At 41.0% G+C, this 72,089-nt stretch overlaps 3 protein-coding genes across 3 annotated transcripts; 2 read left to right on the top strand and 1 right to left on the bottom strand.

Annotated features, from left to right (window-relative positions):
* The first annotated feature begins 28,847 nt into the window (after positions 1-28,847).
* Positions 28,848-47,677, top strand: Med6 (mediator complex subunit 6). Its single transcript, XM_051196253.1, has 8 exons — positions 28,848-28,983; positions 32,415-32,574; positions 33,061-33,152; positions 34,901-34,983; positions 35,822-35,930; positions 38,281-38,396; positions 46,736-46,763; positions 47,272-47,677. The coding sequence occupies exons 1-8, from the start codon at positions 28,962-28,964 to the stop codon at positions 47,400-47,402; spliced, it is 741 nt and encodes a 246-aa protein (XP_051052210.1). The 5' UTR covers positions 28,848-28,961; the 3' UTR covers positions 47,403-47,677.
* Positions 47,678-56,100: 8,423 nt separating this feature from the next.
* Positions 56,101-58,506, top strand: LOC127230930 (disintegrin and metalloproteinase domain-containing protein 21-like). The gene is given in 2 exon segments (XM_051196248.1): positions 56,101-57,005; positions 57,008-58,506. Coding segments are annotated over 2 exon segments (2,247 nt in total). The 5' UTR covers positions 56,101-56,125; the 3' UTR covers positions 58,375-58,506.
* Positions 58,507-66,976: 8,470 nt separating this feature from the next.
* On the bottom strand, positions 66,977-70,636 carry LOC127230931 (disintegrin and metalloproteinase domain-containing protein 21). Its single transcript, XM_051196249.1, has 2 exons — positions 68,847-70,636; positions 66,977-67,058 (listed from the first exon to the last, which is right to left on the bottom strand). The coding sequence occupies exons 1-2, from the start codon at positions 70,609-70,611 to the stop codon at positions 67,045-67,047; spliced, it is 1,779 nt and encodes a 592-aa protein (XP_051052206.1). The 5' UTR covers positions 70,612-70,636; the 3' UTR covers positions 66,977-67,044.
* Between the last annotated feature and the right edge of the window lie 1,453 nt (positions 70,637-72,089).

Raw genomic sequence — 72,089 nt, 5'->3', positions numbered from 1 at the left:
TAGTCACATATACATAGTGAATTCCAGGTCATCTTGGGCAACAGAGGGAACCTCGTCCTTAAAAATATAATATAATGCACATTTAAAAGGTGGAACAAACCTGTGCTCCCAGGACAAATACATCATTAAACAGCATGCTTACTAACAAGAGTAAAACTTGCATAGCTAGTTTTGAACTTGGTAAATGAAAAATGTACATCATCTTAGCCCAGATAGATTTTATGCTAAAGATGAGTGTTTTCACATGTGTAGCTACCATCTATAGAGAACCGAAGTCTTTAAATTGGACCTGAACTCGGTATACTAAATTATACCGTGTATTTTGTAGACGGTTCTATCGTCTCTAATCCCACTTGAGACTCGAGCTAGTTCTAGAGAGGATAAGAAGGGTGAAGAGTCTTACACAATAAGTCTACAGTTTTCTGTCAAGTGAGGCACTCTGTTTGCTTAATGGCTAAGAAGCTTTGAACTCAGGCTGGTGTGGGCTGGAATTCTATCCTGGCTGTTTCCTGGGCAAGTTATTCAACTCTGGACAACCTCAGATTTCTTCACTCATTAAGTGGGGGTGGGCTTCTTGGGAAGCACAGTATAAGTGCTTGGCAGATGGTAGCTGTATTACGACGTAAGTCCTACCACAGCTGGATCCCAAAATAATGCTGTGGCAGGACTCCAATCATTCGTAATTATCTGATAACTCCTGGCTCTTTTGATTTTCAAGCAGTATATCCAGTTGAGCCGAGGGAAGAGGTTGAGAGTGGATGCTCTGAGAGCCTGCTGTTAGCCCTATGAAAAGCCATTTGGGTAGAAAGAGCTGTGGATGACAAATAGTGAATAAGGATCCAGACCTGGGATTTGGAAATTTCTGAACAAAAAGACATAAATAAGGTCACACTAACCATGCAAGGGTAAATAGGCCTAGAGAGATGGCTCAGTCACTAACATGTTGGTTGTGCAAGCAAGCCTGTATAACCCCACTGCTGAGGAGAAAGAGACAGATTCCTGAAGCTCCCTGGCCAGCCAGTCTAGTTTGATCAGTGAATTCTGAGTTCAGTAGACCCTGTCTCAAGAAATAAGGTGGGAGAGTGACCCATTGAAAGGTAAGAATAATGATACGACAAAGTGCTTTTGTTGTTGTTTCTCCCGCTGTGTCTTGTCTTCAATTTTGGACATCAGGACAAGGCTTTAAGAAGCAGATAACCCGTGTGACATTTCCTTGTGTATGATGAAGAACTCAACACAAGGCCTTAGTACTCCTAAGAATGAAGGGGAGCACCAGTGAGGAAGGGAGGGAAGACCACGGGGGAGGGAGTACGGAAGGAGTTACTATGCCCATCTGTCCCACTTGGCAGTGCTGAATGTGGGTGCCTGGAATTACTTTATTTGCTTGTTTTCAGTACGCTTATGTCTGGCTAAGCCACCCATTTGCAGTGTGTTCTAGCTTCCCAGAAACGCTTGCTTCCCCTCAGATGGAATTAAAGAAGTGCCAACAAGAATTTCTCAAATAGTCTTTCATTAATTATTGACCATATGCCGAACATTATTTTAGGAAGTGAGCAGAGAGTGGATTTGGGAGCTATAAATTCAGTGTTTCTCAGACTCTGACAAATGTTTGAATTGCCCGATGATCTTACAAATGTGCATCTCTGATTCTAGTCACTTAGGGCAGGGTCAACTTCCATATTTCTAGTAAGTTCTCAGGTGTGCTAGCTCTGCTTGCCCATGGTGTACCCTAGAGAGAGCAGGTGCTGGAGGAAAGGGGAGGCCCAGGTTCCCCCTCCCTCCTAGCTTTACCTTCCTGCGGGGGTGGGGGGAGAGTTGTTCAGTCTATTGGTCAGATTCCAGAAAATGAATTAGTTTAGCTCTTTCTTCGACTTTATTTGGATGGAGCAGGTAAAGGGAGTCAGGGCCTCCTTGTTGGATCTTGCTTTCTCCTTTTCAAATGCATAATGACACATACTTTTTTATTGCTTGCATTTCTCACCAAACTTGTGGCAACTTTGGTGCCTCGTTCAAGAGGGAAAGTCCCTTGGAAGCTGTTGGTTTTGGGCTGCTGGTCCTAGGAAGAGAAGCCTGCATACATTTGGCATAATTCCAATGCATGTGAAGAGCTATTTTGATTTCTCTCCCATCAGTGGCCCTTGGGTTTACTGCTTCCTCAGGAACTTCACAGAGAAGGATGACTGAGCCACAGTAGGGTCAAGTGATAATGAACCTTTGATCCACCAGCATCAGAACTTCACCTTTCATCTGGTCACACCCCTCAGAATCCTGTGGGTGGTCACATCACTCATGGCATGACTCCTTACTGCTGAGGTGGGCACGGAGGAGGGGGGGAGCACTTGGAAGGAAAGAATGGAGGTAGCAAGGTGCTCCTGCTCCATAGGAGTCATCCCTGTACCTTCTCAGGGTTTTGATGCTGTTTCTCTGTCCACTGATCTTCAAAGTCCCCTCCTTTAGCGGACTCATTCTGGCGCTTGCCTACCTCCTAAGGAGAAGGATGCTGCTTTGTGACTTCTTCCATTAGCTCTGCTTCTTGAGCAGACATGAGACATATATCTGAATCTTGTTTATTCAAATTGAAGCTTTTCAGGGTTTGATCACATACCAACCAAACCAAAGCTATTTTGAGGATGTTTTGATAATTGCACCGAGTTTCACAATTTACCTGAGAAGATTATAGCATTTTCATCATCTGTTTTCATCCATATGTAAGAAATACATCATTATGTTCCGTCTTCAGTATGTGGTGCCTTCAGAGATCATCAAGGAATCACCGAGAAACAAGAGGGACTGGGCCCCTGTCTTCCCTGGTTGGCAGCTGGCACCTGCACTATCAGTTCATCCCAGGGTTGAAAAGTCACCATCTGCCATGTGATTTGACCCATGTATTACAGAAGGCAGGACTCTTGAGCCCCAGGATATACATTAGATAATATCTGGCTTCCTGAGCCAATAGAATGGGGAATTTGGAGAAGGAGCAATCCTAGACACAAAGCAGACAGTACCTCCATGAGAAGCTTAGCCAATAAGGAATTCAGGAGACAGAGAAATGTGATTAGGAATAGAAAAACAACTTTTTAAACCAAACTGACAGATATTTTGCCTTTTGTCCAGGCTGATGCCCAGCGACTGAAGAACTGAAAATAAATCTGTCTCCCAGTTCTCTTACTACGAAGAGAGGATCATTGCTTCTCACAATAGTCTTCAAATATTCTTCTATAGAAAATGTGAAGATTTTAAATTATATCACACCTACATGTAGTTAGCATGAGTTTCATATTTTAATTCATGTTATCTTCTCTCCTTCCCGCACTAACAATGAATCTCTATAATTTCATACTTCCTTCACCAAGCTATATTTTGAAAAGATCTCCCTGCCCTCCCTCCTCTCTCTTACCACACAATCCACCCTCCAGCCTCCTCGTCTCCAGTGTCAATTAGATTTCCCCCTTGGGGGCCATGATATTCATTATTTAGAACTGCCGGAGACTGTCCTTAGGAGACTCCTCTTCTGCTATGGTGTGGGTCTGGGAGAAGTGTCAATCATCGGTGCCCTCTCGCTGCCTGCACCCATCCCATTCTTCATTGATGGCTCCTATTCTCGGTAGAGCCAGTCATGTTACTTCATCTTCCTGAAGTTCAGGGAGGGCGCACAGACCAAACAGAGCTTATTCCCCAAGCCTTAGGTGCTGAGAGGAGCTCATTTTCCATTTGGTACATTGTATGGGGAGGCTTTGGGCTGAGGACTGTCTATGCTCATCTTGCTTAACTGCCTGAAAAATGAGGCAAGGGTGAGAGGCAGAGCTAAATGCTAAAATCCAACTGTTTGAAATGCTGTGTACACCCATGGGCTTCGCAGGAGAGCAAACCAATGAATTTATACTTAAGACAGTTTGAATTGTCACTTCCAACACAGAAAGGCTGATGTGGGAAGGCCTTCTGTATGCTGGGAATATGTGTTGCTTTTATTAGTTGATGAATAAAGCTGTTTCGGCCAATGGGCAGGCAGAATATAGCTAGCAGGAATTTCAAACAAAGAGACAGAGAAAAGAAAGAGTCAGGGAGACACCATGTAGCTGCTGGGGAGGCAAGATGCCAGGGTGTCACTGGTAAGCTACAGGCACACAGTGATACACATATTAGTAGAAATGGGTTAATTTATACGAGAGAGAGAGAGAGAGAGAGAGAGAGAGAGAGAGAGAGAGAGAGAGAGAGAGAACTAGCCAGTATCAGGCCTAAGCCACTGACCAAATAATTATAAAATATATTAAGTCTTTGAGCGGTTATCTTATAAGCGGCTTCGGGGACCTGGTGGGCAGAGAGAAACTGACAAGCGGGACCCAGGTAGTCAGAGAAAAGTCTTCCCATTACAGTCCTGGATGTGGGTCAAGATCTGTTTCACTTCGGACATGCTCCAGCCCTGTATCAGACACTTGTCTTGTTGCTGTGACAAATACCCAAAGAAAGCAACTTGGGGGAGGAAGAGAGATCTTGTCTTGGTTCACAGCTTGAGGGTGTTGTCCAACATGGCAGGAGAGGTATGGTGGCAGGAGAATACGATGGCTGTTTACCCTGTATCCTCAGTCAGGAAGTGGACAATGATGAAAGCTGGTGCTCAGCTCCCTTTCTCGTTTTAATCTAGGACTCCAGCCCGTAGGATGGAGCTGCCCACAGTTAGGGTAGGCCTTCTCATCTCACCTAATGCTTACAGGCATGCCCAGAGGTTTGTCTTGTCAAGTTGACCATCACAAAGCACAGTGTCACCCTCCATCCATCCACCCCCAGTGCCTGCCCTGACCCCTGCTCCACAAGGTCCCTTTCCTTCTTGGCTGAAGGTAGACTTTAGCAAAGAGGAGGGAGGCATCAATATGAGGTTGGAGATAGGGCTGAGAAGGATAGCACATTTTCCCAAGTCCTTCCTGCTTTGGCCCAATTATTTGTGCAATGTTCCACCTCTACTATAGTTAAGAGTTGGGGGCCCTGCTCTTTGGGTCCATGCCTCAGAGGCTCTAAAAATATTCTTTCTTTCTTTTCCCCAGCATCTTCCTCCTCCTGCTAGTCTCTGGGTGCTTCTTCCTGGGTTCTTTTGTGGTCACATGCTATATTCAGCCTCCTGACTGCATGCCTGCTCAAATGGACTCCTAGAGTTCGATCTTCCTAGGTAATGAACCTGCTACAAAAACTATTTTAAGATATTGTGCCTGCCGGGAGACTTAAGATAACTTGATGCTACAAGATCAGATGGAATTAATCTGTTAAGGTAAGTGTCAGACTAATATAGTGCTAATTGGAACTTTATACTCTCAAATCCTACACCTGGCAGCATCCTATTTGCCCTACTGTACTGTTTGCATGTCAGCTCTTACGTAGATTTTTTTTTTTTTTTTTGATTTTTAAAGACAGGGTTTCTCTGTGAAACAGTCCTGGCTATCCTGGAACTCACTCCATAGACCAGGCTGGCCTTGAATTCACAGAGATCTGCCTGCCTCTGCCTCCCAAGAGTTGATATTAAAAACGTGTGCTACCACTGTAGATTTCTTTGTGGTTTCATTTTTCACAATTGTAAGTGAAACTCTGACACTACAAGCAACAGTCCCCACTAGTTTTAACATTTTATAGCCTTTCCTGAACCACACACACACACACACACACACACACACACACACACACTCTCTCTCTCTCTCTCTCTCTCTCTCTCTCTCTCTCTCTCTCTCTTCTCTATGAAAGTGACAGAAGGCTAGAACAGTTGTTTGTAGCCATATAACACAATGCCCCCAAAACAGGCTTAAATATAAATTTTTGGAAGCAACTCCACAGTTTCTGTAGGAAATTTTTATTTAGATAGTTTTGGTTAAAACTTTTTTATTTTGTCCTGTGGGAGAGTGAACCTGAGGTCTCACGTATGCCAGACAAGTGCTCTTCCACTGAACCGTGCCCACGGCCTAAGGTCCTCGTAAGGAGTCACAGGTGACCTTCTGCCTGGGACGGAAGTTATCTCAAGGCTCTGTGGGAGGAGATTCTGGCCCAAGTGTTGCCCTCCACACTGGCCGTTCTTTCCTACTGGCCTTCTGGTGCCTCATCATGGGTTCTTGAGTGTCTTGTTTTCTTTTCCTGTTCTATGATACAGTGTCTATGTTAGAGTTTCTATGGTTGTGAAGAGACACCATGACTATGCAACTCCTTTGAAAAAAAAAACATTTAATTGGGGCCAGCTTACAGTTCAGAGTTTAGTCCATTAGTGTCATGGCAGGGAGGATGGTGCCATGCAGGTAGACCTGGTGATGGAAAGGGAGATGAGAGTTCTACATCTGGATCCCCAGGCAGCAGGAAGAAAGAGAGACATGTGGGCCTGGCTTGAGCATTTGAAACCTCAAAGCCTGCCTCCAGTGACACACTTCCTCCAACAAGGTCATACCTATTCCTACATGGTCATACCTCTTAATATTGCCACTTCCTATGAGCCTATGGGGAGCATTTTCAAACACCACAGTGCCCCAACAAAAGTAACGTAAGAATTTTGGCTCACAATTCCTGTTTGTAGTCCATCACATCATTGTGAGCTTGGCTAACCTGGCACTTACATGGCTCCAGCCTCTTTTTCTCAGTGCTAAGATTAAAACCATGAGCTAACACACTGGGCTCTATACTGGCTTTGTTTTTGATAGGGTGAACTATCCTTATTCCAGGATTAAATCCTACTTGATTGTGATGTATAATCTTTTAAATGTGCTATGAAATTCAAATTACTACCATTTTGTTGAGAAAATTGGCATGACCCTCCATCCTCGATATCAGGCTGTTGTCTTCTGGTAAGTGAGAGGGTAATGCTAACCTCACAGAGTGATCTTGAGTTTTCCCTGCTTTTCAGAAATCTGGTCATCCTTTATATGTATATCGGAGTTCCTTAGTGAAGCCATCTGGTCTTGACTGTTTCTTGTTCATTATTGATCTTTCTGTTCCTTTTGATTGGAGATTCAGTGTTAATACAGCATGTTTCCAGGGATTTACCAGCTTCTTTAGTCACGTAATTTGTCAGCACATATTTGCTGATAACATTAAAAGCCTTTTCATTTCTGTGGAATTTATGGCAGACGAACAACAACATAACACAGAATGTATTTGGTTCACAGTTTCAGAGCTTTTGGTCTGTGGTCCTTTACTCCACTGACCATGAGTCCGTGATGAGAGAGCCTATGTGGCGGTGGGAGTGTGGTGGGAGGGCCACTCAACTCAGTCCCAGGAAGCAGAAAAAGAGGCAGTCTATTCATGTTCTTCAAACCACAGGGGCTCTAAACTAGTGTTTCTGCTGTTGACATGTTTGATTTTCTTGTCTTCTTTGATGTATGTGGTGATATGGTTTATTAAAGCTTAACTGAGGATTCAGAAAAGCAAAGTCAGCCACAAGCCTTAGAAGCCAGGCACACACCTTTAATCCCTGCAGCCAGAAGCTAGGAGGTGGTGGTACACACCCTTAATCCTAGGACTCAGGATTAAGAGGTAGACGATCTCTGTGAATCCAAGGCCACCCAGATCTACACAAGAGTGGATCAGTCTAAAAGAGAATTTTAACTCACACCTTTAATCCCAACATTAGGGAAGTATGTAAGACAGAACAAGGTCTCAGTAGAGGCTTTTCATTCTCTAGCCACACTGAGAAGAATCAGCAGTTTGAGCCTTGGTGAAGAGCTCATGCATGGGTCAGCCCTTTTAGCCTGAGCTAGAGGTGAGAGCTAGTGGCCAGCTGCTTTGTCTTTCTGATCTTCACCTTGAAGTTTGGACCCCAATATCAGTCTCTGGGTCATTTAATTTTTGTTACAGATGTATATTCTATAGATATTTTCTTTTTTGTCACCATTATCACATAAAACAAGTTATAGCATTTAAATTTAAGTTGCCAACAGATTAACTTCAGTTGTATTCAGATATACTTTGTAACTCCACTTTCTCCAGACATTACTGACGTTGCAAATTACATCCTTAATTGTATACATTGTATTTTCACATACTGACTGTATACCCATTAATATAGAATTGTCTTTTTGTCCTTAATAGCCCCCCACCTCTCATTCTGTAGTGCTAGGGACTGAGCCAGGCCTTCTCAAGTGCTTGCCACAGATTTAATTCCTCTGCTCCCTGCCTAAGAAACTGGAGTCAGAGTTGTGTATCATCACACCTTGCTCCCTGGACTGTCTTCAGCTTTTCTTCATTCTTCCTTTGTACTTCTGTAATGTGATCTCTTTGGATAGTCTGATTTCCAGTTACTTCTTAACCAGTCTGCTATAGGACCTATACAATATCTTTTCAATTCAGCTATTCTGTTACTAAGTTCAAAAAACTCCTTTAAAAATCTTTCTATAGTTTACATCTCTTTGTTGTTATTTTCATTTGACTTATGTATAACCTTCCTAGTTTCATTCATTTACCTATTTTCATTTATTTATTTTTTGTAAGGTCTTGCCATGTAGCTCAAGTAGGTCTTTAATTCAACACAAAGTCCAGAATGTCCTTGAACTTGAAGTCTACCTGCCTCACAATCAGAGCACTGGAATTGTAATTTTTTAGTTTATTGGACATCTTTATGTCAGATATTTTACTTTATCAGTCAACTCAAATGTTTTTGAGGAACTGGTTTCTGGAGTTTTCTTTCTGTGTTTTTATTGAGCCATATTCTCCTATATCCTTGTATGTCTTATGAGTTTTGGGCCTCAATGTGGACTTTTGAAGAGCAGTGATGAGTTCAGGTCTTTGGTTTAATGTACCAGGTCTTCAGTTAGTCATAGACGTCCAAGGACTTCTCAAACCTTTTCTATTCTCTTGCTCCCCCTGGTGTTGATTAGGAGAAGCGCATATTTGGTCTGTGGCTCACCGTTTGTTCTTTCACTGGCTAAGTTCTGGTGGTCATTGCAGTACTTGTAGGCAGATGTGAGAACAACCAGGCTCTTGGATAGATAACCTCCAAATAAAGTAGGGCACCAAAGGCATGGGTTGTCTTCTTGTTTCCATGTTAAGGAGCCTTGGAGTGTGGGCTTCTTCCCACCTGCCTAGCACTGTGCCATAGAGAGGAAAGGACAGACAGGATGCGCCAAACTGTCACATTTTCACTGGAATCCCTTCTTGGTTTTATGATGACTTGTGTGTGTGTGTGTGTGTGTGTGTGTGTGTGTGTGTGTGTGTGTGTGAGAGAGAGAGAGAGAGAGAGAGAGAGAGAGAGAGAGAGAGTTCTTAGCCCACCTCTAATGTTCTCCCTGTGGTATTATTCTGCCTCGTGTATTGTTACCACCGTGCCTCTGTGAGGAAACCATTTGTTGATATCACTGTACTCCCTAAACCCTAATAGTCAGTCCCTTGGGTCCCTTTGGGTTTGAGGACAACATGCTTCCTTTGGTGGCATGAAGCTGGAACTGGCAGGCCAAGGCACTAATGGGGCATTTGGAACTCCGTGAGACTGTACTTCAGATCACACCGACCACAAACATTTGGATCACATGGATCATTCCTGTCCTGGGATGACAATGGAGTGTGGTCTCCTACTCCTGGTGCTCCCAGAGAAGGGCACATTTTCTATTTGCCTTCCCTTGAATCTAATATCTCTTTGGAGTTGCAAAAGTGTGTCTGGACTCCTGCAGACTCAGCTGCTGCTGCTGCTGCTGCTGCTGCGTGGCCACTGGCCAAGCCCATCATCCATTATTCATTCCCTTTCCTTACATTCAGCCACAGCCCAGCCCTAGGCTGGGTTCTGTCTGTAGATCCCAGCACTGCAGAAGTGGATCCGAGAGGGAGAAGCGGGGGTTGAGGGTGGGAAGGACAGGGACAAGGAGTGCACACGCACCAGTCAATTTTATATTGGGAATGTAAAACATTTGACTTATCAAGACCAGAACTCTAAGTCTCTCTGAACTTCTACAATAAAGCAGCCTTCAGGTTCTCTGATAAGGCGGTACGGCTAATACTAAAAAAGAAATACATGGAAGTGCACATTCTAACCTGTGGTCTCTGGCCACACGTTTTCATACCCTATAGTCCTAAGTAGAATTTATTAGTTGCTCTTCCTTCTTCACCCCTCCTCACCCTTTCCTTCCAATCTTCCTTTGCTTTCTATTTTCCAGTAAGTGATTTGCACTGGAGTTGTTACATTTGTTCTCTCTTCAGCAAATACCATCTGCGCTGAGAAGTAGAGAGTCCTACACTGTTTTGAGCTGGCTACTATTTAAAGGGCCACATTATTAGGCCCATATTAGTGTGGGCAACGGGGGAAGGTCCACAACAAAGTTCAGACTCTGAATGAATGGATAGGTACTGAGTTCAAAGTTATTGAGAGTAATGAGGCCCATGAGAAAGAAACAAGTTTAAAAAAAGAAAAGCAAGTGTGCTCTTCTCCAAGTCTCTGGCCTGCTCGAGCAGACTCACTGAGTGTGCAGTGCATTTGGAATTTATTAACACATCTTCACCTTATTATTTCTTATGGTTGTCTCCTTTGTGATCTGACCAAGAGAGGGGGAACTGGTTTGAGTTTTGGAGTTCCTCATGAGCCCTAAAATGATGGCTTAGTTATTGTCATGCCCCAAAGTAGAGGCAAAAGAGATACTGCCTGATGCATCTGAAGCCCTTGAAGAGAGCATCTTCTGATACTCAGGGAGTCACTGGGTTATGCAGTGGGAGCCTGGCCCCAGCCTGCAGCGGCTGTGTTTACTTTCAGTCTCTACCTGCTTCCAATGTTAAGCATAGACAAGAAACTTGGTAGATGATAAAAGTTTCCAAGATTAAATATCCTAATGACAAATGCAGCATAAGCATTTGAAACGTGTGTGTGTGTGTGTGTGTGTGTGTGTGTGTGTGTGCGTGTGCGTGTGTGTGTGTGTGTGTGTGTGTGTTCATGTGTATGTGTGTGTGGAAGTCAGAGGTTGATGCCAGGTGTCTTGTTCAATCACCCTTCACCTTGCTTATTGAGGAAGGGTCTCTCACTGAACCTAGGGTTCAATGATTAGCCAAGATCCTGTCTCCATCTCTAGATGGCTGGGATTACAGTTGGGTCACCACATACACCAGCACATACATGGGTTCTAGGGATCTGAACTATGATCTTCATGCTTGTCTGGCACATGGCAAACACTCTACACTTCCCCAACAATCTCCCAGATCCTTCATTTTAATAGTTTATAAGCAGTGAAATGTAGTATGTCTGTGGAATGGGTACAAATGGATGGATCTCTGAATGGGTAGCAGGAGTGGAAGAAGAACTTTAGTGATCACCAACTGAGGCATGGTGATTAACACTGAGATCTCTCAAAATGGGGGTTCTCATGTTCAAATCCTAGTAGTGCCACTAACCTGTGTGCATTCAGTAGGTGACATCTATCTCTATGATTCCGTTTCTTGTGCTAAAAGTGAGGGGGAGGGGGATGGGAGGGTAGAAGGTGGGTATGGATAGGAGTGAGATGGCTCAAGTGTGTAAAGGGCTTGCTATGCAAACGTGACAACCTGAGGCAGGATCCTCAGTACTCGAAAGAATCTGGGTGTAAGCCAACACTCAAGGGCATATGGCATGGGAACAGGTGGAGCATGGGAGCTCACTGGCCAGCCGATCTACCAAACCAGCCAGTTTCAGGTTCGGTGAAGACCCTATCTCAAACAATAAGGTGGAGAGTGACTAAGGAAAGTACCCATTGCCAACCTCTCACCTCCACTCCCAGATGCACACCTTAGGCTCTAATATCTTCTGACAGGGTCATTTTGAGGTCCACAAGAACCACACTCTCTGTCTATGAGAGGCTTTAATTTAATCATAATTGTGATATGGAGAGCTTTGTTGCTAAACTAAAGAACCCTTTAGTACTCTCTAAAGGGGAGATGGGTTGTTTCATAGTGGTTAAATTTGAAGGACCCCCACTAAAGTTTGAATTTAAGGATCTAACACAATCTTAAATACCAGGACAACATATCACATTCAGGCAAAAGATCACCACCAGTTTAGTCATCTGTCCTGAGCAGTGGGGATGAGGGATGCCTTCATCTTCACAGTGATAAAGAGGGAGTTTGGGGGAGTGTGTATGTGGCTGAGGCAGCTGCAAAAAAAAAGGAAGAGTTTATGTATCACTGTAGTCCAAATACTTTTTTTTTTTAAATCAACCCCAGCGAGTCAGCTCTCTCAAATGCAGCCTATGTAGTGAAGGTACTGAAAACTCTCTGAGGTAAAGTGAGCGCCTAGAATGAAAAAGATCCAACATGGATTAGAAACTGGAATTTGCTCCATAACAATTAATACCCTAGGCTTGAGGAGCTCTGTGTCAGCATGGTGGGCAGGGAAGTCACACATTCAATCAGCTCATAACCATTGTAGGACGATAAAAAAATACCATCCAACCTATTTTTCTCTTTTGTCTTTTCACGGCTCTGGCACTCCATTGGATGGTCCAGGGCTGCTAGAGCATGAAGTTGATGTGTGAAGTTTTCTTAGAGCGATGTGTCCAGCTGACATCTTCATGTAGATGATGCATGTCTACTTCAAACACAGCACACTCCTGCAAGACCTGACTCCCCCACCACACCACTTTTTCACACACCACTTCTTTGCATCCCAGCAAATCAACCCAGCAGCTAACAAACTAGATTTATTGCACGTTTCCCGCCAATCCTTGTCAGTCTCACCTTTGTGATATCTGCCATGTTGGCTCATTTATTTTCATCCTCTCTGACACTTCCTTATACTGTAAATTATCTGCTGCTATCACCCAAAACAAAAACAAACAAACAAAATTATAGACTGAGTAACTTATACACTCCAAAATCCCAGTTATGGTGGCTGGAAGTCTAAGATTTGGTATGTGGTGATGAAGACCCGCTTCCTGCAGCTAAGATGGTGCCTTGCCTGGGCACCTCTGCATGATCAAAATGTTCCCAACTGCACCCTGAAACCTTTCACCAATCCCTTTAATGAGGGCTCTGTCCCTGTGACTTAACACCTCCTGCTGGATACCTTTTCCAGTGGAGGGCCAAACAAACATTTACTCCCCCACGATGGGCCACTAATGACAGACAAAAGAAAAAAAAAAGGTTCCATATAAGTCTAGCTTAGGGAAAGGGTGAGTTTATTGCAGTTACTTACAGGAAGCATGGATGAGTCAAGGCAGCTGCATCACTGAAAAGCCAACCCCAGCATGGGTGATGGATGACTCATGAAGGCAGCCTCCCTGGAGTTCCTTCCCCAATTTTCAGGCAGCCCAGCCAGTCAAAGATTCTACTGCTGGCAGCTCAGCTGGTAGAACAGTCTCTTCTCAGCAATTGCTTACTGCTTATATAACTTGTTCTAGGGAAGGATGGAGAGGTAGACAGAAGGATTGAGAATGCTTGGAAGTTGCTAAGTCAACTCATCCACAAGGTAACAGACAGCAGAGATCTGAAACACACAGCGTCAGTCCCACCACACAAAACAAGGGTCCAATCTTAAATGCTTTTGTTGGCAGGCAAGGTCTTGGAGTACAAGGAAGCATGCTTGGTTAATATGTGGGCTGTGCTGTGTGTCCATTGTTGGAGGATATGACTTAGGCTGTTTGACAGGGGTCACCCTTTGGGTAGAATGGACCTCAGTTAATATGTAACCCATGCAGTGTAACCCAAGGCAGTGTCCCACGGATGGCAAGAGGATGAATGTGTTCCCACTCTGCTTAGGGTCTGCCTACTTAGAGAAATTGGGTTTTCTAAAACAAATAAACAAATAAATACCCAACAACAATAACAAAATTAAACCAAATCAAAACAAACAGATATAACAAAACAAACAAACAAACAAAAAACCCTCAAGAGAAAGGGTTGTGGATTTTCTAAGTTTCATTTACTTCCTGAGTCTTGTGAAGGGAAACAGGTATACAGTACCCCAAGACAACTCCTCTTAATAATATCACATTGATGATTAAATTCAACAGAAGAGTTTGACCTTCCAAATCGTCTTCACAAGCAGAATGCATTAATTTCATCCCAACAGCCACCAAATCTGTAGTTCATTCAGCACCAACTCAGAAGTCAACGCCTAGAGCTTATCTAAATTGGCTCTAGAAGACCCCCAAGGTGTGACTCATTCAGAGGCAGACTGCACTCCTGGCTCTGAACCTCTGAAACAAGTTATCTACTTCTACTTCTAAAATAGGAAGTTGTGATAGGGCAGGGTAGACATTCCCAATGGGAGCGGGAGGAAGAAGGAAGATAGGGCTAATGGATCCCAAGCAAGTCCCAAAGCCTACAAGGCAAAGAACACTTAATATTGAGACTTTATGTAATATCTTTGGTTATGAGCTTGCCTTCCAGATATAGTACAGTGGGGCTGAGCCCCAAAGCCATGGCTATCTCACCTCAGTGGTTTCACTGAGCACAGCCTACAAGAATTGTATGCTTGTACCTCTCCCACACAGGTGTTACATGCAGAACACCAGCACTACAGAACTGGGGCCTAAGGCTACCCAAAGACTCTACAGAGCATTCTTTGGAATCTAGGTGGAGGCATCCATGCCTAGAGTTCTTGCGCTTTGCATTGGGTACTGAACTGATACCACATGAATGACAAGTATATTGCTTGTGCCTTCCAGAGATGCATCCAGTCACGTGTGAGATGTGGCTTGGGGTGACCAAAAAGAACTGCATCTGAAAACATGGGGCAGCAACTCCAGGTAGCCCTGAGTGGTGTGGTAAGCAGTGAAGTCCTACAGGTACTTAGGGCCTCTCATTTGAAACTGGTCTGTTCTTAAGGCCCTGACACATGGGAACTTTGATAAGTGAGACAGCTACAACAGTCTCCAGAAAGCCCTCAGCAGCATCTTCTGTTGTCCTGATGGATAGCACCTGGTTCCACAATAATACCAAAAAAGTTGCTTGGCCACACCCTTGGTGTTTTCTTCCAAGTATTTTGTTTTTAATTGTCCTACCAGGCTGTGAATATTTCAGATATTTACAGTGTATTTCCCTTTCGATCATAAATTCCATCCTCTCCCTTTCTCCTTCCCGAACCCCTCTGCTTTCACTCTAAGTAACCAGAAGAAGCCAGGCAGCATCCTGAACATTTCGCTTAGAGAGTTCTTCTGCCAAATAGCCCACTCATCACTCCCAGATTCTGTGGGACACAGGTTTTGTTTGTTTGTTTGTTTGTTTTTGCCACTTTGTGACAGGGTCACCTTTCCTCTAGTTTCCAGTGTCTTTCTCCTCATTTCATAAAAATGGCTTACATGTCTAACAAGATCATAAACATTTACTAGCATTTATGTAATATCTGCGGGATTATGCATGGCATCTAGGCCTTTTCTATAATGTTCCTCTAAACCATCTACTACCTAGTTCCAAAATCACAGTACCATTTTGTGGTATTTGTTATAGCAATACCCCACTTCTTGATGCTAATCTCCATCGAAGTCCAGTCCTGTAGATATAATAACACATTGAGTAACTGATGAAGAACAGACATGTATTTCTCTTGGCTCTTGAGGCTGAGAATTCCAAGACCAAGTCACCAGCAAGTTTCAGGTCAAATAACGTGACCTTCACACAAGTGAATTGGTCTGTGGAGACCATATCGTGTCTCCAACTGGATTCCTTTCTGTCCTCCCGCCAAGAATGGAGAGGGCCGAGACAGCGAGGAATGATCAGACAAGTTGATTATTAACTTGGAATTAACAACTTTAAATGGGTTAGATAACTTAATCTTTAAAGGCTTATATTATTATTATGTTTATTTATGTGTATGCATGTGCAGGTTCCCTTGCAGGCCAGAGGAGGGCGTTGAGTTCCATAGAGCTAGAGTTACAGGCAATATAAGATGACTGATTCGGGTGCTGGGAACTGAATCTGGGTCCTCTGGAAGAGCAGCAAGTGCTCTTAGCTGCTGAGCCATCTCTCTAGTCCCCAAAGATAACTTTAAACAAATTGCCAAATGGGAACAGACAATTCAAATAAAACACGCTTGAAGTGGAGTGCTGGCAGAAAACTGTCACGGCTCTGAGAAATGTTACAAATCTAGGAAGCTCTTGAAGGACTTCAGCGTGTCCATTAAGAGCAGTCTCCTGCAGAGCAACTCTGCAGAAACCAGGTCACAGATGAGAGCAACAGAAGCCGAAGGTTTCTCATCGCCTCATCTCTGGCAAGTCTGGAAGGCTAAAAGTAGTTTGGGGAATGAATGCCCATCTACAGTAGGAATGAGTCCTCCTACTTCCCGCGGCTGGTCGAGTTCTGGAGACTAGCACAGACAAGCTCCCTACCCGGGGGAAGGAGCCTCAGGTGTGGGGAGCTTCTGAATCTGTCAAGGGCAGTTTCCCTTCTCTTTTCCCATCAAGCACTTGGCACCTTCAGTCTCGGCAGCCCAAGAGCATTCGAACTTAAGGTGCACCAGCTGGTCCTGGTTAACGGAATGTGGCTATGCAAATGAGATGAGATTTAGGACCAATCAGGGAAGATCTGTCAAAACTGTCTACCTATTCCTGTTGCTATGGTGATCTTTGTAGGCTACTACCTGCTCCACCCCCTAAACACCTTCTCCCAGCCCCATCACTGTGAGACTCTGGCTGTCAAAAGCTGAGGCTTTTGTTTGCTTTGTTTTTACTGCTGTGGCTTTAGGTTCTTTTGTGGCTCCTTTGTCCTCAGGGTTTTAATCCCTGGCTTGTCAGAGGCTGCACGAGGGTGAACACTCTGACATGGAAGCCTCACCTACCCAGATCACAGTCACATGGTGTTGAGATACATACCATTGGCACCATTACCTTAATGTCTTGTCTTTGACAGATATATCTTATATGATGATGCTGGCTCATGTATTTTACCTTATAATATTAATATAAATTGTGATATATGTGTTAGTGGACTAATCAATATAATTCTGTAGAAACTCATTCTGTGTGGCCCAATTTTCTCAGGAGGGTTTGTCTTCTTCCCCTTCCTAGGCAGATCCCTATCTCTCTCTCTTAGGGTCCTCTTTGTTTCCTAGGTTCTCTGGGGTTGTGGACTGTAGGATGTTTGTCCTTTGCTTTACATCTAATATCCATTTATGAGTGACTCTTTCTGGGGCTGGCTTATCTCACTCAGGATGGCCTTTTCTAGATTCTTCCATTTGGCCTGCAAATTTCAAGGTGTTATTGCATTCAAGAGGTTGGAGAAATGGCTCCATGGTTAAGAGCACTAGCTGTTCTTCCAGAGGACCCTGGTTCCATTCCCAGCACCCACCTGGTGGCCCACAACCACCTATAACTCCAGTTCTAGGGGATCCAGTTCCCTCCTTTGCACTACAAAGGCACTGTGTGTTCATGGTGCAAAAACATCTGAAGGCGGGTGAAAGGAAGCCCACAAGTGCCTGAATAAAGAATAACAGATACTTATTAGGAGAGCACTCATCCAATGAAGGTACATAACCACCGTGGTTCCCTGCCCCTGGAGGGTCTGAGTAAGAGAGCCAGAGTGAGGCCTCTCCTTTTCCTTATGAGGGATCATGTCCCCACCCCAAAGCCACATCCTAAGGAGATTACCTCAAGTCTATTGGTGGAACAAGATACCACTACAGACACAGATTCAAGCAAACACTCATACATATAAAATAACCTCCATTGTTTTTAAAGAAAGGAAGAGCTGGGCAGTGGTGGTGTAGAGGCAGGTGAGTCTCTGAGTTCGAGGCCAGCTTGGTCTACAGAGCGTGCTCCAAGCCAGCCAGGGCTACGCAGAGAAAACCTGTCTTAAGGAAAACAAACCAACAAAAGAAGAAGGGCTGCATTTTAATGGGCAATTTTGGAGAAATCACAAACCATTGAGTCCACCCATATTGTGAAAATCAATGGCTTTTGGCATATTTACAGAGTGCAGACTTTACCCAATTCCCAGAAAATGGCTGCAAGGGAGCTATAAGAACTTAAAACAGAAGTTTAGACCATTTCTACTGTTCCTCTAGGCAAACCAATTAGCAGATAATTCCCAACAGCCCATAGCTCTCTTTCCCAGCAGGACAAGCAGCAGGGGATTCTCTATCTCTGTAGTTTCACCTGGTTTGGATATTTTGTATAAAAAGAATAACATAATGTGGTTTTCATGGAACTTCAACATTATTTATATACTGTATATTTGTGTATGTAGTACATGACATCTGTGATTCGAACATAACAGGAGTGCAATGATTTTGCAAGCCTTTGAGCACCCATGAGAGCCGATTTCCACTGCCTTCAATGAGAACACATGGTCCAAGGTGACAGTCTCTCCATAAACTGTTCCTACCAAGCTGCAGATGCCCAAACTGTGAGTCATTTGTTGACAATACAAGATTATCAAAATTAGTTCTTTGTGTAATTGGTTTTAATTGCTGCTGCCACCCCCAGAAACTGGCTACAAGCGACACTACACAAGTTTAAATAGGAGCAATGCATTTTTCTGACTAGTACAATTTTATAAATGGGAAAACCTGATCCTAAAAAGGAGTGGTCTGGCTTCTTTTACCTGTATCTGCCTTTAAATGCAGCTTCAGATGCCTTTCTGCTTTCCTAGCAGAGTACCTGGTGAAGCAGGCGATTAGATCTGGCAGTTGGAACTCTCCTGAACTCAGAAAATATTTGGGATAGCAATGTGAGAAGAAACAGAGACCTCGAGGGAAGAGTTAACTTCATTAACATTCAGCCATTCAGCCCATACCCTCGGATCCCTTCCTATGCTTAGAGGCCATGTGTGCCCGAGTGTGTGTATACGAGTGAGTGTGAGCGTGCACAAATGTGGAATGAGGATGTACAGCCAGGTGAATGACTGGCATGTGAGCAGATCTTGCAGAGGACAGCTGGGTCTTTATGGAAGTAAAACAGGTTTCTGTATTTGGAAACATGGGGGTAGTGGGAATTGGCTAGAGATGTGGACGGAAGTGAGATCATAAGGCTTCTTGGGCCATGAGGATGAGTTATGATGCTAAATGCTTATGGTTTATACAAAGTGCCAAACATGTGTTTGAGTTTGAATAAATCAGCCCACTCTAGGTTTAAAACTGCTGTGCTGAGCTAACATCTAAGCTGATGTTTGAACTCATATCTGTATGTCTATTCACTGTAGTCTCTTTCCCTCCCCCCTTTCCCCCTGGATCTCTCTGTATTTGTATGCTTGGACACATGTATGTGTGTTTCTGTGAGTGCAGGTGTGTGTCTACGATGTGCCACAGGACTTGTGTGGAGGTGAAATGCTTGCAAAACAGAATATGCCTATATATTATCTTCTTCTTCTTCTTCTTCTTCTTCTTCTTCTTCTTCTTCTTCTTCTTCTTCTTCTTCTTCTTCTTCTCCTTCTCCTCCTCCTTCTTCTTCTCCTCTCTCTCTCTGTCTCTCTCCATGCATCTAGAAAACACATCTTTGCCCTTTCTATTCACTTGAATGTCATCTATGTGAAGCTCTTACTGAAATTCCTATTTCAATAACCCCAGTATTTACTAGGGAGAATATTTTTAACTCCAGAATATAATAACTATACATATCAATAACTATTACTATAATTATTTATTAAATAAATGAATAAAGAAGAAGTGTTCTTTTCCCCTAATTCACTCATGGATGAGCTTGTCTTTTTAAAAGGCTATATCACAGGGCTGGAGGGATGGCTCAGCGATTAATAGCACAGGTGACCACATGGCTTTAACTGGCAGATTTTATGGGAGAAGTCCCTCCATCCACATCTGACTTCTTACACAGCTTGAACACTGTTGTATTCTGGAGGGAGGGCTAAGGCTCCTTTGGGCCAGCAATATCTGTGGGAATAACTGTTTCTGAAAATTTTCCTTGCCTTCTGTAGCAGTTTGGTTTCTATTGCTGTGATAAAGACCATGGCCAAACACAACTTGGGAAAGAAAGGGTTTATTTGGCTTGTGCCATTTGTTGAGAGAAGCAAGGCAGGAACTTGAAGCAGAACTCATAGAGGATGCTTACTGGCTTGCTCCTCCTAGCTTGCTTAATTTGGTTTCTTATACACTTTAGCCCACTGACCAGAGATGGTTCTGCCCAGAGTGGGCTTGACCCTTCCACATCAGTCATCAACCAAGACAAATCTACAGGCTTGCCCTACAGGCCAATCTAGTTGGGGGTATTTTCTCAGTTGAAGTCATCTGTTTTCAGACAACTCTGGCATGTGTCAAATTGGGGGCGGGGGAAGTAACCATGCACCTTCAGTAACTTTCGCTAAACCTTGTAATCAAGTTAATAAGATTCTGGGAGATCTACTCTGTATTCAGCATGTTTAAGCTTAACTTGCTTTAAAGAAGACAATGTAGCCAACTTAACTATGTCTTGAATTAACCATGTAATTAGTGTTTATAACTTAACCTAATTCCATACCTTTAGTCTTAAAATGATGTACTCTTTTATACTCCAATGCACACGCATGGTGTGTGTGTGCGCGCGTGCGTGTGTGTATTGTGGCAATTCTTTGCTGAAAGCAGTCAGAAGATTGACCTTAAAGAAAACAAATATCCACCATAAATGTTGAAAGCAACATGTGGACATAGGTTGATAACATCTGCTTGCAGCTGTAAGTGCTATTCTTTGTCAGGGAAGCAACTTGTTAAAATTTTCTTTAAAAAATAACACACCTTTAATCCCAGCACTTGGAAGGCAGAGGCAGGCAGATCTCTGTGAGTTTGATAGAGTGAGTTACAGAACGCCAGGGCTACAGAGAGGCCCTGTCTCAATTTAAATAAAATAATTTCCTCATTCCCATTCCATTCCATGTTTTCTGTGATATTAGTACAAAATAGTACAAAGCCCTTTGTTGGGGCAGACAGACAGACATACTCGACAGATGACAGAACACAGACAGCAGGACAGATGGAAGACACGGGGAGAGAAGTGTAGAATTAGAACTTGGGTTGGGTCTCGGTTTAAACTACTCCAAGAGGAAGGATCTTTTTTATCCTTTAATGTGGCACTGACCAAAGTGTGAATAGCTACATTTTTTTCCAGAGCAGATGCTAACATTTGGAGTTACCTCTGCTGGGGTATTGTTTAAGACACTTCCCAGGTACCTTTGCCAACACCTTGTTTACTGAGGATTTTCGGAGGCAGTTTTCTTTATTCTGACCCAGGGCTTGTTCATTCCTCATCTTTCCCTTTCCTTACTGCTGCCACACACATCAATAAGAAACACTGGGAACCCTTTATTTAGGCCCTTTGGCACTGAAACCATTTCTCCCATCTGGGCTTTCATTTCACGCTGCCACTCTGAAAATGAAACCCTGGGAGCCAGTGTCTTCTTTTTCTGCCCGCCGCCTGCATCACTACAGAAAATATATTCAAGAAATTTGATGATCACTTTCCATCTGGCTTGTTGTCCCAGTTGACCTCCTCAGCACCTGGCAGCTTGTCACACGTCTGTCTTCCTTGTCTTATGAGTAGGGATAGGAATATTCTATGTGAACTCTCTGGTTGTTGTGATAAACTGATGGCAACAACTGAGAGAATGAAGGGTTTATTTGGGCACAGGATTTCAGCCCCTCATGGCAGAGAAGGGACAGTGGGGCAGCTTCCTGGTGACAGGAGCATGGTGACAGTAGAGATGTGGCTACACCTGGAAGTACAGCATGACACAGGAACCGATGCACTCCTTCTAGATCCCACCTCCTAAAGTTTCCACAGCTTTTCAGGATTGGGCAACTGGCTGGGGCCATGTGTTCAAACACACAAGACTGTGAGAGACTTTTCAGATCAAAACCACAGCACTATCCAAATTCCCTTTTTCTATGGCTCTGAGCTCTTGAATGAGAGCTTTTATTACACATTTCACATATTCTTCTTTTCAAGCATTTTAGGAAAATCAGAATGGATAATCAAGATGCATATGAATTACATTTGACAATGCATTGACAACCCTAAAATGAAATCAATGCTTTTTCATTGCGGGTGTGCAGAATGATTTGACTAATTTTGGACAGATGGAGTCTGATTATGAAATAGCTAGATGCACCCTAGACTCAGGACATCAATAATGACCTACTTCATAATTTTAAATTATACAGATGAGGCCTAATTATTTTCTTGGAAGTCATTACACTTCCTTCCTTTTTAATTTAGGAAACCTAATGAATTTTAGCATTAATCTTTCCTCTGAAGTCAGAATTGATGATTCCCCATCTGAGTTAGTAAAGCATAACCTGTGGCAAGAATCTTTGTGTGTGGAAAAGTCAGGACAGCTTTCCTTTACTGAGTCCTTTCCACTTTTGCACATACCTAATAGTCACCTGTGGGTCTTGGCAAGGAAGGTGTTGACTTTCAAAGACCTATGCAGATCTATGTCTGTAAGACCTGGGATCTGGGGTCCTGAAATAATGGGTGGAGACTGCAGTATAATCCTGTAGACAACCTTACTTCTGTTTCAGTGTACTTTTATACATGAATGTAACAAAGAAAGCAATGATCCAAGGAAGGTTGAATTTAGAAAGTCTCGATGAAAAAAACAGGTAAATAGACATCAGCAAGCACACATGTACAAAATATTAACAAAGAAGCCCTCTCCCAGAACTTCTTTAGGACAGAGCAATTTAAATACAATTTCCTGATGATTACTATAGATTATATCTGGAAAAGCATCAAAGCAAGGCAGAAGGTCATATCCCCATTTGGGGTACACTGACCAGATTGGGTTCTAGAGCTATGTTGTGACATCCAACAAGAATGAACATGGCTTACAAATTGACTGTAAATGTTTGTCACAGTAGGCACGAAATCATGTCCAAGAACAATCCAGAGAACAAAAGGCACTGAATTTTTTCTGGAACCTCTCTCACAATTCTCCAAGGCATTGTTCACCATGTTATTGTTTTGTTTTTTCTCATGCATGGGCACTGATTTACATTGTTACGAGCAGTTTTCCTGTCAGCCTGGTCCCACAGCTGTGCCAGCCCCAAATAACACAGAGACGCTGTATTAGATATAAAGCTGTTGGCCTGTTACTAGCGTTTCTTATTGGCTAGCTCTGTCTTAAATATTAACACATTTCTATTAATCTAAGTATTTCCACGTGGTCTTATCTTACCGGAGAGAGGATCTGGAGTTCTACCCTGTTGGTCCTACATGTTGAATCTTAATCCTACCTCTTCCTGAATCCTCCTTGTCTCCTAGTCCCGCCTATCTGGCGTTGCTATTGGCCAACAGTGCTTTATTCATTAACCAATAAGAGAAACATTTACAATAAGAGAAACATTTACAGAATGACATCTCCCATCAGTAAGTGTTCATGGTTTGTTCGTGTGTGTGTGTGTGTGTGTGTGTGTGTGTGTGTGTGTGTATGCCTGCCTGCCTACTCACCTACAAACACATCTGTTCTCTCATGTACTGGGCTGCATGTGTGAATGTGAAGAAAGTGGCACTCAATGAAGAGATATCTCAGGATATGGTGCCACACATTGCCATGTGACAGTGGGGAGGCTGAGCCAGTTCCATGTCAAACTGGTCCACACAGCAAGTTTGAGGCAAGCCTGAGCTATACAGCAAGACCTTATTTCAAAACACAGTTGTTAACATAATAATGTAGGAGGCAAAGCAAACTAACAAATATTAAGGATAGGTATTTTGTAGAAGATATTTTTCTGAGAGCATGTATAGTAACATGCATGGCAAATATAATAACAAAAGATAAAACTAAAAATTACATACATTTATAAATTAAAAAAAGAAACGGACAAGTAACCCAGGATTAAAAAAAAAAGAGTCAAGACTTTAAAAAACCACTCAGAATAAAATGAAAAAGAAAACACTGTGCACCAAACTCAAAGTATACAATTTCCTTAAAGAAAATTTATAGCATTAAATGATTAAAAGGGCATTAATGAGATAATGTTATGTTTTTTAATTAGGGAAAAAATTCACAAGAAGTAGAAAGAAAGAACAGGGTTAAGAGCAGAAATAAACTGGGCAGCAGTGGTGCATGCCTTTAGTACCAGCATTACAGAGGCAGAGGCAGGCAGATTTCTGTGAATTAGAGACAAGCCTGGTCTACAGAGCAAGTTCCAGGACAGGTTCAAAGCTACAGAGAAACTGTCTTGAAAAACCAAAGAAGAGCAGAAATAAATGAAATATTAAAAGACACTAGGATTCATCAAGGTAAGAGTTGACTTTTTAAAGACATACAATCAAATTAGAGAAATCTTTGGTGCTTCTAATCATGAAAAAATTGAAATAAATATGATTAACAGTGAGACTCACACGTAGAAAAGACCCAGATTAAAATGGCAATAAGAACCCCAGGACCAGTTGATTGTATTATTAATAAAATCTAGGGAGTTTTATGATCTCAGCATATATCCCTGGCTGGCCTGGAACTCACTCTCTAGGCAGACTGATCTTGAAGTTGCAGCGATCTTCCTGCCTCTGTCTCATAAGTGCTGGGATTACCAATGTGCGCCACCGCACCTGGCTACTGCTTTTGAATGCTAGAGATGCAGACCAGGGTCTTGCTCATGCAAGGGAAGCACCTACCACTGAGTTCATATTGCATGGTAAATGAAAGACCCAGAGACTGATATTGGGGTTCAAACTTCAAGCAGAAGATCAGAAAAGCAAAGCAGCTGGTCACTAGCTCTCACTCTATCTCAGAATGACAGAGGATCCTGGCTCTACCAAATCCCAGACTGAAGCCTCTCCTCAGCGTGGCTGGAGAATCCTGAGACTTCAGTGTCTTCCTAGCCTCAATGTGGCTGGATAACGAAAGCCTGATATTGACTACTGAAGACCCTGCTCCTATCTTTTGTAACCCTTTTGTGCTGGCATTAGTGATCCTAAGTGCTGAGATCATCTTTGTGGGAGCTGTTTCTCTTTAGGACTGGATCAATCTTGTGTAGATCTACATGGCCTTGGGCTCACAGAGATCCATCTGCCTCTTAATCCTGAGTCCTAGGATTAAAGGTGAATACCACCACCTCCTAACTCTATAGTTGCTGGGATTAAAGGTGTGTATCACCACTGCCTGATCGATATAGCTTGAGGCTGAGTTTGCTTTTCTGAAACCTCAGGCAAGCTTTATTTAATAAATCATGATTACTATATCACCACAGCTACACCACCCTCCTTGATAGTCTTATTAAGGAAGCTTGCATAATCCTCTACTCACAGGTCGATGAGAAGGGTTCATCGGGAGGTTTGCATGTCATTGCTATCTTCCGTGATTGTCACTTGACACACAGCTATTTGACTTTGGGCTCCTACTTGACACTGCAGAATCTGTTAAGCAATTTAGGAACCTTAATCCAAAAGAGCATGATGGTAGTTAGGGATTGTCTACTATGATGTGGGGTTCTGATCATCTAGTTTGCCATTGTTGGTGGTTTTTGTTGCCTCATGAGGGTCTTTGAAGATTAGTGCCATCCAACCTCACAGAACCTTAATGAATATTCTGTATTGAGAAGAATACTGACATCCATTATGTGCTGGTGATTCTTTTTTTTTTTTTTTTTTTTTTTTCCTGGACTGGGCTTATCTGTTTGGGTTGGAGGGTTAAAGCCCTAGTGATTGGATTATTTTACAATTACAGCTACTTCCCCTAGGTGAACAGCTGTTTTCACAAGTACTGTCCTGTACTCCACGCCATATAAGTGGTGCATTTCCTTGTAATACTTAAACGCATGAGCCAGCTTGATACTTGGTCTCTCCCTGGGTTACTGGACAGATTCCAGAATGACTTTTCAGAGGTGTTGCCTCTGCAATCCTGATGTCATTTTATACCCTCATTTATATTATGAGATATATGAATTTCTTCCTATAAGATGAGAAAACATCTCACACAGACTTCATATTTTCTAGAACATTTTCTCAAGGATATCATATGGAACACAGTCATGTATTTTTCTGTCTTTCTTCCTTCCTTCCTTCCTTCCTTCCTTCCTTCCTTTCTTTCTTTCTTTCTTTCTTTTTTTTTTTTTTAGAACATTAGCACAAAGGGAACTTCTCATTGTGTGTTTTGTATTGTTTTCTAGACAGGAGAGATCTTAGGAGCACTTTTCTTTTTCAAGTTTCTATTCATTCCTTGTGGCTTTCACACCATTCCTCTAGAACCTACCCATCTTCCTCCTTCCCTACATCCACCCTTTGTCCCTACCCCCCAAATAAAATGAAGTAAAATTTAAAACAAAAGAACACCCCCCCCCACACACACAGAGAAAAATGTTGCCATAGAATCTGTAGTGTGACGCAGTGAGTCACACGATATATATTTTACTCTATATATCTTTATTTGCAAGTGCTCATTGCACTGAGCCATTGGTCTTGTTTGAGGCCTCTGGATTCTGCTACGCTATTGATACTGGGCCTCCTCTTGGTTATCCTGTTATTGTCCTGCATTGTGGAGATCCTGAAGTCTTGGATCTGAAAGGACTGGCCCCTCCACCTGCTCCAGCAGATCATAACTGGGATGAATGTTGGGATGTGGCCAATTCATAGCACTGGTTCTGACAGCCTACTGCCTCCATCCTCACCGCCAGGATGAGCTCTCCAGCACTGCCCTGTCTAGTTTTTTCTATGCAACAACCAGCAAGAGGCTGGACTGGGTCTCCTGCTTTCATGCCCTCAGGGTCAGCTCACCCACACCTACACCACCAGGATCAATTCTACTGTTGCAGGGGTCACTGTTCTGAGTGCTGCAGTTTGTGAGGGGCAGGGCCAGCTCTCTTGCTCTTACAACTTCAGGGACAGCTCTCCCACCTGCCACAGGTGGTGAGGGGCAAGGGGTGGGGAAGAGAGTGGTCTCTCCACATGGCAGATGAGGGGCATCGCCAGATCTCCCATGCTCACATTCTCTGGCCATATTTGCCTCCATCAACAGGGTCATCTCTACTGTACTGCCTAGGTGAGGTGCAGGGTTTGCTCTCCTGAGTGCTGCAGCCAGTGAAGGTGAGGGCAGGGACAGCTCTCCTAAGCTCACACCCTTGGGGCTGGCTCACCCACACCCCATCAAAAGGGTCAACTCTCTTGTGGCCAGGCTAGGTTCAGGGCCTGTTCTCCAGAGGGCTGCAGCTAATGAGGGGCTGAAGCAGTTCCTTAAGATGGACTTCCCACAAATCCCTTTCCATTTAACAATCTCTTATTGCATTTACTGTTGAACTGTAGTTTATTATTGTCCCGAAGGCTGTCAAACCATCTGCTCATTTATTCAAGCACTAGCTCAATCAACAAATGTTGCTGAGCACCTACTGCAAAAGAGATCCTGTCAGATACTAAGCAATTAACAGGACAGCTCCCTGTTACTTCAGGAGAAGAGTTCATTGGCTCCAAACCCCAATAGCAAAAAGCTCAAGAAACCCTGGTCTACTGGATGCCTTTCAGATAATATCATGAGCAATACAACCATGTACAAAATAAATAGTTCTCCATATTCACTCACTGTTGTTACTACTGAGTCCATCAATCACATCTGGTTTTATGAATCAGTATGGTAAGACTCACTTTTAATTCCTCTCCCTCACCAGGCTATTAGTCACCATTGCTCTTTAATCCTGTCACCTAAATATTTTTCAGCTCCCTCCCTTGTGCAATCACTTTTATTCAGTGGAGGCATCATTTAGTTTTCAATGACCTCCTAAAGAGATTCCCTGACTTGACTCTTAAGAATACTTTCAACTCATCCTCCTTAAAGCACATTTCTAAAACCGGAAGTTCAATCATGTTTCTCCTGTTGCCTGCAAAATCCAGTGAACTTCCCAGTCTCACTTAACATGTATCTGGTTTATCATGCATACCTTGTGTTCTGTCACAGCCTCTGCCAATTGGCTTCTAAGGACGTAAGGAAACAAGGTCAGTGAAACAAAACAAAAAGCTTGCCGATTTCCTGCTGAAACTGCATTTAAAAACCCAGTTTAGCATGTGCATACTTCTTTGTGAACATTTCTTTCATCCACATCATTTCAGCTATAGAATCTTAGTTCAAAAATTGAATAATAAGCATGCATTTATTATGTGCTATTTAAAATGTGCTATTCCTTGGTCTATGAGTTGGGAGAAATCCCAATTAAATGAGTGCTCCTCCTGCCTTATGCATTGGTTATGGTTAAATGCTGGGGTGTGGGGGCTGGGTAGAACTTAGTTTTGAGAATATAGGCTCCTTCCTTCAGGTTTTGGGGGTCTGTCTTGTTTACAGGCATCTCCATCATTTTGCTTTTACAAAGCCACACTTGACATTCTGTTATTTTCAATTCCTTCTCCACACAACAGAATTGTTCCCTATCTGTAGTCTATCTGCCTGGAAGGCAGGCGCTGGGACACTTTCTATTTTGTGAAATTTAGTTATAAATTCATTCAGGTTTTTAATCGGTTTAGGTTTGTAATGGGCTCAGCCAACAGGGCAAGCCAAAGACTTTTGAATTCTCTGCTAAATAACAGCTCATTTGTATACTCATGAGGAGTTTTTATTATTTTGAAAATACTGTCTATGTTATCCAGGCTGACCCCCAAATTTGCTATCCACTTGGCTCTGCCTCCTGAGACCTGGAATTAAAAGTGAGAGCCCTTAGACTCGGTTTAGAGGAGAATTTTAGAATATCAGTGGTGTGCATGAGGTAGGGCTCTGTTCAACCTCTTTACCTGTAAACAGAATTACTTTCCCCACTGTTCTGCTCTGACGCTTTGCCTACATTTTTGGTCTGGCTCTGTCCCTCCAGACTCAGCCAGCTCCAGCTTCGCATCCATTGCGAGGCTGCCCTCTCTCTCTCTCACACCGCCGGTCTACAGATCCCGCCCTTCCCTTCTTTCTGGCTCTCTTCTGCGGGTCCCACCTCATCCACCTCCTGGTCGTCACCAGGTGCCAAGCCCTTTTTCTCCTCGCAGGTGTTAAATTTCGACGAGGCTCCTTCCACTTTATCTTCCCTCAGTCCGCCCCGCGTCCACGTTTCGCGAGAATACTTTTGCCCTCCTTGCTTCCCGTACGGACGCAACCGCCGCTTCCGTCGCAGTAGTCATTACCTTTACTGTGCGCCGGAAGGAAGCTCTACGAGCGCTTTTGGAATTATGGCGGCGGTAGATATCCGAGGTAATTTATGTTCCTCTCTCCCCTACCCCCAGATTATGGTTTGCTGGGTTTTTATAGCTCGCCGAGGTCAGCTTCATACCCTTTTGTGAAGCCTCTCAAGTTCTTTTGGGTGGCTTCTGGACAGCCTAAGGCTTTAATTTGACGAAAATTTGTTGAGTTTTTCCGTATTCTGACGAAGAGTCGTAACCAAGAGTTAGGAGCGGTTTTGGCCCTTTCTACCACACTTCTGGGGCGTTATATCGGGGTGAAGGGATAGCTCTTGGGAAGAGAGAACTGGAATAAAATAAGGACTGATCCTATCCTACGGGTCCCCGGACAGAAATCCCGAAATTTTCGTATTAATATTTTAATTTTTAGCTTATAATACCCTTCATTTATCATTCGGTAGTTATCTTTGGCAGGCTGTAGCGGCATTGTCACTTTCGCTGGGTCATAGAATAAGTAAATTGAGAACAAGATGCTTCTTGTTCTCGGGTGGCATGTTAGTTTGTATGTACTTCGTTTTTCTTCTTGACAATTTTATACATGCATAGAATGCATTTTGATCATATGTACCACCAATTACCCTCTTTTGTCTTTCCAACCTTTTCTTCCTAACAAGTTCACCACGTACCTGTGTGTGTGTTGAGTTTAATGAATTAGGGTTACTTGAGTGAGCATGTTTCATTTTTTTTTTTTAAGTTTTTGAGATGTCTTTTGCTATCTTACGTGAACTGAGATCCCAGCTAGTTTGTGTATAGTAGTGATCGTCAGTATATCTGAATCACATTTTTACCTGGTTGTCTTTCATTGTGAAGAGTTTCAGGTTTCTAAGTTCCTCAGTTGAAGATTGCGGAGCGCTACACAGACAGCTGTTCACCACACCGTCTTGTTATTAAATGAAAAGAGAAAATTTAGTCTATGATACATATTTACTTATTTAATTATGTAGTCTTTTCAGTAGTTTACTTATTTGGATTTGTTAGCATCATTGTAATGTGTTTGATGCTTACAGGAATGACAGAGATTCAGAGATAGCCAGAAGTGGAGTGAGAAGGTGTGGAAAGATAAATTAGAGAAGTAGTGTAGGCTAGGGTAAGGTTTACTTCCTCTGAGTAAGACAGAAAGCCACTGTAGAGTTTTGTCAATGGGGATGGCATGTGCTCTGTCTTTCTTTTAATGTATGTACGTATGTATGTATGTGTGTATGTATGTATGTATTAATTAGGTCATTTTCACTGCTGAGAATAGTGTAGGGAGGCAAGGGTAGAGTTTAAAAAAAAAAACAGGACGACTTTTCTGGAATGGATGAAAATTGTAGATTGCTTGGAAAAAGGTGATAACTGCTTTAGTGAGAAGTGGTTGAATCTGCTTGATTTGGTAGTAGTTCTATTTATACCATGAGACCACAGGTTATCTTGAAGTAGAGAAGTAGGACAAATACTTTTTTTTTTTTTTTTTGGAGGCCTGAGATTGTACTTTTCCAATATTTTGTAGATGAATCTCCTTGAATACATGAGGTTGTTTAAACTGATTGATAAAGACCTATGATTAATAGAGTAAATCATATCTGCCTTGGCCTTCAATAATGAATTGTAAGCATTTGATGAGTATTTTCCTGATGAATAAAAACTCACAACTTAATGGGGGCAATGTGAGAATTATTAATAACATATTCAATATATTGAAATTGCCATGAGAGAGGAGAAAAGACCACCTTTCCCACTGTCACAGTTAACATTTATTGAGTTACAGTGTCCCAAGCATTTAACACACATAGTGTATGTGTAATTAAAGATCTTACCTACCTATTGTTAGTTAATAGATAGGAGCATGAAATGATTATGCCTGGTAAATGATATAATGATAAAGCATTAGAAACATTTTTTAGGGAAAAAAGTCAATTTCCTAAAATAGCTAAAAGAAATGCATGATTTACAGTAAATAAAATTGTTAGTCGAACTAGAGAATTTAAACCTTAATCATGGTTCCCCTTTGTTGCTTTTCATTAGAAAAGATATTTTTTTCTGAAGTCATTATTTTCTCTTTTTGTAATTTTGGCTATGACTTTATCCATATGTATGTATGTATGTAACATATATGTTTGTATATATATATATGCATACATATGTATATAGAGAAAGGGAAGTTGGTATTATTTTTGTTAACATACTTTGTCTCCTTTATTTTAGAACACAAAGTACAATTTATTATTTTTTTTTTTTATTTTTTTACATGTAACAACTTTTTTACATTTGATTGATTTTGCATGGAACTTTTTGTCACCTTGAGTTAGATCTGACTTGTTCAGAGATGCCCAGAGTAACTGTATAAAAGAGGTCAAGCTTTTCAACCAGTGTTATATAAGCATGATGATGTTTATAACTAACTCTAATGGTGTTTAGTAGGCACGGACCTTAGACATCATCATCATAGTCAGTGCACAATAAAACTCATTAGTTTTAGGAAACTAATCCACCATGTGTTTTGAGACAGGATCACATATGTAACTCAAGCTGGCCTCAATTGTTTGATCCTCCTGTCTTAGCCTCCCAGAGAGCTATGGCCTGAAGGTCTTCATCACTGTTCTTGGATCTAACCATGCCTTTTTAAAAAGTAAGATTTAATTGTACTCTGAATCTGAAGCATTATGGCTGTAAAAGGGGAATTTTACTCACCATTTGCCCCTTAACGTTAACATCATTAACTTCTTGTAGAGGCTCCCTAACATTCTTTGCCTGACAATGGAAGGATCTTTAAACAGTGGTTGTGGATGTGTTTGTAAAATTTTGTATCAATTGTTACCATTTAAAAACTTTGGCTTTCTAGTCTTTAAAAAGATCTGTCTAGATCTCAAATCTTAACACTTCTTTATCCAATCAAATTATTCAAGATTAAAATATATAAACAGTATATTTTATCTTTTTGTATGAGTTTTCTCTGCTGGGAAATAGTTTACCCTTCTTCACTGTGAGCCTCTCTTCTTTAACACATTCCTGCCTCACGAAAAGTAATTTACACTTCCTCTGTAAAGCGTCTTTGTTCCCCCACCTGTGCTTCTGTGATTAACTTATCCCTAACGTTACTGTAGTCTTTACTGTGTTCCTTTTTCATATTTCTCTCTTCTGTTAAGAGTACACAGGGAGTCAGGAGGCAGAGGCAGGCAGATCTCTGTGAGTTTGAGGCCAGCCTGGTCTACAGAGCTAGTACCAGGACAGGCTCCAAAGCCACAGAGAAACCCTGTCTCAAACCCTGCTCTCCACCCCCCCCCCCAAAAAAAAGTACATAGGCTTGAGGTGGAGAGAAGATGGCTCAGCTGTTAAAGGCTAGGCTCACAACCAAAAATATAAGAGTACATAGAGCAGAGTCTATGTCATTAATTCACGGCACAGAGTAGATATTCTTTGATTAGGTTATTTACTGTTTGTAATTCTTTTATTTCTCTCCTATAGATAATCTGTTGGGAATCTCTTGGGTTGACAGCTCTTGGATCCCCATTTTGAACAGTGGTAGTGTCCTGGATTACTTTTCAGAAAGAAGCAACCCTTTTTATGATAGAACGTGTAATAATGAAGTGGTCAAGATGCAGAGACTAACATTGGAGCACTTGAAGTAAGTTTTAAGGTAGCACCTTTGTCAACTAGAGATTTTGCAGTAATCTGTCATTTTGTCTGTGTGTGATGATTGGTGACCATCACAGTTGACTTCTTTGGAAGGAAAACCAAAAGTTTTAGGCTGGGGAGATGGTTCAGTAGTTATAAAGTTTAGTTTCTGTATTTTAAATAACATTTGCTATGAGGTAATTATAACTGTTAAAGGTAACTTATTGTAGTTTTAAGCATAATCTTACTAAACCAAATTTAAATTCATGAATTTTTATAAATTTTATAAATGGATATATTTGTTTAAAATCCACATTTTCATTTATATACCAAATGTCTGGGAAAATAGCTGGTTTTACTCAATAGCCAACTTTTAACATTAACCATAAGCAATTTTTGTCCTCTTTTTACACTGGTATTGCAATTTATTTGGTAATTTAAGTGACCTACAAAGTTTTAGGAATCATTCATAGATCTCTGTATGTCTCCATTTCAGTCAGATGGTTGGAATTGAATACATCCTTTTACATGCTCAAGAGCCCATTCTTTTCATCATTAGAAAGCAGCAGCGGCAGTCCCCTGCTCAAGGTAAAATGTACCAAACACCACAATTCATTTACTTCCTGTGTGCTTTATTTTGCTTTCAAATAAGGGATTTTTAGCATACCATTTAGGAACTGGTATGTTACTCTTTGTTTGTTTGTTTGTTTGCATCGAGTTCTATTTCTCTAGGCTCCATAAACTACATATATGTCCAGTACTTGTTAGGGGTATACTTATCAGACTGAACATTTATTGTACAAATGGCCAAAACTTATTATGGCTGTCTAGTAAGGATACACACTAGACAAATCACAGGAAAAGACATTGTAGGACTCGACATCTTCTGAGAAGCCATACTAAATGTACCTTCTAGTCAGCATAAGATGAAGCTATACAAGCATACATACATACATATTTCTATTCCAGGAAGCCATTTGAAATTCTGAGCCTAAGGTTGTTTTTGAAAACTGGTCATCTAGGCATTTTCTGCCCTCTAGAATTGAAGACTCCCAGTAGGAACCAGTTTCCGCCCGTATTCATGGTTTACATTTTGGTTGGGCAGGCAGATATAGCTGCAATTAAGAAGTATATCAAAAATTCTGGTAGTACTGGATGTCAGATAGTTCACCTCTTTCTGTGAGCACAGTTGAGTTCCCACTGGGCCTTGAGCTTCCTGAATAACTTTCATCTCTCGGCCTTTGAGTTAATACTTTATAAAACACATGGTCTATATAGTTTTATTAAATTTATAGAGGGTCCACTGAGTATCTTTAAGTGTCACATTCAACCAGAAATCTTACCTGGGTTTTACTACCAAATGAATATTTGCTTAAGAAACAACATTGAAGAGTAAATGTATTCAGATTTGATTTTTGAGCCAGAGAGCTAAGGCATGTACTTTAGCAATGACTGGCACTTCAAGAGACCTTTGGATCAAGCCAAGATTTTGCAAAGCATCTCATTGAAGAAAAGATCATTCAAAGTAGAAACTAGGGTGGTATTGCTGAGAGATATCTCTCAAGTAGATGCTCTACATAAAGATACTTGGGGAACATCCTTTTCCTTGGATTCTTTTAATATCAGAGAATCTTTTGCCAAAGAAGTTACAATTCAGAATCCAAATCTTATTTCCGAATGAAAGGTCTAGAGTCTCTATAGAGAAAAAGAGAAACGTAGCTAATAAGCAAGGCTACTTGAGAACATTCAGGACATAGTAATGACACAAGATGGTATCAAGTTCAGTAGTAGTTATCTATATCCTTAGTGCTCAGTCCTGGGACTCAGAGGCAAGTGTAGTGCATCAGATATCTTCACTCTGGTCTCTAAACCTCTCATGTTCTTCAGTCTTACATCTTAGTTTGGTTGACTGACAGCATTGGCATTGCTTAGTACACGGAAATGTGCTATGTATACCTATATATGGACCTAGTTAGACTCACATTTTAATAATCTTAAGATTCACTGAACTCTTTAAACTTGATTCAGATGTGCCTGGGGTTTGAGAAGCCCTGCCCTGCTGTGGGTAAGAATTGGTGTATATTTTCTGTGCAAGGCAGAAAGTAAACTCTTTAGGCTTTGTGGATGGAACTACATGGAACTACTCAACTGTTAACCACCTGCTTTCCCATACTGCTTGCTTGTAGAGAAATTGCCAGACCTTCCCTTAAAGTTCCATGTATATACTTAAGTGCCAGAGTTTAGTTGTTTGTTGTATGAAAAAAAAAAAAAAAATCATTTTTTAACAGTTTGTGTCCAAGATGTGTTTATAAGCATTTTTTTCCTTGCTGTTTTAGTTATCCCACTGGCTGATTACTATATCATTGCTGGAGTCATCTATCAGGCACCAGACTTGGGGTCAGTTATAAACTCCAGAGTGGTACGTGTCTTCACCCACCTTCACAACTACAGGCCTGCCCGCGCTGCCTCTCTCCCTCCTTCACTCCTTCCCTTTCCTTCCCTCCCCTTCCTTCACCTCTCCTTCCCCTCTCCTCCCCTCTACTTCCCCCTTCTCTTTCCTTTTTTTCTCTTAAGACAGTAGCCTTGGACTCATGTATCTGAAGAGGGCCTCAAATCCCTGGTCCTCCTGCCCCCCATCTCCCATGTGCCAGCACACCTGAGTTCTTTGTTTGTTTGTTTGTTTTTTTACATTCTTTGAACATTAAAGCAGACTTCTAATTGAGATACTCTGCTCTGAGACTCAAGTAGCAGCTCTTCTGTTTTGTGTAAGATGGTATAAAATGTTGACTGTTGGAGAATTTTGAGCACTGATACTGAGTCAAGTCAGTGCAATATACAGATTTTGAAGAGCTGCAGGCTCCATATCATTAGTATTATGCATAAAAACCCTTGGAAAAAGAACTGCACATGTACTATGCTTTTGTTGCCCTTTTTATTATTCCCTAAACAGTACATTGCATCAGGTGTCTGTATAGTGCTTATATTATGTTAGGTCTTATAAGTAATCTAGAGATGATTTAAAGAATATTGGAAAATAGTTAACACAGAAATGCTAGTTATTTTATATAAGGAATGTGAGTGTGTAATTAATTTCTTGCAAATACTGGGGGTGATTACAGCTCTAGTCAAATTGTAATGTAGATTCTGAAAACAGGAAGTTTTTATCTTTGCATAAGTAATATTTTATATTTACTTAGGGCATTTTAGTCGACCTCATGAGAGATTTAGAATGTGTTGGTTTTGTTTTGTTTTACAAGCTTACTGCAGTGCATGGTATTCAGTCAGCTTTTGATGAAGCTATGTCTTACTGTCGATATCATCCTTCCAAAGGGTATTGGTGGCACTTTAAAGATCATGAGGAACAAGGTAAGTAGAGTGCTGGTCCCTCCCAAGACAGTTTGATACTCTGAAGATGCAGCTTGAGGGCTTGTGACATTACTGAGATAGGTTTTAGTTTCTCATGTGATGGCATTACTGCCTCTGTGTTCATGTCATAGGTACAGTAATAGTAACATCAGAACAGTTGTTTTGCCCATGAGGTCACATGTCCATACGTTTTGTAAAGAAGGTGTACAGTTTTAAATTATTTGGAACATAAAGAGGAGAAACCTTGGTGATGAATGAGCAAAGGTATTTTTTACTTCTTGGGTTGTCTTGGAATTTGAAGCCATTCATCTCTCTAGTCTTTAAAGTCAGGGGATGAGATACTGCTCTTGCACCCTCACCCCTCCATTGTATTAAGGGTTAAACCCAGGGCCTTAGGCAAGCACTTTATTCCCAGTTATATCCCTCGTTGATTAGGTTCTTTGCTTGATGTCTTTTGACATTTGTGTGTGTGTGTAAATCTGTGATATGCATGTAAGCTTGCGTGCCACAGCACATGTGTGGATGTCAGAGGACAACTCTCGAGTTGGTTTGCTGCATCCACCTGTGGTGATATTTTGTTTGTGATCTAACAAATAAAGCTTGCCTGAAGTTTAGAGTGTGGAGCTAAGCCACTAGTTAACCATAGAGGCCAGGCAGTAGTGGCACATACCTTTAATCTCAGCACTAGGGGAGACAGAGGCAGAAGGATCTCTGAGTTCAGGGCCACCCTGGGCTACACTAGATTGATCCAGTCTCAAAGAAAAACACAGGTCACACCTTTGATCCCAGCACTTGGGATCACTCGCCTTTAATCCCAATACTAGGGAGGTCGAGACAGGAGTTACATGGCTGGGGCAGAATGAGGAATATAAGTTGGGGGAGACAGGAGCTCAGAACATTCAGTCTGAGGATTCCTAGGAATAGGATCCCCCATTTGATCTGAGGATTCAGTAGAGGTAAGAACTAATGATTGGCTACTCTGCTTCTCTGTTCATTCAGCTTTTATGGCTATATATGACTCTGGGTTTTTTTTTTTTTTTTTTATTAAAACCAATTAGCATAAGTGCTACCTTTAATGTGTGTTTTGGGTATTAAACTCAGGTTTCTAGGCTTGTATGGCCAGTGTCTTGTCCATTGTAACTCACACTGGCCCTAGGTCACTTTCTCTTTCTCATTCTTTGATGTTAGTACCTGTCATGAACTAGGTTCTTTAGTTCCCATAGATGCTGATCGGTGGCTGGTTTTTTTTTTTTTTTTTTTTTTTTTTTTTTGTTTTGTTTTGTTTTTTGGCACGTTTCTACCAAAAACTTATGTCCAGAATTATGTCTATATCAGTGTATTTTCTTTCTTTTTTTTGAGAATAATTAAAGTGTAGAAAAAATGGCTTTTATATAGAATTCAGAACTGTGTAGTAGCCTTTCACATAAGTTACTTTGATTCTTAATATTAGATGCAGGCAGTACTGTTTGATGTAGGAAAGTGTGCCTTAGTGGGGTAAAGTTGACCCAAGGGCAATTGTACTCTCCTTATGATGTCTAGAATATGGTCACTTGGAATCCTTCCTGTAGAAATAATCCCTACATCCATCCCCTACCTCTGTTCCCCATGCCAGAGCAAATCCTACATGTTAGTAACTTCAGAATTTCTTTCATATTCTTTTTTATGCTTGCATGATCTTGTTTTTTAATTCTCCCCGTCGTTACAATGTTTAGCTTTTTCTTAGAGAGAATGGGAATGAATAAATGAATGTGTTTTAGAAAATCTCTCCATCTGGAGCCAAGGCTGTCCTTGAGCCCTTAATCCTCTTGGCCTTATCTTCCCAAGTGCTAAGATGAACAGAGATATGGATAACCATCCTTGGCTAATTGCAGTCTTTTGAGACAGATCTTGTGTAGTCTAGGCGGGTCAACCTTGAGCTTGCTATATAGCCAAGGATGGCCTTGAACTCTTGGTTCTCTTGCCTGGTTTAATTAGTGTTTTTCTGATGGAGCATAGTAACTAAAACCTGTCTTTTGTATTTGTCCTTAGTAGATTGTACAGAAAAGGACCATTGAGTTGCACTTAAAATACTCAAAAGTAATTTCAATCGAATAACATTTAGGTAATTATGAAGAATGTTAGACTTAGAACTGTTTGTCCATCAGTGTTACACACTAAAACCAAAATATCTTTAAAAGACGGGCATGTCAGCTTTTGAAATGTTAGAATTTAACATCATTCGTAAAGGAGAATTAGGAACTCCTTTTAGTATTTGATGTGTTGTATTTGAAGAATTGTTATAGTAAAGATGTTATTAAAATAATGGTTTGAGTATGTTCAGTATGTTGATTTGGATTTTATATTTTGATAGATAAAGTCAAACCTAAAGCCAAAAGGAAAGAAGAACCAAGCTCTATTTTTCAGAGACAGCGTGTGGATGCTTTACTTGTCGACCTCAGACAAAAATTCCCACCCAAATTTGTTCAGGTAACAAAAATGTGTTGTAAATTTTGATTTGAAAGTCTTTTAGGTGTGGTTTGAAAATACTGGTCTTCCTTATTAGCTAAAAAATTACCCCTGAAAAATTACCCCTGAGAGGAAAAGTTTAAAAAGACTTAGTGGAGGTAATGAATAAAAGGAATGGATTCAGCATTGTTCTGTTTTTTATTGGGTCTGTATGAGCATTAAAGTCTGTATTTAGATATTATTCTCATCCATAAAGTTGCTGAAAGCATAATAGGTTGTAACAATCGTAGAATATGAAACTCATGCTTTCTATTTTACATGCTGCATTTCCAGTTTGTTGTATAACATATGCAGTCATGCAGTCTCTTAAGTGGTTAGTGGGTAAAGACTCTTAGCAGAAGGAGTAGAAAGTAGTAGAGGGCTTGGCGTGGTCTAGAGAGGAAGCAGAGGTAGTAATTGTGTTAAAGATTTGTAATGCCACCTAAGGATTTAGAAGTAGTGTAGCAGTAGATCCACCTGCCATTCTACCACATGAGCTTTTGAAGTGAAGCAGCTGAGAAATGGAGTACATGGCCATGGTAGTGTCAGGTATTCTGGGCCTTTACAGAAATGTGAACTCTCACTGGCATGTTTATTGTTGTTATGAAGGAATTTTGAAGGTTTTTTTAAGTTAATTGAATTCTTTTTTTTTTCTTTTTCTTTTTTTTTTAAACACCATAAAATGACTTTAGAACAGGTCTCCTTCCCCTGTCTGACTCTGAAATTACTGTAATGGTTATATGATAGTGAAGAGAATATGAGATCAGAAGGCTAGCTTAGAGAAATTTCATGAACTGTTCTTAAAGGTGGAACAAGGGGAAACATGAATTAGATCTGTGTGGTATATGCTGGGAAACTGCTCTGGGCTGTTTGAGGTAAGGTGTGTTGATTGTTTATACTGAGAGTTCACCATCTCTGCTGTATATCCTGGGGGGGGGGGGGAACATCTAGATCTAAGCTGCACATTAACCACTAGACATACATGATTCTTGAGCACTGCAAACACAGCTCGCTCATTCAGGCCAAGTTGTGATGTAAGTATACAGTACATACTCAGTCTTAAAACTTGTACCAGGAATGGAGAGACGGCTCAGTGAGTAAAGAGACTTACTGCTCTTTCAGATGACCCAAGCTTAGTTCCTAGCACCCACATCAGGCGGCTTATAACTGCCTGTAACTCCAGTTCCATGGGGTCAGATACTGTCTTCTCACTTCCATGGGTATCTACACATGCATATACGTAAATAAATAAAAATAAATCTTAAAACAGAAACAAAATCAACTTAAGGCTAGAGAGATGACTCAGTAGTTAAGAGTATTGGCTGATCTTCCAAAGGACCCGGCATTGATCCCAGCACCCATGTGGCAGCTCACAAACATCCAGTACTCTCTTCTGGCCTCTGCAAGTACCATACATATGTGTGGTATATAGATATACATATAAACAAAACATACAAATATACTTAAAAACAAACAAAAACCTTGCACCAAAAAAAGTAAGATTAATTTTTTTAAAGTATCTATTATATAGTTTATAGATAAGCCTGGAGGATCCCCTCAAAAATTGTTTGGTGTATATGGTTTTGCTTGTGTATCACATATGCATGTGGTGCCCTCGGAGAACAGGAGAGGGCCTTGAATGCTCTTTCTTGAACAGATGGTTGTGAGCCTCTATGTGGGTGCTGGGGCTCAAACCCAGGTTGTTTGTAAGAACAGCCATCTAGTGAGAGGCTAGACACTGTAGAAACTTAAAGACAGCCTTGACTCGTAATACAAGAAAAGCTTTATCTTATACAGAGTTATGGCAATTAAAATAAATACATAAAAACAGAGGGGTTAATTTAAAAGTAAACACATATGACCCCAGTGCTTATCTTTTGTATCTTCTACCAACTATACCATTCATAGCATTTCAATGAGGTTTTTCTTTTAAAGGTAGCAATAGATACATAAGAATTGCTGTTTTTTCAACCCATTATTTGTTTTAGCCATCCAAGGACTAAAAGCTAAATAGTGAAGCGAGTAGATCTAGTTTTGTAGTAGATGCAGGAAAAGATGACTTCTCTGGAACTGCTAGGACTCTTCTTTCTTGGGCCTAGAGAAGCAGATGGTATCCAAGTTGCCCAGCTGTTTAGAGCTCAGGGTATACTCCAACTTAGACATGGTATTGAACAGTCAGGCTTTTGATGCCTAAGTGTGTTTTTTTTCTATAGTACTATTAGCACAGGCGAATGTATAAGAAGTCTTCTAGAGTCTTTGAAGCCTTTTTCCCATGTCTTAATTCTTGGTACTGCTGGATATTATACTGGTACTAATGTGAGGATGGGGGTTCAGATCCTTTATGATTAATTTCTTTTCAGTGATTTTTGATCTGGAAGCTGCTAGGGGTCTATAGAATATAGCTCCAGTTAGATTTACCTTAAGACTGTTTGATTACATTTGATTAAAGGTATTCCTGTTCTGTTTACCTTTCTCATAGCATAGTCTGTTAGTTGGTCAGCAGTGTTCACTAGGAAAGATTATTCAGTGTGTGCTGGTACCTAGGACATCAGTTCAAGTGGTTCAGAACTAGCAGTACAAAAATCTCAAAATTTTTATTGCCCTCAATGTTACTCTGTCAATTCCTTCTTCTGTTGTAAAAGAAAAAATAATCCAGACGCATTTAAATCTTGATATTACCATATTTGGTAATTTGTTAGCAAGATACTCATGTGGTTTTACTTGGTAGAGATTTATTTCTATGTGATATAATAAGAATATCCAGCCAAGGGTTGGAGAGATGGCTCAGTGGTTAAGAGAACTTGCTTCTCTTACAGAGGATCCAGGTTGAATTCTCAGCACCCATGTGGCAGGTCACAACTGTCTGTAACTCTAGTTCCAAAGGGCTTCAATGTCCTATTTTTGCTTCTGCAAGCACCAGGCGTGCATGTAGTGCAAAGACATACATTCAGGCAAAACACTGCTATGCATTAAAAAAGAAGACTATATGGTAGGTCCTAGGGGAAAAGACAATAAAGTCTAGAGGGGTCTGTGTTCTATATGTAGGTTTCCTTGTCCTTTTCCCTTCATTTTATCTGGCTATAGAGCATGAATTTTTATCTCAACAATAAAAATGTACCAATATATGAATATTTCTGCCTGGGAAATTTTTTTAGAAACATAGAACTAAATCTAATAGAGGTAGTTCATCACATATTGATGCTTCTGTCAAGCACGTAACAAAATCCCACAGTCTCTGAAGGAAAGCAGATCTCTGGCATAAACTACGTTATTTGTGTAGCCTAGGAACAGTGAGCCAGTTGTCAGGTCCAGAATGGTGGGAACCTCCCACAATTCAAGTTTATATATACCAGCCAAGGGTCAACCTTGATAGTAGGCCTCTTTGTTTTGTACTTTTTTTCAGTGTTGTGAGTTGAACTCAAGGCCTTGGAGGAGCTGTACCTCACATCCTCAGTACCCCCCACTTTTTTTCTTAAAAAAAAAAAACAAAAACAAAACATTACCATTAACTTATTGGTATGGTAGTTCTCGGGGGGAGGGGGCATACATATGTCATGATACATGGATATGGAGGTTATAGGACAACTTGCGGGAGTAGATTTTCTCCCTCTGTCGTGCATGTCCCAGGTTTCAAACTCAGGTGGTAGATGCATTTTACTTTATTCTCTTAACCATTTTATTGGCCCTCTTAACTTTTTTTTATTTTTGTGATGGGATCTCACTAAGTCACCCAGGCTGGCCTTGAACTTTCACTGCAGCACACATAGACTATGAACATGGGATCCTCCTGTCTCAGCTGAGTAGCTGGAATTACAGACACACACCCCCCAACATCACCACAGCCACTGCAAAAAGCCTTTCTGAGGATAGCAATGCCAGGCTTTCTATGATAAACTTTTTTCTGCACAGTGTATAATAAGGAACCCTGATTGGTCTCGTTGAATGTAATGTTCACAATATTTGCAGTTGGAGTATGTAAGTGTGCAATTGACAGTTGAATGTGGTTGATTCCAGAAAAACTTGTCTTTTGTACAATGGATAGGTAAGAAGGTTTAAGGAAGGTACCTTTGTTCAGAAGGACAGGGCCAGGAGAGTTGGCTCAGGGCTTCAGAGCCACTGACTGCCCTTCTATAGGACTTTGGTTCAATCTACAGCACTCACATTGTGACTCAGAGACATTTGTAACTCTAGTTCCAGGGGATTGAGGCCTTCTTCTGGCCTTGCTTGGCACCATGCGTACATGTGGTAACAGATATACATGCAAACAAAACACTGATATACAGAAACTTAATAAGATTTTTAAAAGTGACTGTGTAACATTAGGATGAAGAGGTTACTTTTTCTTGTGGGATAATAGATGTGCACAGATACTTTATATGTATGTGTGTCTATAGAAGTATGCCAAGATATGTCAAGAAGTATATTGGATTGGTATTAGTGTCCCACTGTTTTGTCGGTATATTTTAACTTAGCATGCAGAGTCCTTGGTTGAGAATAAGGAGTTGTCTGTGAGTTTCGAGGGAGAAGGTGTTTTGGAGCATTTAATTTAGTAACAGGACAGGAAAATGACAAAGCCTTATCAAAGAAAAGCACCGTTGTACAGTAGAGGACCTGACAATGCCTTTGATTTCTAATGTTCCCAACACTCTTTTTTGCAATGTCATTTGTTTATTTCTTTCTAACCTGGTCCCACAGCCATTCAGCCCCAAATAAACACACAGAGACTTACAATAATTATAAACTGTTTGGCCAATGGCTCAGGCTTCTTATTGACTAGCTCTCTCTTAATTATTAACCCATTTCTATTAAACTATGTATTGCCATGAGGCTGTGGCTTATCCATAATGCTCCAGCTTGTTATTCCTTTTGACCACTACATGCATCTTCCTGGTTTCCTCTCTCTGCATCCTTCCCCCCAGAATTTTCCTCTTCTGGTATCCCCACCTATACTTGCTGACTGGCTACTGGCCATTCAGTGTTTTATTCATCAGCCAATAAGAGAAACATTTACAGAACACCCCCCCCCCATTGTCTCCTCTTTTCTGTCTAAACAAAAGGTTTTAACTTTAACATAGTAAAATTATGTATAACTAAACAGTTATCAAGCAAGAACTGTAGTTAGCAGTATTTAGCCCATTAACATTTGGCAAAATTTAAAGAAACTGTTCTATCATCTATCTTTGTGAGTCTAAAGTTTTATGTGTAACTTACCTTTTACCATAACTAAGGAAAACAGTAAGCATAACTATCTGTCTTCAGCTCCATCAAAGACCTCAGAAGGAGGTCTAGACAGTCACCCAAAGTTCTGTAATGTTGGAACATCCATCTTTAGCCTACAGGCCTAGAGTGTCTGTCATACGTCTCAGCGAAGCAGGAAATTTGAAACTGTCCCTGTCTGTCAGTCATTCTTCTGTGTCCTGCAGAATGTCTCGTAGACTCTTCCATGAAGTGCAAACCTGGAAGAACTGTCCTATCTTGTTTTGCCAGGTTCAGCAGTCACTTTCCTGTGGGTCCTGCATGTCTAGTTTATACAGCATATGGTCAAACAGTCCAGGCAAAAACAATTTCTTGCCCAAATGGCTAGTCTTACCATGTCGAAGGCAAACTCCATAAAGAGTTCCTTTGATACCCATCTTCTTCTCTGATTTTTAATTGATGTTGCCAGAAGCAGTTATGTCTCACTGTCATGAAGAACCCTAATAAACCATTTTAAATGCCGTATTGTGTAGGTCTTTGAAGAATGCCTATCCATTTGAAATATCTCTCTGTATAGCTAGAAAACCAAACCAATATAACTATAAGTTTTGACTATTGTAGGTGACTATTTGTAATTTGTACTTAATTATGCATTGCATTACATTACATTTTAAAAAGAGCTGTATAAGCACAATATCTAAACAAGAGTGGAAATATACATAAAACAAAATTGACCTTAAATTTGTATCAATTAACCAAAATCTTTACTAATGCAAAGTATACATTTCTATATTATAATCCCCCCTTTTTTTTTTCTTTAGAAAGAAATTGACCATGATCATTAACCATTTCTAACCAACTCCATTTAAATGAAAACAACCCTTTATAAATAATATTTGGGAGTTTGGGAGTACTTCTCTCCAAACTGCTTCCTGCTTTTTGGTGCTGTCAATACCATGGGGATCCTGAGAAAACCCAGAAACCTGGCCAGATCCTGGCTGTAGGAGTCTGAGGCTGCATCTTTTCAGCTGTTTTGGATGTTGGATCATCTGGGCATTGCTTCAGGGGTCTTACTTCATCACACCATGTTAGTGTGGAAGGAATCCACAGCTTTTCTTTTTTTTTTTTTTTTGTGGAAACAAGAGCAGAACATCTTTTCCAAAGTTACCTGTCCTTAGACTTATATTTTTGAAGTCATGTTGTTTTCAAAATATATGTTGGGTTAAGCCAGCAGCATTTATAATCAAATGTCTTTTAGCAGCTGTCCCTCTTTTCTCAGCAATCAAACGATTTAAAGACAACACTATAGCATACAGTATCCAGATTCTGTGTGTATTTTCCAAATAAATGTGTCTTTTTAAAATTACTCTATGCTTTTACTGTTTGGTTTTTAAAGACAGGGTTTTTTTTTTGTGTGTGTGTGTGTGTGTGTGACTTTAGTTGTCCTGGAATTCACTGTGTAGACCAAGATCTGCCTGCCTCTGCCTCTGGAGTGTTTGGATTAAAGGCGTAGGTCATCACACACAGCTACTCTATTTCTTATTTAGGACTTTCTCTATTCTTTTCTTTTCTCTCCCAAGCCTACATATATTTTTAAACACACTGTAAACTATTTAGAGGTTTTTCTTCTTTCCCCCTGAATCTGTCTTTTTATGGCCACAAGTCTTTTTATCTGTTAAACATCATGGTTAAGATTAAAGCAGCTAGCCCCGCCTTATTCCTTCACTTTCTGAGAGTAGTTTCATGATGGAGTACTGGTGGGAGCCATGCTTATTACCACAACTTTGTGGAATTTCTAGGTCCATGTCACCACCACGAAGCATACTGCCAGCTGCTGATAAACACCATTTAATTGTTTGGTGCAGTTTTTGCCACTAATGGCTGAGTCAAGAAGCCTCTCTTAAACGAGTCAAGCCTCTGCTTGCCTTTAGCAAACAGTGCCCACTCAAGAAAATGCTGCTACCAAGAAGTTGTGCTTGACTTTGTTCTTTTGGTTTTAAAATCCCTTTTTAAACTTTTGTCAGGTTTAATGTGGAGATTCTTGTCCCATGTTGAGGGCATGAATCGTTTATTTTAGTGTGGGAATGTTCCATTATGTGGGTTCTAGGGATCAAATAGATGGTCAGGCTTTGGTGGCAAGTGCCTTTACCTGCTAAGTCATCTCCCAGGCTCCTAAAGTTTCATTTTTAATAATATACTTCATAAGATCATTCTTTTAAAATTATTTTTTAAATTATGTGTTTGTGTATAGGTTTGTGTATGTGAATACATTACTTACAGGAGCCAAAAGAGGGCACCTGATCCCCTTAAGCTGGAGTTCCATGCAGTTGTAAGCTGCCCAATGTGTGTGCTGGAACCAAATTTAGTTCCTCTGGAAGAACAGTATGTGATCATAAACCACTGATCCAGCTGGGTAGGAGAGATGACTCAGCTGCTTTTTAGAGGATCTAGGTTTTGTTCCCATCACCCACTTAACACAGCTCCCAACCATCTGTAACTCTAGTTCCAAAGGATTTGACCTCCTCTTCTGGCTTCCTTGGACACCAGGCATGTACAAGGTACTCAGACATATATGCAGGCAAAATAGCCATACATATAAAAATAAATAAATTTTGGGGGAAAGAAATCTTTTTCTGTCTTAGTTTCCATGCTTGCCATACTTAAAATCAAAGGGTCTGTCTACAGAACTCATTTTGTGGACTGGATTGGCCTCAAACTCACAGAGGTCCACCTGCCTCTGCCTCCCAAGCGTTGGGATTAAACCACTCCTGGCTTCATTATGCTTTCTTATAGTTCATGTCCTCTAAGCAGGTAAGTCTCTTCAGAGTTTGGTGGCTCTTTTATCCCTTTATTGTAGCCTTTGTGGGGTGGCATGCAGTTTGTTATTGGCATATCATTTTTATGGCTGACTTCTGGTTTTAGATTTGTGTCTTTCTGAAATGAAGGGTATAAACAGTAGAAAATGACAAGCTTTTTTATGGTGCATGAATGGTAATTGTCCTTTATGAAGTCATTTTACAATGCAGTTACATAAGTATGTCATTTAAGACTATAAGACCCAGAAGAAACATTATTAACTTGCCTTTTCCTTCTCCTTCCCCCCTGTTTTATTTTTCAAATCCTAGCAAAAGTCTGGAGAAAAGCCTGTCCCAGGTATGGTTCATCTCCTTTCCTTAGTAAACTTGTAGTACAATCAAGCAGCTTGTTATGTCCTAACAGCAACGGCATGTGAAATGAGTTGCAGTTATTTGTCCTTTTAGGCCGTCCCATTATAGTTTGTCACCCCTAACCTTTGAACTCTTGAATTGCCAACACTTAGTGTTTTTGTGGTAGTGACACTAGCATTTAAAAGTAGAGTTTAGAGCAAAGAAGCCACAGTGACTTGATGTTAGCTATCATAGAATCAGTTTTTGTGGCTTGTTCACACTTGATATCTTACTTTAATAACACATGCTAGTCTAGCTTTATAAATTTCTTTGAGTTAATGAATTTTTAGGGTTATAAATGAGTTTTAAAATGTTTGCCTGGGGAAACAACTAAATATTCAACTTTGTAAGCAATTCAACATGGATTGAAAAGAGTAAACCATTGGTACTAAGCATTGTTTAATTTGTCTTCCACCTTCATTTGTTTTGTCTAAATACCTGCTTTTGATGACTAGTGGACCAGACAAAGAAAGATGCAGAGCCTCTCCCAGAAACCGTGAAATCTGAGGAGAAGGAGAGTGCAAAAAATGTCCAGCAGACTGTGAGCACCAAAGGTCCCCCTGAGAAACGAATGAGACTTCAGTGAATAGTGGACAAGAAAGAAGCTGGCAAGATCCTTGTCACTCACTATACCTCAATACCATGGGAGGTTCTTGAGACTTAAAATACTATGGAAGTCCTCTCATTTGTATGGAATGCACTTGTTATTTACAAAAGGACATTCTCCCTACCATGATTTCTATGTGCATATTTCTTAGGTATCTTTTGTAACCTTTCCTCTACTGGTCATGGGCAATGCACCTAATTCACAGATACACTAGTATATATCTTTAAAAACAATAAAGTTATTTGTGTATATTACTCATCGTACCTTTTCCTAGTCTTTGAGAGGATAAATGTTAATGCAGTAACTAAGCACGCCTTGTAATATTTGGAAATTTCTCTGTGTTACAATAATACATTATTGAATAATTGAAAGGTAACAGAAAACTCTCATTGATATCATCATCCTATGGACTTTTGTCAGTTTGCTTTTTCTTTTTAAAGTATTCCCACATTTTTTTTCTTTATCATGTTAGTCTGTTATGAGTACTTGATGGTGTTTACTAGTGTGTAGATTATAATTACAGAGAAGGCTGCAGTGATCTCATTTGTGTATAGTGCCATATGCATGGTCTGTAGGGCTGGGTCACTGCAGCCTCCACATCCTTAGGGCTCTTATACTCTGTATTGTCAGGTTGTTTTCCTCCAACGGTGCAAAGGGTGAAGTACTGTGTTCTTCAGTCTCTGTCACCAGATTTATCACTTACATGTTCTATTGCTAGTTAAGCAGCAGGAAGTGTTTTATTATTTAAAGTGGCAAGACAAATTTTGTGGTGACAATGTTATTTATGACTTATTAAAGCTTGCTTGAGGATTCAGAAAGTAAAGTTAGCCACAAGCCATAGAGGTCAGGAGGTGATGTCATACACTTTCAGTTTCAGGACTCAGGAGGTAAAGGCAGATGGAATACATTAGAGTGAATCAGTCTAAAAGAGAATTATAGCTCACACCTTTAGTCCCTGGACTCATGAGAGGTATATAAGACAGGCATTCATTCTCCAGCCACATTGAGGATAGGAAGACATTGAAGTCTCAGGATTCTCCAGCCATGCTGAGGAGAGGTTACAGTCTGAGGTTTGGTGGAGCTGGGATCGCCTTTCAGTCTGGGGTACAGTAAAAACTAGTGCCCAGCTACTTTGTTTTTCTGATCTTCAGCTTGAAGCTTGAACCCCAATATCAGTCTCTAGATCTTTAATTTTTAGTGTAACAAAATCTCTTGTCTTTGTTCTACTTTTATGATGCATTTGGTTTTCTGTGAAATGTTTGTTCTTCCTGTTAGTTTTGATACAGCTTCAGATGTATAGGGAAGTTGTAAAAGGAATCACAGAGCTCCTTTATATACCAACTCCTCATGTATAATACTGGCCTGTGTTCTCTGCCCACTTCCTGTCTGTTGTTGCTTCTGTGTGCCTGTGTGATACATCCCTTTTGTTTTTTGATTCATTATAGTTGTGCTGCTATGGTTTGGATATGAAGTGTCCTCCCCAAAATGTTATATATTAAAAGTTTGGTTCCTAACTTCATGACTGGCTAGGCCATAGGCCCTAGAGCAGAACCTAATACTATTATTCTACTAAGTGGACATAGTAATAAAGTTTCCTATAAATCCTTATCTTTGGCCATAGATTAGTGGATCACTCAACCCTCATCAAGGAAGCTTCTTTTTACAGTAGTTGGAGATGCATATAAAGACCCACAGCTCGTTAAGTACCGAGACTTAAGAGACTGGGTTAATTCTCCAATATGTTACTTACAATCATTTAGTTTTTTCCCTCATTCTTACAGATTTTTATCTTGTTTTGGGGTTTGTGTGTGGAATATCAACATAGTTCTAAATGTCAGAACTGTCCAGAAGAGATTTTACCACACTTCTTTCCATTCTCATGCATTTCTGTCCTATCTCATCCTTACTTACCTAAGAGTAAGTCTTATTAATTAGAGTATTTTAGTCAGTGTTCTCTAGAGGAAATTATCTGTCTATCTATAATGAACACACACATATATGTATTGTCTGCTCTAAAATGATCACAGCTAAATCACTAAGAAAGCTGAGAAACCTGTAGTTACTTGGTCCTTGAGGCTGAGCATGTCCACATTCAGAGGAGTCCTGGACTAGCTAGCTGTGTCTCATCAGGCGTTGGGAGTGACAACAGGTAGTTACTCAATCTACACGGCAGGGTGCTTTAGTAATCCTAATCTGGCACCAGAGCCATGAAGCTTCCTAGAGAGCTGCTGATCGCTAGTCTATGATGAAAGCTTGGAAGTGCCAGCTCTGTCAGTGATGGAATGAGCAGCAGTGTAGCAACAAGAAATTAACTCCATGCCAAATGGGAAAGCCACGTGAATAAAAGATGGTCGGTCTCCTGACACACCCTTTTCATCTGGGCTGCTACCAGAATGTGGACCTCCCCAGGTCAATCAGGGCAACCAGGACAGTTCTTCAGGTGAGGTTGCCTTCTCAGGTGATGGTAATTTTTGATGACTTGATTTTAAAACCAACCATATCAGGTTGCATGTTCTCTCAAAGTCCCATCACTAGTGTTAGCCTAATAGCAAAACCAGAACAAGACCTGCTCTCATCCCAACACTAGAAAATTATATACCAATATCTCCAATGAACATAGATACAAAAAGTTTCGATAAAGTACTTGCCAACAGAATCCAAGAACACATCAACAAGATTCACCATGATCAAGTCAGCTTCCTTCCAATGACTGAAGTATGGATCAGCATACATAAGTCAAGAAATGTACTCTACCACATAAGCAGATTAAGCAACAGAAACCAATGATCATCTTATTAGATGCAAAAAAAGCTATTTATTTTGAAAATGTTTCTTCATTTCTTCACAATTGTTTTTATGTGTACAGTATTTTGGATTAATCAGATTTTTACTTGGATGTTTCAGAGTTTTAAATATGTCATCCATTCCTCCATGGCCTAAGTGTCTGCTGAGAGATTTACTGTTTTGTAGTGGCAGTTGCCTTAAATGTGGATGTCATTCTTGTTATAAGAATTCTCTCTCTCCTTGTGTTAGTGGTGCACACCTTTAATCCCAGCACTTGGGAGGCAGAGGCAGGCAGGTCTCTGTGAGTTTGAAGCCAGCATGGTCTACAGAGAGAATTCCAGGACAGGCTCCAAAGCAATACAGAGAAAACCTGTCTCGAAAAACCAAAAAGGAAAACAAAACAACAACAACAAAAAGCACGCTCTCTCTCTCTGTGTTGTACATGTTCAGCAGGTTTGCTATGGCTAGATAGGTTGAGGTTCTGGTCACATCAACCTGGGTTTGGTGAACCTGTATATCAGTACTGTTTCCAAGATTAGGGAATTATTCAGCCATTGCTTTATTGAATTAATTTTTGTATTTTTCTCTTCTCTATCTCTGTGATAACCTTGCAATTTTAATACTTGTTGATTAGTTAAATTATTTATTTAACTTGTGATTAAATGTAGGGCCTATGCATGCTAAGAAGAGCAAGCAAGAACTTTATCACTGTGCCACATTTCCAGCTCCGGAATTTAGGTTTGATAAGTATTTTTGGTGTTTTCAACTGTTTTTCATTATAATGGGCCAGAATTTTTTCTTTTATGATTTTCTTTAAATTTTTTTTTTTTTTTTTGAGACAGGGTCTTATTGTGAAGATCAGGCTGACCTGGAACTCAGATCTCCTGCTGGGAATAAGGTGTCTGACATCATGAGCCCACCTTAAAATTAGGTTTTTATATAATTATTTTGTTCTATTTGTTTTTTCTTTTACTCTTAAAGTTTAATTAGCTATCTTATAGTTTCTTTTTCATATTTATTGTTTGTTGGCAATTTTATACATGTATATAGTACATTCTAATTACTGTTACCCACTACTCTTTCTGACCCATGTCTCCTACCTCTTCCTTTAACTTTCCCTTTCCCACATTTATGACTTCTGTTTTGGGACTTGCTGAATTTAACCAGGGCCATTTCTGATCATAGGTTTGTAACTAGCCATTTTTAAAAAAAACTTGGTAGGCCTATGGGTGGGTGTGTAACTGAAGAAAATATCTTTGCTTGCCCCAGAATCCAATAGTAGCCAATACTTCAGCAGATAGGGGTAGGGCCTTGTGAGCCCCTTCCAGATCTATGATTGACTGTTGACACACACAGTTTTATGTAGGCTCACTGCAGGCGGCCACAGATGCTATGAAATCATGGTTACATCATGCCCAGAAAATAATAATGTTTCACTGCCCTTCTCATCTGTGATGTTTCCTGAGCCTTAGAGAGGACAGTTTCAATGTTTTGATGGCTGAGCACCTTGAGAAGCCATGTGTATTCCCCAGATTCAGCCTACATTCCTGGAGTGTGTTATTTATTATTTATTAATTAATTAACTTATTTATTGCATAGTCCAACATGGTTAACCTGGTTTGGGTCTTTTAGTTTGGGGGATTTAATGGCTATTGGTTGTCAACTTGACTATATCTGGAATGAATTATAATCTAGAAAATGAAGGACCCACTTGTGAGCTGGATCTTGACGCTGGAAGGCACACCTTTCATCTGGGCCACACCTTCTGCTGGAAGCCTGTATAAGGACTATGAAGAGGGAAGCTTCCTTTGGTTTCTCTTACCTTGTCAGCACATCCTTCCCTTCACTGGCATTGGATCCTGCTTCGTTGGGATTCCAGCATCCATGGAAGGCTAGCTAAGATACCCAGACTCAGACTGAGCAACTCTAGATTCTTGGACTTCCCATTCACAGCTAGTTAGTGTTGGACTGCAGCCTGTAAGTCATTCCAATGAATTGCCATATATTTCCCATATACATATATATGAGGAGAGAAAGATATCTATTTATTCTATAAGCTATAAATTCTGTGACTCTAGAGAACCCTGACTAATACAGATTTTGGTACCAGAGTGATTCTAGAGAAATAAGTATAAGGATGAATTGACTTTATAATTTACCAACACCTTCAAATTCACCAGCACCTTCTGCCTCTGAAGCCTCTCCAGTCACTCTCCTGGGAGCTTAGAAAGTAGAAGCCCATGGTGAAACTATATTTCAAACTTACAGAGATAATTGCCTTTGGTTATCTTGATTTATCAGTATTGAGTAACAATGGATTTAGTGAAACTTTGGAGAGTTTGGGAGAATATAAAGGAAATTACACCGGTTTGTTCTTAATATCTCTGGATAAAGTGATAAAGGAAAGAAATGAGCTCTATGATAAAATTACCAACTTTGGAATACTGTGAAGGACAACAATGAACTTAGTGATAAAACTGACCATCTCTAGGTGCAAATAAACAACCTAAAGGTTTCTGAGTGTGTCCCAGAAGAGAATCTTCTCTCCAGTAGCTGCAAAGCTCAGGTTGCAGAAAATCAAACTGAAGCCCTCATAAGGTTTGTTGAATTTACAGTACTACACTGCTAAAGAGCTTAATGATTTTGCTAATTCATTTAAGTAGAAGTCTGGGGAATATGTGGGAATAGATTTTAAGGGTGTGTGTGGGGATAATGGTGGAAGGGACACGAAACTATATCAGGCTGAGTTTATTGACATGGGCCCTCTGAGTGGAGATTCTAGGTTTAATATGGAAGCTCACATAGCTTAAAAATGTGTTAAAAGTTTGCTTGATTGGTTGGTTGAAGTGTTTATCAAAAGATGACCAACTGAAAAGGAGTTGGAGATGCCTGATATCCCTTGGCTTAATGTTGTTGAAGGGATTTTATGGTTCAGGAAAATTGCAATGCTAGAGAGGGTATACTGGGTAAAACCTAATCCTTTACAAGGGGAAGGCCCAGAAGAACACCCTACACTAATCATACAAGATGCAAAATGGTGAGAGGGACACCAGCACATTTGAAGAGTTTTGTTGTTGCCTTTTTCCTTGAGCCTGACCTTAGGGTTAGGGATGCTGCTGTTCTGTTGTATGAATTAAATGCATTGTGTTTAATTGGGCTGCTAGGTGTCAACACTGAATTGCCAGAGGCAAGGTGTTGATAGTTATCCTAATGGGCATTACAGACCAAACAATTTTCATAGTAGCCTAACCCATAATGGTCAGCACAAGCAAGATAAATTTTATAGTGGCACAACTCATATGGATGCTTGGTACTGGCTAATCAATCATGGCGTTTCCAGGCATGAAATAGATAAGCCTACTGCATTTCTTTTTAATCTGTATAAACAGAAAATTTCTCAAAAGGCATTCTCAGCCAATGAATCAATATCTAGACTTGAGCCACTTTGCAGTCCCAGAATCCTTTGAAAAAAGGGATGGCCAGGTTCCCCTGAAAAAGGACCCTGATAAGACACATAAAAGTTTTATAGGTAGCCTTTCTTCAGTTCCTCCCCAGAGGGACCTATGGCCACTTTATAGGCTAACTATGCACTGGAGGAAAAGAAACAATCAGACTTTCCAGGGTCTATTGGATATTGGTTCAGAATTGATGCTGATTCTGGGAGTTCCCAAGAAACATTGTGGTCCTCCAGTTAAAGTAGGGGCTATGGAGGGCAGGTGATTAATGGAGTTTTGTTTAGTATCTGACTTACAGTAGGCCCAGTAGGTCCCCGAACTCATCCTGTGGTTATTTCCCTAGTTCCAGGATGTATAATTGGTTCACAGACCTGTGGAGTGAGGGCTACTATGGTTGGAAAGGCTAAATGGAAGGAAGCCTTTAGAGTTGCCTGTTAAAATAGTGAATAAAAACATTACTACATCCCTGGAATAATTGCAGAAATTAGTGCTGTCATCAAGGACTTGAAAGATACAAGGGTTCCCAGCACATATCCCTTTAACTCTCCTATCTGACCAGTGTAAAAATCAGATGTGTAGAATGACAGCTATCAAGAACTCACTGGGGTAATAACTCTAGTTTCAGCTGCTGTACCAGATATAGTGTACTTATTGAGCAAGTTAAATTCCTGGTATGGTACATTTCCTGGTATGTACCTATTGATTTAGCAACTGACTTTTTCTTGGTACCTGTCCATGAGGACCTCCAGAAGCAATTTGTTTTCAGCTGGCTAGGCCAGCATTATACCCGGGTATACTGCTATATAGTTATGGGAGGGATATGCTAACTCTCTTGCCCTGTGTCATAACTTAGTTAGAAGGGATCTTGATCCTCTGTCTCTTCCACAAAATATCACAATGTTGCTCTATATTGCTAGCATTATGATGATTGCATCAAGTGAGCAGGGGGTGAAGTCATTGGTAAAACAAAAGTCAGTGGCAGAAAGGGATGATGCCGTTTGCAGCTTTTAGCAGGCTCCTATAGGTGAATCACACCAATGACCTTAGGGATTTTGGAGCAAGGCTCTACCATTATCTGTAGACATCTATTCTCCCTTTGAAAGATAGCTCTGGGCCTGCTATTAGGCCTTAGTAGAAAATGAACATTTGACAATGGACCACCAAGTTACCATATGATCTGAACTGCTCATCATAAGCTGGATGTTTGTTATTGGAACCATTAAGTCATAAAGTAGGATGTGCACAACATCAATTATATAAATAGAAGGAAGTGGGTTTTTTTTTTTTTTTTTCACAAACAACTCCTGAAGACAGAAGTATTGCAGGATATTTGATCACACTAGGAACCCAAAGATTGCATTATTAATAGAAATGCCTGTCTGTAGTTGTCCTGTGGCTCAGAACTAGCACACACCATTAATCCAAGAGCTTACTGCTTGGAAATTTTAAACAGAATTAAATAAAGTCAACCATAGGTTAAGAGGTAGAGCAAGTAACAACTTGACTGGAAATGAACATAAGATAAAACCAAAACCAAAAAGAGTAAGATGGAGAAAGAAAAATGGATAGAGAGACACACAGGAAGTAGAAGGGAGGGACGTTGATTTTGAAGAGACCGTTTGAGATGGTAGGAGAGAGCAGGAGCTTTGGAGAGGACTGCAAAGGACGAGGGTCAAGTCAGCCCAGGGCTTTCTCTGTCTCCCTGAGCTAGCAGACTTTCACCTCAGCATCGGGCTCCCGAGTCTTTATTGGCAAAATGGAACAATTGAGATTTTGATAAAAACAACATTTGACACTCCCAATTCATGGCACAACCACATGGGCAGAGAAATCGTGCCAGCTGCAGACAAACTGAGAAGCTGTCAGATTTGGTAAGACACCTTGGAAGTCCTCAAACAAGAGAGTTAAGTAATGATAAAAGGAAAAGTCTTTCCCATGTAAAGGGTGGGAAATAACCATAACAGAAGGTGTTGGGACCCAGTAATAGTGCTACTTGAGATGGAAATAGAAGCAGAAAATGAAGAAGTGGCTTCACACAGAATGACATAACACCAGTTGTAATTACTATCGGTCTGGTAATTCGTATTTTATCTTTAATAGCCAGAGTGGTTTTTGTAGCAAATAGGAAAAGTTGATTGACAATTGTGCCAAATATAAAAATTGGGTAGATAAGACACAAGCCTTAGAAGCAGTTGTGAATGTTTTTTTCCCATAAATACATGGCAATTTCTCCAAGTGCCTCCCACGTTTTGCTCTTCCCTGGGGCTTCCAGCACAGGCTCTCCAGATCACCGAGCACACAATGCTTGCATGGGCAGAGCATTGTTATGTAACAGCCTGTCTTCCTTTACTTACCAGAGGTTGTGAGCCTCTTGCCTCACTCTGCTCTCCTCATGCCATGGTGTGAACTTTGAGGTCTCGGCCTTGTCTGCCTCCCGGTGGACTAATTAATTTGCTCTGGCCCATGGCCCCCTTCCTCCGGACATCTACATGGACTCGAGTCCTCCTGGGAGGCTCTCTCTGGCTATCTGTGCTCTGGGTATTGTTGTGCCCCGCGTGCTGTTCCCGTGGTCCACCAAAATGGCGCTTTGCTACGTCTGAAGTTGTGATTCCCAGGAAGGTTCCCCAGAGAATGGGTGGAAGCAATATGCCGGACCAGATCACCTACAGCATGCGCTTCAGGGGACAAAGGCACGTGGTCCACATGAAACTCAAGAAGAACATGATTCCTGAAAACTTTCCTGTGTACACTACTAATGACCAAGGAGCCGAGCAGGAAGACTACCCGTTTGTTCCCCGAGACTGTTACTTCTACAGCTACCTGGAAGGGGTCCCTGGGTCCCTAGCTACGCTAGACACCTGCAATGGAGGTCTGAATGGCATGCTGCAGGTGGATGACTTCACTTATGAAATCAGACCATTGGCATCTTCTTCCAAATTTGAGCATGTCATTTCTCTGCTTGTGATAGAAAGGTCATATAAGTCTAAAAAATGTAGAAATGAAGAGACCGTGGCAGAGGCAGAGGAATCCCTTGAAGAGGCGAAGCTTGCTGGAAGTCCCAGGGCAGCCCCAGTGTATCTGTGGCGTGTGCATGTGAAAATACTGCGAGTGCACTATACGATGAGTTCTTCACTAGCTAGAGCGATCAACAACTTTACCGCCTCACTTGAGATGATATTGGTTATAAACAGCATAGCAGATAGCATTTATAAACTGACCGGATTGGCTGTCTTTGCAGGTGCCATATGTATTTGGGAAAGTGGAGACTCACTGAATATAAACCAGTGGAATGATAATTCTAACAATCTTGTGCAAAACTTTGGCTCTTTTAAAAAGGTTTACATAATGAAGTCAAGATCTCCATTTCAGTTCTTCTAACAGGACATCAGGTTGGAGGTGTAGATTATGCCGCCCCTAAGAATGGAGTGTGCAAAGATAATTGGGGAGTAGCATATACATATGTTGCAAACCAACATCCTTTTCTGGCTGCAACTATCATGTCTCATGCCCTAGGTCACAGTCTGGGTTTAGAGCATGATGCAACGGGCTGTTTTTGTTTCAGAAGAAGCCGTTGTGTCATGAATGAATTTCCTGCTCTTCTGGATATGATGAGCAATTGTTCCCAAGCTGAGATACATGATAAGATCCATGGATGGGACGAGTGCCTGAGTTTCGATCGTCATCAGTATAGCAACTTTAGATACATAGTTCCCCGGTGTGGGGATAAGAAGCTGGATAACCACGAGGAGTGTGACTGTGGCTCCTTTAAAGAGTGTGTCTATGACAAGTGTTGTGCAACCAATTGTCGCTTTTCTCAGGGCAGTACTTGCGATTTAGGAGGTTGCTGTAAGGATTGTTCATTTGCACCCATTGGATTTGTGTGCAGAGACAAACTTGGCATTTGTGATCTGCCAGAATACTGTGATGGAACTTCGGAGACTTGCCCAGAAAATTTTTACATCCAGGATGGAACTCCCTGCTCACCACTAGCAGTTTGCATGTCAGGAAACTGCAGTGATCGTGATTTGCAGTGTCAAGCTCTTTTTGGATACGAAGTAAGGGATGCTTCGCCAGCGTGCTATAAACAATTAAATCCCAAAGGTGACCGATTTGGAAACTGTGGGATGAAGTTACAAAGAGGAGGGAGCCAACCTCTCGCATGTCAAGATGACGGTATTTATTGTGGACTGCTGCATTGTGATGGTGTCATCCGTGTTCCTGGTGGAGGTGAGCACACTACATTTCATCACATAAAGGTACAAGATATTAAAGAAGAACAGTGCTTTGGGTATGATGTGCACCATGGGACAGAAATTCCAGAAATGGGGCTTGTAGTGGATGGTGCAACCTGTGGCCCAGGGAAATACTGTAAAGCACAAGCCTGTGTTTTTCACCAACATTTCAATTTCAGATGCAACATCAGCTACTGTAATTTCAGAGGGGTGTGTAACAACAGAGGCCATTGTCACTGTGTGCAAGGCTGGCGACCACCAGACTGTGTACAGGCAGGAACAGGTGGTAGTACAGACAGTGGCCCGAAGATCGCCTCTCGTATGTTTAAAGCCAAAATACATGTGAGTGTAAACAGGATACTAATTGTTTTGTTTAGTCGTATGGTTCTTATCTTGGTTTCACTTATTATTGGTGCAATTACAAAAGCAATAATGATTGTAGACCTCAGACAGGAACTATCTACTGTAAGAGGGAACTGATTTCATTCCATACTAACTGGAGCCACACAAGAACAACATCATGTCAGTTACTACAAGAAATTGTTAGTGATTTCCCCTGACAGTCGTGTAATCATTCATAAATCTTGAGATTTTCATCTTGAAATAAAATCACTGGGGAATTAAAATTGTGCCTCTATGTCTAAATTTACTTTTATAATTGTTTCTTAAAATCTCTTCTCTGTGTCTCATCTTCTCTCCCTTCCTCCCTCCCTCTCTCTCTCCCTCTCCCTCCCTCCCTCCCTCTCCCTCCCTCTCCCTCCCTCTCCCTCCCTCCTTCTCTCCTTTTTCCTCCCCTTCTCTCTCTCTCCATTTGTAAATATGAGTGCAGACGCTTGTGGAGGCCAAAGTCGGAGCCCATGGAGCTGGGTTACAGGTGGTTGTGGGTCATCCATCATGGATGCTGAGAACCAAACCCCGGGTCTTGCTCTCCGCAAGAGCAGGAAACACTCTTAACCCCCTCAGTGTCTTAATATCACATAATTTATCACTTCTGAGTTTTGATTTCAGTTCCCCCCCCCCCGTGTTGTGATGCTGAGCAGCACAACCAAGTACCCAGGGCGGCACCCAATCCAAGTTACTGTACCCCAACACTTGGTCACATTCTTTATATTTCTATGTGTAAATCCATCTTTCAGATCTTTTTTCATGAAAAAGAATATTTATGATGTCTGTGTTAAAGGTTTTCTAGATGGCTCTGTATCAAATTTGGGCTGCATTAGTATATGCTACTATTCCCTCTGCCATGGTCTGTTTGCATTTGTATTAGATTATTCTTAATTTTATTGTTAATGTAAATAGCATCAAGAGGGACATTTGTGAGTTATACAGATGCATGAATGAAAGGAACATTCATGTCGGAGATGTCAGAATTCCAGTAGTGGTGTTGAACTCTGCTACCTGACAGTGAGAAAACTCCATGCTTTTTCTTTCAAATATCCAGTGATTACACTCAGCGTGCCAAGATGAGATATACTTCTCCAAGAATATCAAAATTGATGCCTGTGCCTGCAATAATGCTGGAGTGTCTTAGGTGCTGAATACACACACCAGCTTCTACCATTATCTTTGGTTGTATGTGCAATGTCAAGAAGGGTAGTTTCGGGGGAGTGTGTAACAAAACAAGCACTGTCGTTGTATGTGTGGGTGGAAACCACCAACATGTGGCAGAGAGGAGGGAGTAGTAGTGAAGATGGAGGCCCTCCCCTTGTAGACAAAAGGGGTGTGAGCCAGGCTATCCATGCATGTTCTGATACTTACTCACTTTGTCATTTTGTGGTTTCAGTGCTGGCCTGGTGACCTTTCTAAAGGAAAGGGGGCTTTGCACGGGAGGGGAAACATCCAAAGGAGAACTTGAAGGTAGTAATTCTTTTTACATGAAGGAAATCACTGTCAATTACAGGAAGGAGTCATATGTGATCCCTCTGACAATTTCATATTCTCCAAGAAGCCTTGGGGTTTTCATCTTGAAGTAAATTCATGGCAGAATTAAAAAATGGGCTTCTCTGTTTAAACTCATCTAAAACGTAATTTCTGAAGGTTATTCTGTTGTCTTTGGTCTGGTTGTACTCCAATGCCTGTCTGTGCTCTGTATGTGCCTATATATGAGACAGAGCTTCCAAAGTCACAAGAGGAGCTGAAAACATTTAAGAGGGCAGCCCTCCCAGTTTCCAGACAGTCTTGCCCCAAATTTCAAAAGTATTAGCATGCACCAATACTAATATTGTCATGGTGTTTAAAATTGACTGTATTAGGATTTCATACTTGTACATTTTACTGTTGGTATAGAACTGCCAAGATGATCCCCTATGCAAGGCCTCACCCTCCCATGGGAGTGGATGGGGGTTATAATGGAGGGTGGTCCTGGGGGGGTATGGGAGGGAGAGGGACCTCCTGGGATTGATATGTAAAATAAGGTTGGAGAGAGAGAGAGAGAGGAAGGAAGGAAGGAAGGAAGGAAGGAGGGAAGGAGGGAAGGAAGGAAGAACACATGCCAGTGATGCAGGTAGAAGCATAAAAGCTTTTGTGTTCTAGGCATCTGGATTTTCCATATTAGTTTTGAACCTTGCTATGTAACTATCTATAATCGTATTTTCTGGCCTTTGAGGACTATATCCAGTATTCTTAGATGAAATATACTGTTTTTACTTGTTCTAAAATTGAAGATGGTGCACAAGAAAATGACGTAACTATCTAGGAACTGGATACACACTAACTTCTAATCAGCCTTCTCATTCTGATTCCATTTTTTTCTGCTGAATGTGGTCTATTCCATGCCATGCTCACTCTTTGATAGCTTTACTGTTATGTCGGCACACAAGGAATCAGCTGCTATAATTTTCAGCTATTTAAGTACTTCATGAACCTTCTCATGTTTGAAATCATAGGATCGTATATATCGATTCAGCAGTTCCAATATGCAAAACAGCTCTTTCTGCATATTGTGAATCACTATGTTGAGAGGTTTTATAAAATCCATTAATACCATGATCTTAGCACATAATTCTGACTTTTTGACAGAGACATAATGTTATCCACTCTACTTAAATTTTCCGAGTTGTAACCTGCCTTTCCTGATTTATTTACATCAGTATAGAATGTAGGAGCTCCAGACATTGGTGTTTCCCATACAATGTGAGGAAGGATCCAGTTAGTTCTCTTTAAGCTTGAATTATCTTGCTTTTGGTATATTTGTTGTTAATATCTCCCCCAAAATTACTGTAAGGTCTTCGCCAAGGTTCACGTTCTGCCCATAATTTGTCAACTTCATCATTAGTGAAAGGTACTACAGTTTCTGATGGCTCTATTTCTACTAATTGAGAAAGTCTCAATTTTCCTTTAAATTGAATCAACTCAGAGACCTTTTCCACATAAGTTTTTAATTTTCCCCTCTGTTAATGTGGTAAAAAGATCCATTCTAAGATATTGTCTTCCCTCTGCATTAATATTCCTGTAGGGAAATGCTTAGAGAGTGAAATAACCAGAATGCAATCAGGGTCTGGATCCAAACGATCCACATATGCATCATGTAATTTTTTTTTTCCCCACCAAAGCCAATCCTCTCTCAGCTTCATCTGGTAATTCACTTGGACTATTTAAGTCATTGTCACTGTCTAAGATTTTGACAAATTACTGAGTTCATCCCTGTGTTCCCCAATCGTGAGCCATAGGGAGGAACTGTCTCCTAGCAATCTTTTAAAGTCATTAAGAGTCAGCAATTGACCTCTCCTAATTTCCATCTTTTGGGGTCTAATTTTCTGTAGACCTATTTTATATCCTAAGTAAATTTTATTAAATATACTGATTCTAAGCCAGGCCTCCTGATGCAAATCTGTAATCTTGGCTAGTTAGGAGGCTGAGGTGGAGAATCATACAGAATCACAAGTTTGAAGCCAGGTTGGGAAATTTAGTGACACCCTGTCTCAGGCCATCCAGGATTAAATGATGGAACCCTATCTCTAAAAGCCTATGCTCAAAATAACAAACACTGACACGTGGCTAACAATAAATGTGGAAGGGCAGACTAGGGGGAAAATGACTCATGATTCCATGACGCCTTTTATTTCTCTTCATAGTGGTGACATGTGAAGGCGTTAAATAAGTTCTGACCAGGTATGCTCCAGGGACTGTGGCTGGCTTTCCCCACAGCTGGTTTCTATCAGGGAGGGGAAACTAGAACAATTCAGGTTTAACAAGTGGCACCAGCTGCATTCCAGGAATTACTTTTAAGAAACACATGATCTCACGCTGTAGCCTAAGCTGTCTTAGAGCTCAATACACAGCCCAGGCTATCTTAGTCTCATGAGTGCTAGAATGAGTGTTTCAAATTCATTATTTGTAAGAATGTTGAAAGACATTGACTTTTTTCATATAAAGAGACAAAGTGCACTTGTTATTCTTGCAGAGGACCTGAGTTCAGCTCCTATCAACTACATGCCAGCTTAACAACCATTTATAACTCCAGTACAGGGGATCTGGCGCCCTCTTCTAGCTTCCAAGGGCACTGCATGCACATGGTACATAGACATACATGCAGCAAAGCACCCATGAAAGTTTTTCGTTTGGTATAAAGTATTCTTTGCCTATGAGGTAAGATATAGGACAATAGAATTAATGTTGCTTTAAAACAAATTTAAAAATAGATCTAGTTTAGTGGCAGAGCACTTCCTAGATGTATGCAAGGCCTCTGATCCTCAGTACTGGGGCAGAAGATGATTCTGTCAATCAACTTGACCACATTTTCTCCTTACAGATTTGGCTAAAATAGTCTGTTAAAAGCCCATCTCAGCAGATTCTGCATTAATTACATCTGTCTGTGGAGAGGCACAATAACTACCTGTCAATAACCCAAAAAGTAAGATAACAGTCTTTTTAATGTGATGAAGGCTTTAACAACCTTTTCCTATGCTTCCTGGAGTCTCTTGACCACTCATGACAGTCACTAACAGCCCCCGGGACTCCAGGGCAAGAAAATTTGTGTACTTAGCTTCTTGCTCTTCACCATCAAAACAACAGATAGAGAGTAGGCTACTTCCTGGTCTTCACAGAAAGAGCTCAAAATCTCTGAGCTAGTGAACCTCTATACCTGGATGCCCATTGTGCTTGGTTCATGGAAATTGCATTGAGTCATCCTCAAATCTCACTGCTTCTGGAAGCACTGCCTCAAATGGTACCAACTCAACCTGTGATCTCACCATTGGAGATGAGTTTTCCTCCTGTGCTGGAAGCAACCCCACCACACATGTCTCTGTATGCCCCTATCCAGTGATGTCCAGAGCTCTTCCAGCTACTACAGTATCAGGAGATAGGACTTAGCCAAACATGGCCCTCCAAAATATTCCACCTGCAAGATGGCTTCTCTTGAAAAGTGCTATGGTGCAGTGCAGATTACCTTCTTGTGGGCCCTTGACTATTTGAAAAGCACTATGGAAGTCACTGGGTATACACAAGGACATTCATGACTATAGGACACTCTGGCTAACTAAACCAAGCAAAGGAGCACTAATGAACTATTGTTAATTTTAATCATTTAGCCAGAATATCTCTGATAAATGTCAAAGATAAAAAGTAGCACATGTGTCTAATATTAGGCAGTTACCTTAGCACTGGAAGCCTCAGTAATCAATGGTCTCCTTTTCATATTATTATAAATGTCTTGGCCAAACCTTGAAACACTGGGATGTTCCTGCCTCAGGGATACTCAAGATAGAAGTAAAAGTCAGATACGTCTCTACATATATGCTAAGGTCTAGATGCATGGTATTACTAGGATGTGCCTTATTGCATTCAGATATCACTGGTAATAAGCAGTGCCCATACCAGTTCTTTCAACTGGTGTGGGTGACACTTGTGCCTATAGGATCTGCTAAGGTTGCTGGAAAGAGCTATGCATTGGGAGGATGCTCTTCTTCCAATTGGTGCAGATGGTGCTTTTGCCTAAAGGGGCTGCTGATCTTGTGGTGGTGGAGCAGCCTGCCTGCAGGACTCTTACCTGTTGGCTGGCTGCTGTGGCTGAGATGGGAGTTATAAGAGTTACCTTTAGCAATAGGGGTGCCCCTTTGTTCAACAACTAAATTAGATGTAATGGTGGAAAGAGATGACCCATTTGGGACACTGTCTCCTCCATTACTTAGCAATTTCATTTACATTATCTTCATACAAGTATATATTTTAGAAACTTCCAACTACATTAGGTTTCCATATGGCTCCTCAAATGGCCCATAATTTTAGCTTATTCTCCCTTCATTCCCTCCCTTGATCCCTCTTCCCTTCCCCATTTGACCCTCCCATTCCTGCCTACCCTCATCCATTTAGGGATTGAAACATTATCTCAGGTAAAACAAGTGCAAGCTGGTTTGAATGTGTAGGGACAGAAGGACAGAGAAGAAAACTAAAGCAATATGTGGCTAGCATAGTAATGAATTTATGGGGACATGATTTGTTACAGCAATTGAATACTCAGATATTACCATTCTTCCTATCTTAGAAACAACCCAGAAATGAATGTGTTTCTGGGGAAAATATTAGAAAGTATTATAAGGAACAATCACTGACCATTCACATTGTACAAAAACAGGGCACAAGAGCTTTAACAATAGAGAAACTGCAGGCTTTAGAACAGCTGGTACAAGAGCAGCAAAATGTTCCATGAATTGAAGAATCAACCAGCCCTTGGAAATTCTCCTATAATTGTTATTAAAAAGAAATCTGGAAAGTGGAAATCTAAGAGCTGATAATAAGGTGATTCAACCAATGGGCTCTTCAGTCTGGAATTCCTTTGTCCTCTTTATTACCTAAAGGATGACCTCTTATACTTATTGATTTGAAAGATTATTTTTTTCACTATACCTATACAAGAAAAAGACAAGAGAAAAATTTGCCTTCAAAATGCCTACTTACAATTCTCAGCCTGCTAAGAGTTATCAATGGAAAGTTCTACCACAGGGAATACAAATAGCCCCACCCTGTACAAATATTTTGCACAACACCCTTTGGACTTTATACATGAGCAATTTCCTCACTCTATAGTTTACCATTAAATGGATGACATCTTACTAGCTGATTCAAATGTAGATACTTTAGAATGTTTGAACAGGTAAAGAAAATTTCGCATTGCTGAGGGTTACACATTGCTCATGAAAAAATACAAAGAGGAGCTTCTACTAATTGCTTAGGATATAAAATAGGTCTACAGAAAATTAGACCCCAAAAGATGGAAATTAGGAGAGGTCAATTGCTGACTCTTAATGACTTTAAAAGATTGCTAGGAGACAGTTCCTCCCTATGGCTCACGATTGGGGAACACAGGGATGAACTCAGTAATTTGTCAAAACCTTAGACAGTGACAATGACTTAAATAGTCCAAGTGAATTACCAGATGAAGCTGAGAGAGGATTGGCTTTGGTGGGGAAAAAAAAAATTACATGATGCATATGTGGATCGTTTGGATCCAGACCCTGATTGCATTCTGGTTATTTCACTCTCTAAGCATTTCCCTACAGGAATATTAATGCAGAGGGAAGACAATATCTTAGAATGGATCTTTTTACCACATTAACAGAGGGGAAAATTAAAAACTTATGTGGAAAAGGTCTCTGAGTTGATTCAATTTAAAGGAAAATTGAGACTTTCTCAATTAGTAGAAATAGAGCCATCAGAAACTGTAGTACCTTTCACTAATGATGAAGTTGACAAATTATGGGCAGAACGTGAACCTTGGCGAAGACCTTACAGTAATTTTGGGGGAGATATTAACAACAAATATACCAAAAGCAAGATAATTCAAGCTTAAAGAGAACTAACTGGATCCTTCCTCACATTGTATGGGAAACACCAATGTCTGGAGCTCCTACATTCTATACTGATGTAAATAAATCAGGAAAGGCAGGTTACAACTCGGAAAATTTAAGTAGAGTGGATAACATTATGTCTCTGTCAGAAAGTCAGAATTATGTGCTAAGATCATGGTATTAATGGATTTTATAAAACCTCTCAACATAGTGATTCACAATATGCAGAAAGAGCTGTTTTGCATATTGGAACTGCTGAATCGATATATACGATCCTATGATTTCAAACATGAGAAGGTTCATGAAGTACTTAAATAGCTGAAAATTATAGCAGCTGATTCCTTGTGTGCCGACATAACAGTAAAGCTATCAAAGAGTGAGCATGGCATGGAATAGACCACATTCAGCAGAAAAAAATGGAATCAGAATGAGAAGGCTGATTAGAAGTTAGTGTGTATCCAGTTCCTAGATAGTTACGTCATTTTCTTGTGCACCATCTTCAATTTTAGAACAAGTAAAAACAGTATATTTCATCTAAGAATACTGGATATAGTCCTCAAAGGCCAGAAAATACGATTATAGATAGTTACATAGCAAGGTTCAAAACTAATATGGAAAATCCAGATGCCTAGAACACAAAAGCTTTTATGCTTCTACCTGCATCACTGGCATGTGTTCTTCCTTCCTTCCCTCCTTCCCTCCTTCCTTCCTTCCTTCCTTCCTTCCTCTCTCTCTCTCTCTCCAACCTTATTTTACATATCAATCCCAGGAGGTCCCTCTCCCTCCCATACCCCCCCAGGACCACCCTCCATTATAACCCCCATCCACTCCCATGGGAGGGTGAGGCCTTGCATAGGGGATCATCTTGGCAGTTCTATACCAACAGTAAAATGTACAAGTATGAAATCCTAATACAGTCAATTTTAAACACCATGACAATATTAGTATTGGTGCATGCTAATACTTTTGAAATTTGGGGCAAGACTGTCTGGAAACTGGGAGGGCTGCCCTCTTAAATGTTTTCAGCTCCTCTTGTGACTTTGGAAGCTCTGTCTCATATATAGGCACATACAGAGCACAGACAGGCATTGGAGTACAACCAGACCAAAGACAACAGAATAACCTTCAGAAATTACGTTTTAGATGAGTTTAAACAGAGAAGCCCATTTTTTAATTCTGCCATGAATTTACTTCAAGATGAAAACCCCAAGGCTTCTTGGAGAATATGAAATTGTCAGAGGGATCACATATGACTCCTTCCTGTAATTGACAGTGATTTCCTTCATGTAAAAAGAATTACTACCTTCAAGTTCTCCTTTGGATGTTTCCCCTCCCGTGCAAAGCCCCCTTTCCTTTAGAAAGGTCACCAGGCCAGCACTGAAACCACAAAATGACAAAGTGAGTAAGTATCAGAACATGCATGGATAGCCTGGCTCACACCCCTTTTGTCTACAAGGGGGAGGGCCTCCATCTTCACTACTACTCCCTCCTCTCTGCCACATGTTGGTGGTTTCCACCCACACATACAACGACAGTGCTTGTTTTGTTACACACTCCCCCGAAACTACCCTTCTTGACATTGCACATACAACCAAAGATAATGGTAGAAGCTGGTGTGTGTATTCAGCACCTAAGACACTCCAGCATTATTGCAGGCACAGGCATCAATTTTGATATTCTTGGAGAAGTATATCTCATCTTGGCACGCTGAGTGTAATCACTGGATATTTGAAAGAAAAAGCATGGAGTTTTCTCACTGTCAGGTAGCAGAGTTCAACACCACTACTGGAATTCTGACATCTCCGACATGAATGTTCCTTTCATTCATGCATCTGTATAACTCACAAATGTCCCTCTTGATGCTATTTACATTAACAATAAAATTAAGAATAATCTAATACAAATGCAAACAGACCATGGCAGAGGGAATAGTAGCATATACTAATGCAGCCCAAATTTGATACAGAGCCATCTAGAAAACCTTTAACACAGACATCATAAATATTCTTTTTCATGAAAAAAGATCTGAAAGATGGATTTACACATAGAAATATAAAGAATGTGACCAAGTGTTGGGGTACAGTAACTTGGATTGGGTGCCGCCCTGGGTACTTGGTTGTGCTGCTCAGCATCACAACACGGGGGGGGGGAACTGAAATCAAAACTCAGAAGTGATAAATTATGTGATATTAAGACACTGAGGGGGTTAAGAGTGTTTCCTGCTCTTGCGGAGAGCAAGACCCGGGGTTTGGTTCTCAGCATCCATGATGGATGACCCACAACCACCTGTAACCCAGCTCCATGGGCTCCGACTTTGGCCTCCACAAGCGTCTGCACTCATATTTACAAATGGAGAGAGAGAGAAGGGGAGGAAAAAGGAGAGAAGGAGGGAGGGAGAGGGAGGGAGAGGGAGGGAGAGGGAGGGAGGGAGGGAGAGGGAGAGAGAGAGGGAGGGAGGAAGGGAGAGAAGATGAGACACAGAGAAGAGATTTTAAGAAACAATTATAAAAGTAAATTTAGACATAGAGGCACAATTTTAATTCCCCAGTGATTTTATTTCAAGATGAAAATCTCAAGATTTATGAATGATTACACGACTGTCAGGGGAAATCACTAACAATTTCTTGTAGTAACTGACATGATGTTGTTCTTGTGTGGCTCCAGTTAGTATGGAATGAAATCAGTTCCCTCTTACAGTAGATAGTTCCTGTCTGAGGTCTACAATCATTATTGCTTTTGTAATTGCACCAATAATAAGTGAAACCAAGATAAGAACCATACGACTAAACAAAACAATTAGTATCCTGTTTACACTCACATGTATTTTGGCTTTAAACATACGAGAGGCGATCTTCGGGCCACTGTCTGTACTACCACCTGTTCCTGCCTGTACACAGTCTGGTGGTCGCCAGCCTTGCACACAGTGACAATGGCCTCTGTTGTTACACACCCCTCTGAAATTACAGTAGCTGATGTTGCATCTGAAATTGAAATGTTGGTGAAAAACACAGGCTTGTGCTTTACAGTATTTCCCTGGGCCACAGGTTGCACCATCCACTACAAGCCCCATTTCTGGAATTTCTGTCCCATGGTGCACATCATACCCAAAGCACTGTTCTTCTTTAATATCTTGTACCTTTATGTGATGAAATGTAGTGTGCTCACCTCCACCAGGAACACGGATGACACCATCACAATGCAGCAGTCCACAATAAATACCGTCATCTTGACATGCGAGAGGTTGGCTCCCTCCTCTTTGTAACTTCATCCCACAGTTTCCAAATCGGTCACCTTTGGGATTTAATTGTTTATAGCACGCTGGCGAAGCATCCCTTACTTCGTATCCAAAAAGAGCTTGACACTGCAAATCACGATCACTGCAGTTTCCTGACATGCAAACTGCTAGTGGTGAGCAGGGAGTTCCATCCTGGATGTAAAAATTTTCTGGGCAAGTCTCCGAAGTTCCATCACAGTATTCTGGCAGATCACAAATGCCAAGTTTGTCTCTGCACACAAATCCAATGGGTGCAAATGAACAATCCTTACAGCAACCTCCTAAATCGCAAGTACTGCCCTGAGAAAAGCGACAATTGGTTGCACAACACTTGTCATAGACACACTCTTTAAAGGAGCCACAGTCACACTCCTCATGGTTATCCAGCTTCTTATCCCCACACCGGGGAACTATGTATCTAAAGTTGCTATACTGATGACGATCGAAACTCAGGCACTCGTCCCATCCATGGATCTTATCATGTATCTCAGCTTGGGAACAATTGCTCATCATATCCAGAAGAGCAGGAAATTCATTCATGACACAACGGCTTCTTCTGAAACAAAAACAGCCCGTTGCATCATGCTCTAAACCCAGACTGTGACCTAGGGCATGAGACATGATAGTTGCAGCCAGAAAAGGATGTCGGTTTGCAACATATGTATATGCTACTCCCCAATTATCTTTGCACACTCCATTCTTAGGGGCGGCATAATCTACACCTCCAACCTGATGTCCTGTTAGAAGAACTGAAATGGAGATCTTGACTTCATTATGTAAACCTTTTTTAAAAGAGCCAAAGTTTTGCACAAGATTGTTAGAATTATCATTCCACTGGTTTATATTCAGTGAGTCTCCACTTTCCCAAATACATATGGCACCTGCAAAGACAGCCAATCCGGTCAGTTTATAAATGCTATCTGCTATGCTGTTTATAACCAATATCATCTCAAGTGAGGCGGTAAAGTTGTTGATCGCTCTAGCTAGTGAAGAACTCATCGTATAGTGCACTCGCAGTATTTTCACATGCACACGCCACAGATACACTGGGGCTGCCCTGGGACTTCCAGCAAGCTTCGCCTCTTCAAGGGATTCCTCTGCCTCTGCCACGGTCTCTTCATTTCTACATTTTTTAGACTTATATGACCTTTCTATCACAAGCAGAGAAATGACATGCTCAAATTTGGAAGAAGATGCCAATGGTCTGATTTCATAAGTGAAGTCATCCACCTGCAGCATGCCATTCAGACCTCCATTGCAGGTGTCTAGCGTAGCTAGGGACCCAGGGACCCCTTCCAGGTAGCTGTAGAAGTAACAGTCTCGGGGAACAAACGGGTAGTCTTCCTGCTCGGCTCCTTGGTCATTAGTAGTGTACACAGGAAAGTTTTCAGGAATCATGTTCTTCTTGAGTTTCATGTGGACCACGTGCCTTTGTCCCCTGAAGCGCATGCTGTAGGTGATCTGGTCCGGCATATTGCTTCCACCCATTCTCTGGGGAACCTTCCTGGGAATCACAACTTCAGACGTAGCAAAGCGCCATTTTGGTGGACCACGGGAACAGCACGCGGGGCACAACAATACCCAGAGCACAGATAGCCAGAGAGAGCCTCCCAGGAGGACTCGAGTCCATGTAGATGTCCGGAGGAAGGGGGCCATGGGCCAGAGCAAATTAATTAGTCCACCGGGAGGCAGACAAGGCCGAGACCTCAAAGTTCACACCATGGCATGAGGAGAGCAGAGTGAGGCAAGAGGCTCACAACCTCTGGTAAGTAAAGGAAGACAGGCTGTTACATAACAATGCTCTGCCCATGCAAGCATTGTGTGCTCGGTGATCTGGAGAGCCTGTGCTGGAAGCCCCAGGGAAGAGCAAAACGTGGGAGGCACTTGGAGAAATTGCCATGTATTTATGGGAAAAAAACATTCACAACTGCTTCTAAGGCTTGTGTCTTATCTACCCAATTTTTATATTTGGCACAATTGTCAATCAACTTTTCCTATTTGCTACAAAAACCACTCTGGCTATTAAAGATAAAATACGAATTACCAGACCGATAGTAATTACAACTGGTGTTATGTCATTCTGTGTGAAGCCACTTCTTCATTTTCTGCTTCTATTTCCATCTCAAGTAGCACTATTACTGGGTCCCAACACCTTCTGTTATGGTTATTTCCCACCCTTTACATGGGAAAGACTTTTCCTTTTATCATTACTTAACTCTCTTGTTTGAGGACTTCCAAGGTGTCTTACCAAATCTGACAGCTTCTCAGTTTGTCTGCAGCTGGCACGATTTCTCTGCCCATGTGGTTGTGCCATGAATTGGGAGTGTCAAATGTTGTTTTTATCAAAATCTCAATTGTTCCATTTTGCCAATAAAGACTCGGGAGCCCGATGCTGTGATGAAAGTCTGCTAGCTCAGAGAGACAGAGAAAGCCCTGGGCTGACTTGACCCTCATCCTTTGCAGTCCTCTCCAAAGCTCCTGCTCTCTCCTACCACCTCAAACGGTCTCTTCAAAATCAACGTCCCTCCCTTCTACTTCCTGTGTGTCTCTCTATCCATTTTTCTTTCTCCATCTTACTCTTTCTGGTTGTTCAATTCTCATTAGCATTAAATATATAAAGATAATATAGCACTGTGTAATCTATCTCTTGTGGTATTTAGTACCCCTTTCTCTTCATTAAGCAAGACTTCTAAAGTGGGATTAGATGTTTCTATAACTGGTTGTTCTGTTGGATTGTGTGATATACCTGCAATTGCTTTTTGTTGTATTCAATAAATGGTTTGGTTTTTCTAGGTACATATGTTAGAGCATTATCAGTCTTAATTTATACAGGTATTCCCTTTATGACCATGACATCTATTAAGTATGTATTTGCAGAATCATCCTTTTCAGATTGTAAACACATTGATATCCCAAATATTTATCTATAGTATGATACAAATACTTTAATTTCCCAGACTCTGCAAATTGAAATACATCATTTTCCCAACTTTTTTTTCTTTGAATATATTTTCGGTGATTTCCTGTAGGCATTCCAATTTTACTATACAAGTAACAAGAAGTACGATTCCTTATAATTTCCTTGTCTTGTTCAAAAGTGAATGAAAAATCTTTCTTCAAACTTTGCTATGAAC

This window comes from Phodopus roborovskii, unplaced genomic scaffold (genome assembly GCF_943737965.1).
Source record: "Phodopus roborovskii unplaced genomic scaffold, PHOROB, whole genome shotgun sequence".
NCBI classification, from domain to species: Eukaryota; Metazoa; Chordata; class Mammalia; order Rodentia; family Cricetidae; genus Phodopus; species Phodopus roborovskii.
The sequence above is the reverse complement of the archived record's forward strand: the minus strand, read 5'-3'. Positions and strand labels throughout refer to the sequence as shown.

Excerpts from the sequence above, each read along its gene's own strand:
- Med6 (XM_051196253.1), top strand. The coding sequence starts at position 28,962 with ATGGCGGCGGTAGATATCCGAG. Across the intron at positions 28,984-32,414 it reads GGCGGCGGTAGATATCCGAG|ATAATCTGTTGGGAATCTCT; the intron begins GTAATTTATGTT and ends TCTCTCCTATAG. Across the intron at positions 32,575-33,060 it reads CTAACATTGGAGCACTTGAA|TCAGATGGTTGGAATTGAAT; the intron begins GTAAGTTTTAAG and ends TCTCCATTTCAG.
- LOC127230931 (XM_051196249.1), bottom strand. The coding sequence starts at position 70,611 with ATGGCCCCCTTCCTCCGGACATCTACATGGACTCGAGTCCTCCTGGGA.